This window comes from Meles meles, chromosome 3 (genome assembly GCF_922984935.1).
Source record: "Meles meles chromosome 3, mMelMel3.1 paternal haplotype, whole genome shotgun sequence".
Classification (NCBI taxonomy): domain Eukaryota; kingdom Metazoa; phylum Chordata; class Mammalia; order Carnivora; family Mustelidae; genus Meles; species Meles meles.
Window position 1 is genome coordinate 143890364 of NC_060068.1, and position 72089 is coordinate 143962452.

At 41.8% G+C, this 72089-nt stretch overlaps 1 protein-coding gene across 1 annotated transcript; it reads right to left on the reverse strand.

Annotated features, from left to right (window-relative positions):
• Window positions 1-7742: 7742 nt before the first annotated feature.
• On the reverse strand, window positions 7743-37539 carry SNX18 (sorting nexin 18). Its single transcript, XM_045999966.1, has 2 exons — window positions 35772-37539; window positions 7743-11218 (listed from the first exon to the last, which is right to left on the reverse strand). The coding sequence occupies exons 1-2, from the start codon at window positions 37390-37392 to the stop codon at window positions 10965-10967; spliced, it is 1875 nt and encodes a 624-aa protein (XP_045855922.1). The 5' UTR covers window positions 37393-37539; the 3' UTR covers window positions 7743-10964.
• Window positions 37540-72089: the final 34550 nt, after the last annotated feature.

Sequence of the window (72089 nt, forward strand, 5' to 3'; positions counted from 1 at the left end):
CTTGAGTCCTTGGCCAGAAAAGGAAGACCTGGTTCCTCGGAATCACTGTCCCATGCTCATTCCTCCAGGCCCTGGCTGCTCCCCAAGGGAGCCCCTCTGCCCCAGGCGAGCTGGAACCACTTCCGGTTCTCTCCAACCCTGATGCATTAAAGAATGAAAAATATTTCATGGTATGTTTTAACCATTTATATTTAACAGATCACTGCTCTTAACACATACAAAATACAATGAAACAAAATTGTGCTTTTCCAATGGATTCCAGACTAAAACTGTATTAGTTCATCATTCATTGCAGGCCTTGTGTTCTGGTAAAGGAACAGACATTTGAATTTATATAATGAACGTTTTCTTCTTTCAGTTCCTTCACTGATTGTCTCTGACTCTCCATAAAACCTCACTTACACAAGAAAGAAGCTTTGAGAGAGAACCTTTGAGCGCCTTGGAGAATGAACAGCCTGCCGGTGCTAGGCCCTGTTTATACTGCCTTTAAGAAAGAGAGCAAAGTTGTGCTTCAGAATCATCGGGGAGGGCAGGGGAGGCTTTCAGAATATACTGAAGCCTGTGCCCGGCTCTCTACATTCAGAAATAGCTGGTTTAGAGTGTGTACAGGCATCTTCATAGTTTTGAAAGTTCCTTAGCTGATGCTAATGTAAAGCCAGGGCTGAGAAATACCATACCGGCAAGTAGGAGAAACTGGAATCCTCTAAAATTTTATTAACTCATTTGCAGATATTTGTACAAGACGAACAATGGTGAAGACGAACAATGGTGGTAAAAAAAAAAAAAAAAGGCCAACAAATGGGAGCAAAAGGAAGAGTCAATAAAAAGTCTCACTGGGGACAGACTGCGGAGTACGGGACAGGCACCCTCACCCTGGCCAGCGGGCAGAACACAGGGCACAATGAAGGCCCAACTGCCAACAGCAATAGACTAGAGCGATGTTTGCACATTAAGGGAGGGGGAAGGAATCCAGAAGAATTGTGAATGGTCTGTTAAACTTCGCCCACTCCGTTTGCAAATGTCATGCGGCTGCAGCCTGAGCAGGCAGTTAGGAGGTCCCCTCGGAGGATGGAGAGACACCTGCTGGGCCCTCAACCCCCATGTTGGAGACCCCAGCATTGGTCAGAGGCAGCCACCACGGCAACCAGGCAGACAGAACCGCACTGAGAGAAAGAAAAGATTCTCAGGTCCTAACCAGGATGGCCAATCTCCTGCTGAAATATGGATATGTGTCCCCAGAACCTTGGGAGTCGATTTTGTGTGTCAGACCTCTCTAGTCAGGCTACTCTACCTGAGGGGGCAGTGATGAGGTGGCCCCTAAGAACTTAAAAGTATTCTCTGAGAGCTGAGCTTTGAAATCAATATTTAATAGATCAGAAGAGTCACTTTAAAGAGAACAAATGGCTCTTTAATCAGAGCAAGATAGATCATTTAAATAAAAAGTAAGAAATTATCCATCAAAAGGGCAACCCTCAGCCACAGAGGCATAGAAAACAAAGAAAGACACTGTTCTTGGGCTCACTAAGCTCCACACTGGGGACACGGTGCCCTGGTCAAGGAACTCAACCCGACTATGCTCAGCCTCCACTGCTTCCACCTTAGTGTGGGCCCCCATCATACCTGGATTATCAGAAGGCCTCCTAACTGGGCTCCCTGTTTCTGCCTTTGCTACCCCTATAGATCAGCCAATGTGACCCTATCACAACAGGAGGTAAATCGTGCTTTTTTTTTCTGCCCAAACCCTCCAGGAGTTCCCCCTCCCTTGTTGTGAGGACAACAGCCTATATTTGGCCCTCTGTGACCTGGATCCCCCCCACCTCTGGGAATCATCTCTTCCTGCTCAGCCCTGTACCACCACCACCTCTATCTTCTACTCCCTACACCCTATTCCTACTCCCATCCCATCCCACCTCCCTGATGGTTTTTTAACATACCAGGTAAGCCCTCCTGCCTCAGGGCCTTTGCACTTGCTATTAGTGTTCTAGAAGTTCTTCTCCTGGGTATTCACATGGCTCCACACTTGAGTCTTCAGGTTTTTACTTCAGGTCGGAGGCCTCTCCTGGACACTTTACTTAAAATAACAAATTCTCCCACCCCTCACAACTCATACCCCCCTTCCCCACTTTATTTTTCCCCTTATTATCCCTTATCACCACCTATATATTTCACTAATTTGAATTATTTGAATAATTCATTAATTAATTAATTCATTAATTTGAATTATATCTCCTCCCATTGGAATATAAGTTCATAAGGGCAGGGATATGGGCTGGTTCTGCTCACTGCTGTATTCCTAGTGCCTAGACCAATGTTTGGAAATTAGGAATTCAATGAGTATTTGTTGACAAATGAACAAATTAATCAACCCAAGTGTCTAGGGCGTCTCTGCTGTGCCGGTGGCTTCATCCAGCTTTTGAAGCAAAATGACTCAAATGTGAGTTGATGTGGGATAACTACCATTTCCATAGCAATGTTTCCACGATGACTTGGTCTCCCACGAGGTAAAGCAGGAGAAAATCCGCTGGTTAGAAGACATGTAGCCTGGTCCCACCCAAAGTTTCTGTAATGAGGAGTAACAGAAGCAGCACGGCAATTTATCACTTGTTCATCTCACTTAGGGCTTCAGACGGCAAACAGCTCTGATGGCGGTGAGTTCCTGGTCTTGACTGTGGGAGGCCTGGCCACCTGCTCCGAGGCCCGCCTTCCTCCTGGCTCCCGGAGCTTGGAGCTTAGCCTGGCTTCTCTTTCAAACTCCGTGGGTTGTGTTTAGGGAGCAGTCACCTGGCATAAGGGGATCTGACAGTCCAAGCAGAAGCTGTTCCCCAGTGGCTGGGTAGGGCGTGAGGCACTGTCGCAGGCCGCATCACTGAGGCACAGATTTGAATCTGGCAGGCCCGCAGCCGAACAAAGTGGCACTGTGGCTGGGCCGGGCTGCTGTCTCCTCCCGGGGCCGCTGCCTCCTCCGTCCCCTGCAAGCACAACAGAGGTCCGTCTGTGGAAAACTGCCCACCCCAGCGCCCCGACCACTGGTGCTGACAGCACGGGCATGGAGGGCTAGCCATTGTGGGTTTCTTTCAGAAGATGAAGTTCAGGGTTATTCAAAAACCTGGTGAGTCACAAAGATCTTCTGCTCTCCAAACCACAGTTTTCCTGTCATCACCACCGGTGCCTAGCATCCCCCGAGGAGGAGGAAGTCAGGGACAGGGCTGGTCCTCAAGGAGACTATCACCACCTCCTCATGGACTCCAGCGCTTCGCCCTGCATTCTCAAGTGGGTTGTGGGACAACATGCTGTGGAGTCAGGTGACCTGGGCTCAAATCCCAGCGCTGCCTCTTTCTGGCTCCGGGACCCTTAAAGAATGTTTGTTTGTAAAATGGTTTTGCAGGAGAGTTCTGTAGATCAAACCATGGGGGTGATGACAGGTGTCCGTATCCGATTTAGCGCATGAGGGTCACTCGATGTCTAAGTGGTAGGAGTGAGAAGTAGATGTCAGCCCAGGATCTGTGGGTGTTTGACTGCTAAATGCCATCCCCAAAGTCAGAGGGGTATAGGCAAAGGCTGAGGCACTGGGACCGGAGCACTGGGGAAGGCTTCACAGGACAGGGAAGAGGATGACGGGTTACCACAGAGAACAACAGACTACGGTTCAGTCATCTCTCCCTTCACAGCCCACTTCACACATTCACCTGAATAGCACATGTCCTCATGCAGAGGCGTTTCAGCAAGGAGTAACACAATGAAGACTGACTTGGTCATTCTTCTGAGTCCATGGTCTGTACAAGATCATTCCTTCTACATGTGTCCGGTTTGCTTCCAGGTCTTAGGGGGCCTGGCACAGAGCTGGAGTCCATCTTCCTTCTTACAACCTTTTTTCTTTCCCCGGTACTTCCTCTATCAGTTTTAAAATTTATCTTTAGTTATCTTTACTTTTTATTTTTTAAATGGAAAATACATTCAAGTTCAAAAGATACAAAAGGTATACAATAAAAACCTTCCTCGCATCCCTGTCCCCCAGCCACCCAGTTCCCAGACCCCAAAGCAAACAATGTTACGTTGCAACCAACTACTTCCATCTACTTACAGAAATAACCTGTGAATATATAAGGAAATGTATTTATTTTCTTTTAAAGTATAGCATATAAAATAGTTCTGCCCTTTTCCCCCACCTTGGCAAAATTCCATATTACTACATAAAGAGCCTTCTTTTTTTTTTTTTTAAACGATTGACACCTATAGTTTTGAACCCTTCAGATAACTGCAATTTATCAGAAATCACCTGTCAGCATGAGGACCTAAAAGGCCAGTTTCTTTCCAGGGGTTCCAGAATAGGAGCCATTAAAAAGCAACATTTTTCAAGAAAGCCCTTTTTCTGGGATTGCAGGTCTCACCTCCCCTATCAGTACTTCGGTTCAGATGAAGAACACAGCTCAGGGACTTGATGGTACCCCCCAGCTGCAGCCTCGTACCAGCTCTGTGGCTGGCACCTGCTACTCCAATTGGGTCACACGGCAGTTCACAACTGGGCCAGGTGATAAAAAAGTGATCAAAACTAGATGTGGAATACCAACAGATACACTGAAACACCATCGGTTTAAAGCTGAACCTAATTTGCTAAATCCTTACCTGTTCTCCATCTTTTTTTCAAGATTTTTCTCCTCAAGGGAACCATTTTGAATCAAAACTGAAAACCGCATTTTCTAAAACTGCTAGGTTGAACAAAAGCAGAATCAAGTTGTCTAACCAAATGCCAATATTTGATTTCAGGGCACGGTTACTCTAAAAGCCACTCAGAGGCCTTACGTTTAACTTCCCAGAGTGAATGCGTTGACATGATTTAGATTAGTATCTGCAATTGGTATGAGGACAGGGCTAAGATACTAAATACTGAGCATACTGCCCCTCTTAGACCTAGGCTTCAGGTACCTGTGTTTAAGGTGTGAAAGCAGAGACGTCAATACAATCATCATTAATCTGGTGAACAGAAACAGAATTCTGAGCTGTCTTCTGCAGATATTTCTGGTACAAGCTGCAGGACCACTTTCTAAATACACCGGTAGTTAGGTCTTTAAGACCAAATGGGGAGTCTTATTGGAAAGGGGTTCTCTCTGAAAAGCTGAGCTCCTCCCAAGCCTACCAGGGAATTTGATCAGTCTGGGAAGTGAAGAACAAGGCTTCCAGGGAACTGAGGACACTGTGCAGGGTTCTAGGAACAAGAACCTGGAGAGGGTCTGGACCTGGGGGCCAGGCTGGATTGGGGGAGCACTAGCCACAGTAGGTAGAAGGTGAAAGAGCCATGCCAAAAGAAGGATGTCCTGCCTGACTGGGCCCTAAGTGTGGATTCTTTAATTTTCCACAGCACAGCTGATAAGAAGTTCTTATGGCTTAAATCCTTCAACTTACCACTTGTCACATAATCACAGAGGGTATTTATTGTTCTTGCTCCTGCCATGCTTTGGGCTTAGGGTTTTTGTCATTCAATTCTCATAGGATTTCTGTGAAGGGGGATAACTAGATTCTACTGCAGACAAAAAACTGTCTCAGAGAGATTAAATGACTAGCTCAAGGTCACACGGTGTTTGGGAAAGTGGCTATCATTTATTAAATACCTACTTCTGTTATTTTTTTTATCGCTTCCCATGTTATCTATAAAGGGAGTACTACAAAATGATTGATAATTTTACTTACTGGTTAATCTAACACTCTCAAAAATTCAGTAAAATCTAAGTAGGCCTGTCCTGCCATTGAGGAAATGGAGGCTCAGAGGCGGGTTAGTGAATTGTTCGAGGTCACTCAGGAGAGAAGCCAGGCCGTGACCTCTAGTTCCAGCACACTGCCTTTCTCACTGTAATGCTGGGTCAGCTTCCCCACTGTGCTTGCAGACAAGTCCAACAACTCAGCAGTTATTAAGCCCTGAGAGCCATTTCCTGGAGCGCCTGGAAATTTAAATCACTACCAAAATAAGGTCTCGTGCATCTGGCCCCTTTCAAATTAGAAAGCATTTCCAGATAGGCTGATGGGACTCACAGCAACAGAACACATCGTGTTTCTAAGCCCCTTTGAAGGTAGCTTCAGAGGGACAACTGGCCTTGTCCTAGGCAGACTTCTGGTACAAGTTCACTCAAGGAAGTAAAACTGTTCTTCAAATCAGACAGGCCACTCGAGAGTACTGGAGCTCCATCTCTGCCACAGAAATGATGGGATTGGGACATCCTGGGAACAGGGCCAAGTGGGAGGAACCAATGATCCCTAGAAAGGCTTTAGCCATGACCCAATCCAATTAACTTGGCCCTCGCCCAGAGGCCTTGGGATGAACGCAGATGCTCAGCAGGTTTCTCCAGGTTCCTGCTCCTAGCTGCCTAGCACAGCATCATTCTGTATTCTGCCCCCAAGTCTACTTCACTTCCCAGAGCTTACTACAGGAGGAATTTTGTTGCTTCTACGTGTGACCAAGTGGAACTTTCCATGTCACAGGCTAACCCTGACCACCTGGAATTTAACATTCGACTTGACATTGGTCCCTGTAGTTCTGCCAGGGCCATTCTGACAGCAACTGAAACCTGTGTTTATTTGCATGGAGGTGGGAGTTGGAGAGAAGGGGAAACCACTAGGTTTTGGCTCTTTTCCTCTCTCCCTCGTATCACTATGGAAATGTTACACTTTTCCTGCTTCCCCCATTGAGACAGCAGAGCAGCCCATAAATAGCCGGGCACATGGGGACAGGACAGGAGGTTCTCTCTCACCTTTCCCAATAGAAATGAATGCAGAGAGGGGATTTTCAGAGATTCCTTTGCACCAGCTTCATGGCCAGTGCACAAAGCAGAATGGAATACCTATCGTTCTAGCAGTGGGCACCTGGGAAAAGTGGTGGGGTTTTTGAGAAGCAGGGAAATGACATCCAATATAGTCTGGTTTAAATTAGCACAGATCTGAGCCAAATCCCCATTTGACTCTCAGCTCTATCACTCAGTTTGTATATCTTAGGCAAAAGATACTAGGTATCTCTGATCCTTTTAATTCACCTATAAAAAGGAGATAGATTCTCCAGATTTATTGTGAGGACAAGCACATGAAGTCCATTTTAAGACATTCCAAACATTTTCTTTCCTCCCTCACATACCCTTTAAGAGAACCTCTCCATCTCATGCCTACCCCATCCCCAACCCACAGCTGATCTGTCCAGCTTGGGTCAGATGTCCCCCACTGGCCTAAGGAATCCTGTGAACTAAAAGATGTCTGGGCCATTTTAGACATACTGGAAGGTGCTGAGAAAATCAAGCCACTGGATGTTAAAAAAAAAAAAAAAGGAAAAAAGAATAAAACAGATTCATAAAGAAAAGAAGCTGACCTAGATTAGAAAGCCCCACATAGAAGGCAAGCTTGGTTCCAGATGGGACTTTGGCCTCATGTAGGATTCACCAGGTCCCAGGACCCATCCATGATCCTTTATATCACTAATGAGGATGGTTTGAGATGTCCGATTTTTGGCAACCGACAGCGACAGACCCTAAGAGAGATGGTGTGAAGTACTTTACTCAAGTACCTATTATGTGTCAGGTGCTAGACTCACAGTAGCTATTATTTCAAAACATCCCACTCACAATTTACTGCTATACACCTAATAGTTATGGAAGATACTAACATAAGCAGACACTCAGTGGGACTACCTGAATGCTTAGTCAGACTAGATCGTTTCATGAACGATGTCTATGGCAACTGCAGAAGGAAGCTTAGGACAGTGAACACACTCTTCTATTTTTTTTATATAAGTCTTTCACATTAAATAAATGCCTCCTTGACTACTAGAGAAAAAAAATAATTATCATATTCCACTGAAGCTGAGAAATAAAGCAAACTGTTTATTTTTTTAAAAGATAAACATGACTGATCTGCACTAATTATAACATTTGAATAAAACAATGTTCAACATTCTTAGTCTATAAATAACTACCCTATTTTGCTTATTCTGTTAGCCAAAGATAAGACTGCAAATGAGAAAACTGGATAATGCTTATTGATTTAAAAGTATCAGACATGGCATTTGATTCTGAGGAAATGAAGACATAAACGGGAAAAAAAAAACCCAAAACGCCTATAGCAATGAAATTGGTAAAGAATGACATTTAAAGGTCGGTACATAAATTTTACATGATTGACTTGACAGACTGGAACATTTTTCAAGTCCTTAATTATGAGAACAGCAGCAAAACGTAAGACAATTAAAACCTGGCATTTAAGGATCTGCTGTGTTGTTACGAACACATATATGACAACGATTATCAGTGAAGCCCAGGAAACTACTCTATTTCCCATTACTACTCTAAGCATGCCAACGTGCACGGACTTTGTTGCACTTCCAAATGTGTTCCCTTGTTCTGGGTTTAAACTGTACCTTTAGATACAACAGCCTGAGAATCACAGGGTTGTAATGCATGGCTGCAGACCCAGTCTCACTGCGTGACAATTATAGCACGTCAATAAGCCTGTTTGTAATGAAAATAGCAAAACCAGGCTCAAGTGGGCGCCCTCATGTTTTAAATACATCACATATCAAGATTACAAATTACAGAAATAAAGACAAATCATGGCATGAAGGGCATGATAGTTTATTTTAAAAAACTGTACCACACTGATCATAATGACCAGCATACACATTATGATGGCTTTTCTCTTGGGTATTAACATTGCAGTATTTTTGTATACTGAAATGTTTCAATAGGACCAAGAACGTTAGAGAAATAAAGATTTTAGATGAAATGAACACTAATAATTCTGGTGTCCTACCCCCACAGAATTCATTTAAACCCCTTACGAATCAGTGGCATTATAATGTTATGTAGTTATGAAGAACGAAAGTTCTCTTCTAAGTAGGCAGCATGAACTTATACCTCCTTGTACTTTAGTTTTTATAATTTAAGCATGTCCACCCTGGCTAAAGCACAATCATAAAGACACCTCAGATAATTTCCATGCTACCACTGCACAACTTTAGTGATTTTACTTAAAAAAAAAAAAAAAAAATCAAACCACCATCAAAATAAAGAGGCAAATAAAACTGATTTTCAAATCATTTGAAAAGCATAGTGCTTATCTGTCCAATATAGACTCAAACTTAAATCAAATGCTACAATTATAATCTCCAAACTTCTGCAGTAAAGTTAACATATATATATATATATGGGTTTTGTTTATAGAAGTGTATTTTGCATCAACAAGAGGAAGTTACTTTTGAGAGAACGATATATTTGGTTACAATTCCACGTATCTGGAGTAAAGACGAAGCCACGTGATGTTAAATCTGGCTCTAAATTTTGATCAAAATTATGACACTTTGATCTTAAAAATTCAACCCATATGAGATGATTTTTTTAGAGTAAATATGCTATTGAGTAACTATTTCAATAATCCTTTCTTTTTTGACTGTCTGCAAATTGACCCTCTTTTAATCAATGTGACTCACCAAAATTTCAAACTGACCTCTTTACTTCTGTGTTACCATTTCAATACCCAGGGACTTCTGAGGAAGCATAAGTCTGACTTCATAAAAACAGTAGATACTTTAACCTTTCAGAGACAATTTATAAATCTGTAAACTCAAAAATCACATTATTTATAGCTCAGCAACTATAAAAACATTGAGAGATTTTTGGCATCTGAAGCCAGAATCTCCTTGTGCTTTTTAAATTAAGCTGCTTTTGAATCTTTTTGGTATTTATCAGCCATTCATATTTCCCTTATAATAATAAAATAATATATTTAAAATGATTTTTAAGGTTAAATGTCCTGGGGGCTTATCAATAATTTAAAAAAAAATTATTATTATTTTTTCCTTCAGCATTTGGAATAATAGAAATTATTTCTGGTCCCTCTTTAGATCAACCAACACTACTTTCAATCACGTATAACACTGAATTTTACAGACATCCCTGAAAAGTTTTTGATTAAGTAAACGAGTGAATCACAGTGGAGTCTCAATCAGTTAACAGTGTAGATCCATTAAAAAAAAACAACTGAGTATTAAAATCTTCAAGCTAGAAGGAAAGAAAGATAGAGAGAAGAAAACCCTCCGAAGAATTAAAACCGAGTATGTGTCATCACTGATTCTGTGCTTGTGTCCCCAACTGATTAGACTCCTTCTCCTCTGTATTCTAAGACATGTTCGTGTCATTCTCCACGCCAAGTTTCCAGGACACTTGCGTGAAGAGGCTATGCTACCACAGCATCTAAGGGAACAGGGTGGCACCATTTCTTCCCTAACAGACTTCGTGTCCAAAGATGAGCATCGGGCCTCCCTCCACGGCGCTCACCAGAGTGTACCAGGAGACAAAACTGGCCGTGCAGGCGGAGGACAGCTGATCCGCCCACCCCACCCCCAGCGCCAATATGAGGTTATCAACAGGTCTGTCGTTATGTGCACTGGCCTTTCACTCTTTCGATCAGAAAAGTTGCGGTTACTTTAAAAAAAGGGGGAGGGGGGTAGAGAAATGAAAACCAAGAGTTTAAAGGCACAAAGTCGCATAGCTGCTCTAGTTGGAGTTTGTAAACAGAGAATAGGTTGAATTTAGGTAATCCCAATCTATGAGAGTAAAAAGGCATCCACAGCAGGCTTCCATCCAGCCAGCTGCTTTGAGACCCTTCATGGGTTTTGAGGTCTACAAAGTATGCACTAAAATACCCATACTTGAAAAAGCAATAAGGCAAATAGTATAATCATTATTCCAAAAGTTACAATGGTAGTGTAGGCATACATAGTATAATTTAGTTACAATGTGTGGTACTGTTTCTATTATATAACCATATTAACTGTTTCTTTCCTACATAATTATATATTCAGCCGGGCTTCAGTTGAACACAAAACCATCCTTGTACCACCACTGATAGTTGGCAATAGCTCTTTGATAGCAGTTTTTATTCTGCTGTAGAAATATCCTTGAACTGAAAAAAGTCCACAACCCAATGTCCAGTCATTAAACACTATCATATTTGTGAAGAGCTTCTTCCAACTTCTGTGTCACTTTTTGGAAAAATATTATTTGCTGTTGTAAGAAATGCTGCATCTGTGATTTAAAGTCTCTTACTCGGATTTGATGGAAGTGGTGAATTTCAGCCAAAGTGGCAAAGGAAATAGTATTACAGCGATCTTGAATGCCATCGGCCTTTTGCAGCTCCATCTTCCCTTCTTCCACGTGTCGCCTACTCTCCTTTACTTTGGTAAGAGCTCCTGTAGTTAAAAAAAAATTAATTAAGTATATATACGTCTGTATCCCAATGGCATAGCTACACAGCAAACAGACTCTCAAGCATTATAAATACTTGCCCAAGCTATTTAAGGCCCTCTGGAACTTAAAGGGATGACCGTTATTAAAAAACTAAGGAATCTGATAGGGTTTCTGAAAACCCCTCCACTGCTGTGATTTCACTACTCTAAACCAGAATTTGCCAAGTGACCAAGTATCTACAGTGCATTTCATCTCCTCCGAGTAGAGAGACTACATGGAACAGATCATAAACTGCAGCAAGGAGTTGTCTCTAAACACACAAATCAAGAAACTGGATTTTTTACTTAAGAGAAAGGGTGTGACACCATGACACACACCTGTAACAAGAAAGTTATCTATAAACACATTACCCCAGAGAAGGTAAAAATCTCCTTCCTGAGAAAGTCTCCCGGAAGAATTCTTACAGAAGATTCTAGAATTAGACTCTGATAACATGTTAGTGCCAGCTTTGTGTTTTAGTAATCAGGCCATGTCAGGGAGGGGCCTTAGAAATGATGGCAGTCTACAGTGGGAGGCCACCCTCAGTGGAGTTGGCCAATGAAGGGGCAATTCCATGTTCCACCAGGAAACCCACACCGGAGCACTGAGGCCCTTGTGAAGGAAGAATTTACCACCTTTCCTTGAGGGGCTTAAGGATCAAGGAGCTTTGAGTCTACTTTAGTGATAACCTGTGAATGAAGCCGGCGGGACCGTAGCCTCTTGTCAAGTAATGTCACCAGAGGGTGTGTGCAAGCACGGTCACTCTGGCAGGTGCCACACGAGGGCAGATTGCTCCCAAAAGCATCATTACATGAAGACACGGAGAGCTAAAGATGTTTAGGTGTAGGAAACAAAGGATCTTCACAGGTTCTTGGAAATGAACGATGATGAACCTCAAATCACTTGAACACGGCCAGCTCAAGAATTCCGATCTTCCAACTCCATCCAGCACTTACTCTAATAAAGAAAGGAACCTGTTTAGGAGGAGGTGCGAAAGCAGAGGAATTTGGTTCAGAAATGTTTAGTTTTAGCTAATGGTGAAATACACAAGGGGAAAAACCCTATTCTAAATTTCTTCACATCTCCTAAATAATACAGAGTTAGACCTAGCATTACATAAAACCCTTAGGGAGTAAACAGCGTGCTTGTTTTTGGGAGGGATTTTTGGACATAGCTCAAAAACCTGAGAAATTAAAGGTGTTATACATACATTTACAGATACGTATGTACATTTTCATTTCTTTGTTCTAAATGAGGTCTTTAAGTGAGAAGCAGTAGAGACTTCCACCTCACCCCACAGCAGAGATGCGGGGTCTCCTCTGTAGACAGAAATCATTTGTATTAACATGGCTTCAAGAAGAACCCTGAGCAATCCCGTCAGGACGCCATCCCTCTGGAAGTGGACACTTGACACCCGTCTGCCACTGCCGGCAGGACTAGCAAAGCCACAAAATCTGCCTGCTTGTCATTTATACTAAAGAGAAAGAACTCTCCTCCCCAAAACAGAAAGAAATAAATTTTTATAGCAAATTTATCTTTCTTATACTTGATTAAGTCTCACAGTTTATATACAAAAATTAAAGTCAAAAAGACTAGGAAAGCACATGAGACAGAAATAAAGGAATTTTTTTTCAAAAAGATGACTGAGTATGCAATTATGAAATACATGTTTAAATTGGCAAAAAGACAGAATGGGAGGAAACAGGAAGTTAAGAGACTCAGGTGATTTGACTATTTTATCATTATTTCACTCCCAGGTGCCCGAGCACACTAGGCCAACAGTGAGGACACTTGGCGTCCCACCCTGCATGATGTGTCTCTGTGTCATGCTGCATGGATTATTCGTTCCAGCTTCTACAGCCTGGAGAAGAGAGTCCTGCAGACCGGGCTGCTGAAGCCTGACCAGGAGCTTGGTGAACAGCAACAAAGTTGCTGTTCATCCAACTCTAAATGAGATCACCAAATTCTCAGAAACCACCCGCTAGTATATGGAATTACAGATGTGCTGCTCTAAAAACCAACCTAACAGTGATTAAGTCTCAAGTTCTCCCAATTTATCACACAGGCATACATTTTTAAAACTCTTGGACACAACCGCAAGCATTAAATCTCTCTGAGGCCTAAGGACCTTTGACATTTAACACCTGTTAAGTTTTTTAAGTGCACATCCCAAAGGAGTCAACGGGAATTTAAGACTCATTTTTCCCCCAAGCATGAATTTAGCAAATAACACAAATGTTGCTACCTTCAAAGTCCCCAAAAGGGTCGGCTCTGGGGCAAGGATCTGAATTCGTTCAACAAACATTTATGGAAGACCTATGTGTATAGAACATATTGCTACAAGAAGATTCAAATATTTCAGCATTCAAGACCTCACTCCCCACCCCACCCCCGTCCTTCATAAGGAAGCCACTTGGCAAAGCATACAGAAGACAGGCACAATCAGTACACGAAGTGAAACAGAACCAGAAAGTACATAACTCTGCATGGAAGTTAAATAGATCCTTTTCCAAGATAATAAGTAAAACTGTATCACAAGAGAAAATGCTCAGAGGACCTACTACATGCCAGACACTGGGCTAAGGACAATGTTGGGAGTGGGAAGTGAGCAGGGAACAGGCATATAGAAAAGTAAACAGTAACTTCCAAAAATCGTAATAATATATGCTAGACGCTATGCTAAAATGTGTATGGAACCACAAAAGACCCTGAATAGCCAAAGCAATCTTGAAAAAGAAGAACAAAGCTAGAAGTATCACAATTCCAGATTTCAAGATATACTACTACAAAGCTGTAGTAATCAGAAAAGTATGATACTGGCATAAAAATAGACACATAGGTCAGTGGAACAGAATAGAGTCTAGATATAAACTCAAATTTTTATGGTCAATTATTACAAAGGAGGCAAGAATTTATAATGGGAAGAAAACAACAAACAGTGCTGGGAAAACGGGACAGCTATAGGAAAAACAATGAAACTGGACCATTTTCATATACCATGAACAAAAACCCAAAATGGATTAAAGACCTAAATGTGAGAAGTGAAACCATAAAATTCCTAGAAGAGAACACAGGCAGTAATTTCTTTGACATCAATGGTATACACTAGATATGTCTTCTCTGGCAAGGGAAACAAAAGGAAAATTAAACTATTGGCATTACAACATAATAAGAAGTTTTTGCACAGCAAAGGAAACTATCAACAAAAAGCCCACCTACCAAATCAGATATTTGCAAATGATACTTCTGATAAGGGGTTTTAATATCTAAAATATATAAAGGACTTCTACAACACCAAAAAACCAAAATAATCCAATTAAAAAATGAGCAGAGGACCTGGACATTTTCCCAAAGACAGCATACAGAAGGCCAACAGATACATGAAAAGATGCTCAACATCACACATCATAAAAGGAAATGTAAATTAAAACTGAAATGAAATGAAATATCATTTTATATGTCAGAATGACTAAAATTTAAAAAAAACACAAGAAATATCAAGTATTGGCAAGGATGTGGAGAAAAAGGAATTCTCACACACTGTTTGTTAGGAATGCAAACTGGTGTAGCTACTGTACAAAACAGTATGGAGATTCCTTAAAAAATTAAAAACAGAATTACCACACGATCCAGTAATTCCACTGTTGGGTATTTGCCCAAAGAAAATGAAAACACTAATTTGAAAAGATATATGCACCTTTATATTTATTGCAGCATTACTTACAATGGCCAAGATGTGGAAGCAACCTGAAAGTCCTTGACAGAATGGATTAAAAAGATGTGTGTACACACACACACACTTAGCCATAAAAATTAAATCTTGCCGTTTTCAACAACATGGATGGAGCAAGAAGGTAGAATGGATTAAAAAGATGTGTGTACACACACACACACACACACACACTTAGCCATAAAAATTAAGTCTAGCCGTTTTCAACAACATGGATGGAGCAAGAAGGTATAATGCTAAGTAAAATAAGTGAGCTGGAAAGGCACAAATACCATACGCTCTCACTCATATGTGGAATTTAAGAAACAAAGGGAAAAAAGAAACAAAACAGACTTTTTTTTTTTAAGATTTTATTTATTTATTTGACAGAGAGAGATCACAAGTAGGGAGAGAGGCAGGCAGAGAGAGAGAAGGAAGCATGCTCCCTGCTGAGCAGAGAGCCTGATGCGGGGCTTGATCCCAGGACTCTGGGATCATGACCCGAGCCAAAGGCAGAGGCTTTAACCCACTGAGCCACCCAGGCGCCCCAACAAAACAGACTCTTAAATACAGAGAACAAACTGGTGGTTGCCAGAGGGGAGGTGGATGGGTTATGGGTAACACAGAGCAGTAAATAATGTACAGTATTGTTGAATCATTATACTGTACAGCTGACACTAATGTAACACTGTATGTTAATTATACGCGCGCGTGTGTGTGTGTAGTTAATTATACGCGCGTGTGTGTGTGTGTAGGCACTTTTCATATGCTACCACTGTCACTAACCCTATTGCAATTTTACAACAGACATTATTTTTACAAGAAAACCGGGAAAGCTACTCAACCTCTTTGAGTATCAAATTGGCCAGGTAACCAGATCAGATGTGGAGATTGAATGTGAATGCATTACTGACTTCAAAGCAAACACTATTTGGAAATATTTAGAAAAGAAACTGAAGCCTGAATGGGCAAAAAAGCCAGGCAGGCATAGGTGAGCAGGATGCTGAGGGATAAAAGCTGGGCAGCTGAGAATCAGCTCTGTCTTCCCCATGGGCCTCCCCACATGCCCCATACTTGTGGCTGAGGCTCCGGTAGCAGCCTTCTCACCTTCCTCATCAAGTCCCTGGCTTCTATTTTGATACGCAACTCGGAAGGCCTTGGAGGCATATAAAAGAACTATGTAACTTTTGAAAATTTCCCTCTAGAATCTTATTGATCTCACTGAATTCACTAACTGTGTCTTCTATAAAGCAATTTAATATTTATAAATGTCTGATTTTCTTATCTTTGAAACAACACGTAGGTGCCACAAACCAAAACACTGGAAAAGCAGCATGTACTTCATGATTTTGAAAAATATGAGTCTAAACGTACATGGAAGGGAAGGGGTGTCTTTCTCTGACTTGTCCTCTCTGCTTAGATCCTATTGAAAGATTATATAAGTTAAGAACTACAACCAAAAATAGTAACACACAATCACTTTAGGGATACAGAGGCTGATAAGAGTTGGACATCCCAGCAAAAAAAATTACTTTATTTGCAAACTAGGAAAAACAGAACAAACCATTAAGGAGAGTAAGAACCCAAAGGCCAATTCCACTTGGAATTTTGGTTTAATCCACTTATTGCAATTCAAATCCATTAGCATAATATATCAGGATTACGGCAGCAGAGGAGATGTGATTTTATTTTTAAAAAGACATAGTTCCTGTTTTGGGGGCTCAAATTATTTTTTAGGGTGATTTCCCTGCCAGAAACAATTAAGGACCTATACAAAACAGCACACGAAGGTATTGAACAGCACACCTCAAAGGTACAAACTCTGGTAGAATAATGAGTGCCATGTATAAGGAGTTGTGAGATTATACCATGAATTAAGAGCAAATTTTGAAACAACTTCCTTTTTAACTGAAATGCAGCTGAACTGATTTACTCCAGATCTGCTTTCAGAAGAAAGATGATTAACAACAAACAAGTAAATGGTAAAATACATTTTAAAAAAATCATTAAGAGGGGGCACCTGGGTAACTCAGTGGGTTAAGCCTCTGCCTTCGGCTCAGGTTATGATCCCAGGGTGCTGGGTTAGAGCCCCGCATCGGGCTCTCTGCTTAGCAGGGAGCCTGCTTCCCCCTCTCCCTCTGCCTGCCTCTCTGCCTGCTTGTGATCGCTCTCTGTCAAATAAATAAAATCTTTAAAAAAAAATCACTAAGAGTTGCTGAATATATCCTGAATTGAAGTGACAGTGGCCCGGGTCCCTCTAGGAGTATACAGCTGCTGGTTGTTAAAGTTCAGGATGATAGCAACATCCTAAGCCAATTAAAAAATACATGTTATCTTTTGTAAAATATTTTGCAAAGTTTTTTTTAAAAACTATTATTTCCTTTAAGAAAAAGGCCATTTTGGTCTTAAATATTCATCTCACAACCCTCCAGCTAGTTTTTCCATATACCTTTTTACACCTGGGAAGAGTTTAGTGTGATTTCTTTCTTTTGAGAAAGATAAAGTCCAATTATTCAGTAGGCTACTTATAGAAGGTAACTAACTGGTTTACTGCCTGGGAGGAAACGGAAAAGAAGTGACAGCTATGAAAAGCTAATGCTGTCCATCTGAACAAATCACAAGGGTGCTTCAACTCTTGGGGTGTGACAAACAGAACTACTTTCTGGGGTTCCCCAAAAGCTTCTCTCTACCCTCCCTCCACCCACTGTGCTTCTAAACCCTGCGTCCTGTCAAGATGAGCATGGAAACAGATTACTCCCATAGAAATGGTATTACCAACACTGGTGGGATGTAAATGACATAGTATTATTAGAACTAGAATTTGGGTTTTGTCATAGGCGGCTACGTTCCCACAGTTCATGTGACAACTCTCAAAGTGGGAATTATCTGCGTGTGTTTCTACATGTCACACATTTTCATATTTAAGAAAGGCAGAGATAGACAAATTTTCAATCAGGTTTAGCCTCTAAGGAGTGAGAGGCTGGAGAGAAAAAAATATTGGGACAGAGTTCGATCCGTACATACTTGCTGCTTTTAGGATGGCTTTAAAAATTAACGTGTAGCTGCCTGAGAAACAAGAGCAGAGGTCTGGAACCAGCCGCAGAGCTGGAACTAAGGCATTACGGCATCATCTAAGCATTCTCTCAGCTGCACTGTTTCTTACCAAACCCAAGAGGAGTGTAAATAAAAGTCAAAAACGTTGCCCAGAATCTAAAGAACAAAGGGAACACACATTTTTATCATGGAATAAATACAAAAACAGGCAAAAGTTTTCAAAATCTCTACTTTTTAAGTGGCTGATTTAGGAGGACTCTGCCTCCTGCCGGCCCCCTCCCCTCATAAACACCGTCCAGCCACATGGCCTTCAAAACAGAAAAAGGAAATAAAAGAACACAGCAGAGAAATGACTCCTGAAAGTCGAAGGTCTAAAGTGGTCACTGCTGGATTAAACAAGAGCCCCCGCAATACTCATGGGTAGGACAAGTTTTAAAACAAAAGAAAATTTAAAATAGGTGTGATGAGAGAGAAAAACATTTTAGAATGGGACTATAAGTACACAACTATGAAAGTGTTTCTTGGGCTAATGGGCGGACATTGGGGTAGTGCATCTGGAATAATACATGAGCTAAGATTTTATTATGAAAAGAAAACGTTGGCAAGGATTTAACTCTGAGATTAAATAAGAAGAGGCTGACAACAATGCAGCATGAATACATTCTTCTTCATAAAATAAATAGCCAAGAGAATGGTAACATTTCTGGTTTAGAGGAAGAGAAACCTGTAAGAAGTTAATACATGAAACATTGCAGCCTCCCCAAGTTATGCAATTGAAAATACATTCTTTTATTTGAAGTACAGGAAAAAGCAGGATTGACAGGGAGGCAATATATTTCAACCATTCCCCACGACTGTGCTCCCCAACGGGCAACAGTAGCCCAGCCCAGGAGCCCAGGGCCCCAGGCTGAGTCCAGCACACTTCAGTTGCTTTTCTGCCTCAGGGATCAATAGAAGGAGGCAGAAAGGAACAAAAAGGCTTATGGTTAAGAATGAACTTTCGGTTGGGCACTCAATTTATTAAATAAGCTGGGTGAATTATTAGAGTCACTGCACAAAACAGAAAGTTCACTGAGGAACTAATAACCCTAAGACTTTATTCCAAAAGGAGGAGCAGGAACCCAAGGACTTTCTTCTCCTCGCTCCAGCCCTGACAAGACACCCACTGGAGTAATCAGTGGGGCTGATTCTGAGGTGACAAGGGGAGAGCTGGTTCCCAGAGTTTCCATGTGTGTTGCTATTGTCTTAAGAGTTGAAAGGGCCTTACAAGAGTTTCTCTCCATCTTACAGAGAAGAGGCTAAGTGCCTCGTCCAGAGTACCACAGCTTGTGCAGTGCTGGTGGTACAGTGGTGAGCGTGGCTGCCATTCGAAGTACCACAGCAACTTCGAGACAAAGAGCCCCCCATCCCACCTGCCAGCCAGTCCTGCCACTTTCTATTTAACACTCCCTGAAGGGCCTCTGCTCCACTCTGTTGAAGAGGGTCCCTTCCTTTCCACAGTGGGAGCCAGAGCATGAAAACTAAACCAGTATTTTCACTTTGCTTTAGGACCTGTTATTGACAATCTCCTGGACGTCTCCGGCCTTGTTCAAGTTGACTCTGCACATGCAAAATTCCTTCCTAACAGGTTCATTTTTATACTTAACTGACACTATCCAGGTGCAAAGAAAGGTACTCTGCCCAACTGCCTCATCACTACCCCAAGCTCCACAGAACTCACGTCTTAAATCCACCCCGCCCCCATTTTCTTTGGATCTTTCCAATGGCAGCCATCTCACATTTTTAAAGCAGGGTCAGGGTGCAAAGAGCCAAGCACGAAATAACTACGTACTGGTTCATAATCCACATATGCTCAGTCTAAGGGATTAATTATGCATGCTTCCAAAGAATACAAAGTAATTACAACTAAGGAATTTAATGGTATGACAGGGTTCGTTCCTATTACAACTTTAAAGGACTCAAATTCATTTTATAGAATAATTATGATCCAGGAATTCAGCACCATTTTCAAAAGCATCTTATTTTTTACATAGCATTAAGTTATCTCCATCATTAAAAAGTGTTTCAGAAGCATTTCAGCATCATTTTCGTTTTTGTGAAAGGAGAGGAGCAAAGGTCTGGTATCATGCAGTCAGTTAGCATGTATCAAGAGCCCACCGCCCACTGAACTAGGCGCACCAGCAAATGCAGTCAGTCACACTAAACTGTATCATCTCCTTCTGATTTACAGACAGAATCACTTTCTTGGACACTTCTGACCCAGCAAAATGGGACAGGGTAATAAAACCTCTCAAATGCTGTGCTGCTTCAGGCATTTTAACCAGAGAGAGCCTTCAACTCAGTTGAAGTTGTGTGGCCTCCTTTCAGCTCCTCCTTCCTTCTCCTCTACCCCGTCCTTCCCCCGCCACCGCTCTGCCTCACCCAGGCTGGGGCTCGCGGGCTGCTCCAACTGCTCCCACCTCCAGCCATGGCCAGTGCCAGCACCTGAACTTTGCCTTCCTTCCTTCAACCAAATCTCTTATGCTCAGTAGGTTTTGTCCCTCCTAGACCAGTTATACAAAAGGCCTAGTCACTAAGCAACAGGGATCCAAAGGCTACATTTTCTCCCTTTAAAAAAAAAAAAGAAGGAAAAAAAACCCAGCACTTTATTTAATTTTGAAATCATGAATGTGGCAAAAACATTAACTAGACTTTCTGTCTTCCCAGGGCCTTGTCCTAGAAAACCCGAAGCCATGGTGTAAGGGACAGAACAGGAGGTGGGCTGAAAGGCAACAGAGCTGAGTAGAAGTTGCCCAAGAATGGGCTAGGCCTGTTTTTCTTCATTCCCTCCTACACAGAAAACGTTGAAAGAAAATGCTAATTTGGTCAATGTGACCAATTTGCTCCTATCCCCTCATCACTGGTCCCCACACCCTCTGGCCCTGCTAACTCCCCATTAACCTCTGCCCCTCCCCCTTCCTTCCTCCCATTCGGTCTCCACCCACCCACTGGTTGATTACTCTTTCCCCTCTCTGCTCCAGTATTTACTTTTCTATATTTTTTTAGTAAAACATCTCAAAAAAACAAAGGGCAACATCCATTTCACAGAGACAGGCAGAATGGTTGTCCATCCAGGCAAAACAGTCATACATGAATCACACATACTGTATAAGCCAGTGCTCTGCACTTTACATGTCTCATTTCCTTCTCTTTAACCTCAAAAGGAAAGCAATTACCACTCCTATTTTCAGAGGCAGAAAGTAAAGTTGAGGATGGTAAATCGCTTTACTGAAGACATCCTGTGGCATGGGAACCAGGTCTACCTAGCTTCCGATTCAGGTAGTTGGCTCCCTTGTCCTTGGCCCAACTGAAGTTGCCCCATCCATCACACCCAAGCCCCTCAGAGCAGCCTCAAGGCAACACACCCACGACAGGCTCCTCCGAAGCCTCACTTGGGTATAAGCAACCCAAGATCCACCTCCCTCCAGGCTCTCAAATCTCTGTTCCTGCATCAAGTCATACCCCTGGGGCTCTGGTTTGGACCACATTAACAATAATGTGGCCAAATAATTGGCTCTGGGGTGCCAATAGGAATACTGAACTCAAGTCAGTGAAAACAATTTTTTTGAAGGGACCACAGGTCACTAAAGTCAAGAACTATCAAAATTCAAAGGTAAAATTAATGTAAAATTTACTTTCAATTCATAAATAAACAGGAAAGAGAACTTTTGAGTAATTTTAAAAAGGAGGGAAGAGGGTCAGATACAAGGATAATAAACTGGAAAAAGAAATAAAGATATTGGTTGCTGGATGATGTAAAAGTTAATCATTTAAAGAACTCAGGCCTTGGGGCCCTTGGGTGGCTCAGTGGGTTAAGCCTCTGACTTCAGCTCAGGTCATGATCTCAGGGTCCTAGAATGGAGACCTGCATTGGGCTCTCTGCTCAGTAGGGAGCCTGCCTCCCTTCTCTCTCTCTGCCTGCCTTTCTGCCTACTAGTGATCTCTCTCTCTGTCAAATAAATTTTAAAAATCTTTAAAAAAAAAAAAAAAAAAGAACTCAGGCCTTTAAGCTTGGTTGGGTCCTGAAGACTGGCTAGGTGGTAGTATGCTCCTGGTAAAAGCCTCCTTTTGTTCTGAGGAAGCTGCCCTTTCAGCTCCAGTCAGCAATCACCAGATGTCTAAGGGCAAGAATGACAGTAAAAACAAAAGCCACTCACTTGAGTATATCACATGGTATACCGTTCGATTACTTTTACTCACCATGCCCGTGCATGTCCACACCTCACCTTGTTCCAAAAATGAAAAGGAAACCACATGATTCTATCTCTTGCGGCTTATTTGGTAGAATAGGCTACTCTTTGCAAGGAAATTTTATATAAAGTTTCTTGTGTTTTGGCTTATATTGAATATTAAATATGTATTAAAGTTACTAGGGTGATACAGTCAGGAGGACTCTGTAAACACAGCATGTTTTTACTTCAGAAGAGCCTGGAAACAAAGGTGAAAATGTTTATTTGCCTATGGCCATGCAAATATAAAGACTTTAAAATTTGAGAACAGAAAAAGAAAAGGATGTATCATTTCTTTTCTTAAAGATTTTATATCCATAGAATCCTAATAAAAAGAGGTAGAAAGGATATCCTTGAAAATCATATACAAAAAATACTTTTTAAACTTTTTAAAACAACGGAATTTGTAAATAAAGTCCACATAATGGTTTAGATTCAAAGAACACACTTGATGTGGCTCATGATCCCTCATTTCCTAATTCTTTTAAATTTCTCCATTCTTTTGTTAGCTGACAGATGTGAGTGGATACTGGTCCCAGTCGAGCAGAGCTAGGGATGTTGGCCAGCTGCTGGCATTTTGGGTTCAGACGACCTCTGACATACAACAAAACCTATCTGAACCAAAGAGTGAACTTTGGGAACTGCCTTTAAGTTTCTTTTTTTTCTAGGAAGATAAAGGAAGACCCGTGCTAAAACATCTAACAGAAGCGGCTGAACAGACAGGTCGCTCTACCCGGAGCAGGAGAGGGACATGGCCCCAGCTCCGTTGGGAAAGCAGGGAGTCATCAGCCAACCCCCCGAGGCCAGGGCCTGGATGGTACGAGTGCTTTTGAGGGCGCCACAGTCAACACTGTTCTTAGGAGAGTGTTTTCAAAAACTAGATCTCTTGCTTTCAAGTATTTTTCCCAAACAAGGTCTAGTTTTTAACTTTAGAATTGTAATTGTAAAGCTGGGTATTATAAACTACCACTTCAGCTGTGGGGGGAGCCCCATAGCATTTGTTATCATCATCCTTGTACCACCAGCTGTGGCCACTATGACTATGTGAAAGGTGAAATGAGACAGGGTCACTTCTGTCAAGGGGTTTTAAGCCACGAAGGAGCTGGGCAATCTGTATGTCCTCATGTCCTCACTGCGTGGGGCCAAGAACTTGTGAACTGGGCCAAGAGACCAGTGTCCCAAAGATTCAGCCCAAACACCTGCAGCTTTCCAGTGAGACTTTGCTGGGTGACAGTCTTAGAAACCAATTATAATCAGCCCAGCCTTTAGTTTTCTGCCACCAACACCAATCGAAATTCTTTGTATGCAACATATATAACCATTCCCTTTTGATTTAAAAACCCTTTATTTTGTTCCCTCGGAGGCACTATTTGGGCTTCTGCCCAAATCTGTATTCATGGAACTGTACTCCTGAGACCCCAAATAAATGCTTTTGATTTCAGCTCAGCCTCTTTCTTCGGCTGACAACTAGTACTTCACAGCACTTTACTATCACTAAGCTCTGGGGACAATTCCAAAATCAGCTGCCTCAAATTTAAGAACACCTCTGACCCTGGGGTTTTCCTGCTTCTTCACGCAGGTAGGGACCAGGTTTCCAGGGGTCATGAGTCTTCACTCCAGCTGCATCTGGGCTTCCTTGAACTAGACATAAATAACCATCTAATGACAAAACAAAGCACTCAGAAATATATCATTTTTTAAAAAGACCTCAAACACATGTCATAAAACAAAAAAACTTACAGAGGACCCATGCTAACACCCGTTTTTATTTAAAGTTGTCTCACTGCAGACAATAGGTTGCTTTTGTGATTTTCACAAATGTCAATATAACTAGATACTATAAAGGCCCAGAAAATAGGATTTCTAAGACTCTCTTCAGCCCTGTTCCTTATCTTTCCTTGTAATTCTGTTCCTCTTCTTAACCTGCCTATTTCTCTTCCTGGCATCACTACTTTCTGTCACCAAATTTAATACCTGGAAGGGAACTCTAGACTCCTCAGGAGAGCCACTCCTCACCAAGTCTGGCCCCTCTACTTGGCAGGTATCTTGAGTTTACCTACTTACTTTCCAAAGCAACCCTTCTGCCTGGATGGCCTGGTCTACTCCAGCGGCCCTCTCATCTCTGCACTCAGCCAACAGGAAGAAGCTTCCGGAAGCCCTAGCCCTGGGGCCAGGCTGCACATAGGTGAGGGACACCTCCAAGAGCCCTCAGTTAAGTTTCTGTGGCTCACCTCCCATCTGCAAAATGGGGATAATGAGAATATTTACCTCAAACTCTCCTATGAGGCTTAAATGGATATGATGAATATAAATAGGGAGCATCATGCCTGGCCCATGCTAAGCCCTCAAAATACATTATTTTTATCATGATTCAGATGTCACTCTTCAGTTTCACACCTTTAATGGCTGTTGCTGTCCATAGAATAAAAAATTTTCTAGCAGGCATGCTGATTCTAACATAAACACCAGGTTTAAATCAAAGCAAGAAATGAACTCAGATTCTGGCTCTTATTAGCCTTGCAATCCTGAAATGCACTTAACTTCCAGGAGCCTCAGTTTTCAAAGGTATCACATGGGGAGAATATCCCTTTGGGGAAGTTAATAGTTGTATTGGGCTGAATAGTATCCCTCCCCCCATTCACATCCACCTACAGTCTGTGACTGTGACCTTAACTGGAAATAGTCTTTGCACATATAACTGGTTTAGGTGAAGTCATCCACAGGCCAAGAACAGCAAGGATGGCGGGCAACCCCCAGAGGCTGGAAGTGGAATGGGAGGATCTCCCTAGAAGCTTTATATGGAGTGTGGCTGTGCTAACACCTTCATTTCGAACTTCTGGCTTCCAGAACAATAAGAGAATAAATTTGTTTTTTAAGCCACCCAGCTTGTGGCAATTTGTTATAGCAGCCCCAGGAACCCAATACAATAGCTAATACTTAATGCTTCCAAGTATTCGGCATGCAAAATGATGACTCCATATTATACATGAGGAAACTGGTTACACAGTGAAACCAGTGGGAACTCCATGCCCCTTGGGTGTAGGGAGCACGTCTTCATGCCTGCTCCTAAATGGAATCAGACACAGTGTATATAGCTGCCCGCAACACTGCTACTCACAGTAAGGACTCCAAAGTGGTAGCAGTGGCTACTGCTACTCATACTCTGGCTCCCAAAATTGCCTGACCTCCAAGTTAAGGGTAAACAAACATGTTCCTTAGGGGTAAGATAGTAAATATTTGAAGTTTTGCACGTCAAGGCAAAATTGAGGCTTTTATACCCAGTGAAAATGGAATAATTCAGAAAGGTAAAAGTCAGTCTTAGCTCAAGTGCTGTCAACAGGCCCATGGGTGCATTTCGCCTGCAGACCCCTGCTCTATCTCCCAGTATCTCTGTTGGGAGCTCCAGTCTCTCGTCTGCTGGTCATTTTATTCTTCTCCTGTCCCTTACCTCGCTCCTGTAGGCCAATACCCCTTCCGTCTCCCCTCCCCAACCCCACAGACACGGCCTCAGTTTAGGATTTCATGTCTTGCCTGAATCACTGCAAGAGCCTCCGATCTCACCTCACCCTGAGCCTCCCTTTACACCTGTCACCAGGACCTGTCCGTCTAAAGTGCAGGCCTGAGTATGTCAGTACCCTGTTTGATCTTCCACACTGCTCCCCTCCATCCCCTCCAGCAGCTGCTGCAAACCCAGGGGAGCTCATCCCACGGGAGCTCGTCCAAGATCACCAATGTATAGACTACATGCCCCTAACATTCTGATTAGATAGAGGGTGGGGCCCAATTTACAGCTGTAACTACTTGAGAGCTGAATCTGAGAGGCAGCCAGGATTCATACATGATCCGTTCTGCCTGCTAGGCAAACTTCCAGGCTTTTTTTTCAAAAATGCTCTCAGAGTAAGACTGGGAGAAGCCACCCCTGAACTCTATCCTCTTCCCATAGTTGATGACCCCCACCATGGCACACACCCATGGCTGCATGTGTCACACTGTACGGTGACAGCTACTCACTTGTCAGCCAGGCTCGGTGACCTGAGCACTGTAGGAATGTATCAGCTATTACATGCTCATCCTAAAGCATTTCCAAGATCAAGAACGCACTTTCTATTTTTCCTCTGAGAAGTCAAACTATGACCATCTTTCAAAGGCAAAAAAACAAATGCTACCCACACAAGTCCCTAACATGGTTGACAATGATTCATCCTCTGGATGCCCATGCACTCTTACCGCAGGCACTAAGTTAACTCAACCTCTTATCTCCCAATTCTCTGTACAGCCATCCTACTTCCGTTATAGAACTGACCCTTCCGGGAGGGCAGGCACCCACTGCTCAACACCTAAGCTCAGGGCTTTGTGTATCTAAGTCATTCAAGAAGGTGAAAAATACTCTCTCTACATCTTGTGCTTGGAATTAAGCAAAAGGGACTCCAATAATGAAAGCTTACCAAAGAGGAAAACAGTTTATATATGCAAGTTTAAGCATCAAGAATCAATATAAAGTGAAATCATGAGGTATGTAAAATTAATTTTTCTGGCACATAAAATAAAGCATTTTTAAACTTCCTCCCTTCTCCCCAATAAGTTTTGGAAATTTACTTCAAAGATATGTAAGTTTAAGACTTTTAAATCATTTTCACATTCATTAATGACTTCGCCTATAAAATATATCCAGATCCTATCTTTGTTTCCTATATTCTTTTATAAACTCCAGTATCCATCATCACATGAATAGAAAAACACATTCTCTAATAGAAGACATCTATTTCAAAATCAAGAAGTACTTATCGAGTGGCTGCTTTTCTCATTTAACAAGCATGCCTTAAGCATTTACTACGCACACACAAAATAGTGGAGCTACATACTAGAGGAACATAAAAACATGACCTCACACACTACCCACTAACCGAAAGACGTATACTATTTGGCGCACCAGTGAGCATTCTACCAGCCATGACTACTTGGAAAGGACTGGGCTCCAAGCAGAAAACTCTGAGAAGGAAACCTGATCTAAGGCTTAACTGTCTGTGTATGTTTTGGGCGGGAGGGTGGGAGGCGCTGTCAACAGAAGGTAGGAGCCCATCAATCTAAAAGGATGAAACTCAAGTCCTGATTCCCATCCCTACCTTTCTTCCACTCACAGCCTTCCTCATTCCAGTGGATGGAAACTCCATTCATACTGTTGGTCAAGCCAAAAATTGCAGAGTTTAAAAAAAAAACAAAAAAACTGCTAAGTTCCCCTTGATGACTTGTCTTCCTCTCACATGCCCCATCCGATCCCTTAGGAAAACCTGATGATTCCACCTTTAAAATATATGCAGACTGGGATCCCTCCTCGCCATCTCCATTGTCCCACTCTAGTCTGCACTTCTATTGTCTCTCCACCTGGATTATTAGGATAGTTTCCTACTGGCTCTCTGCTACTACCTTTGACACCCTACCTTCTCTCCATTCTATTGTCAACACAGCAACTGTATTAAGTCTGTTAAAAGGTCCAGGTGGATGTCATTCCTTGGCTCAAAAGCCTATCATGGCTCCCATCTCTCTAGGGCTTTTACTCTTGGTCCTGACAATGACCTACAAACCCCTACTAATCGGACCACCTTCCAAGACCTTATCTCCTACCCAGATCCTCTTAGCTCCAATCACCGGGTGTTCTACTGCCTAGCAGAACACACCCACCTCAATGCCTCTGTTCTAGCTGTATTCTCTGCCTGAAAGACTCTCCTCCCAGACATCTGTTTGGCTAACTCCCTCACCCATTCCACGCTTCCACTTTAATCTCACCTTCCTAATGAGACCTACGTTGATCATCCTTTTTCACACTTCATTCTGCCTCCCCATGCCCTCTTGCCCTGCTCCATATCTACGTTTTCCCCTACCACATACGTGATAATGTACTCACTGTGTTTGTTTTTCCTTGTGTCTCTGCCCTGCTCAAACGTAAGCGCCACAAGGGCGGTGATCTTTGTTTTGTCCAATGATGCAAACTGAGCATCTTTAATAGTGCCAGATTTGAATAAAATCAGATTTATCTCTCAGAGGATCCTCCGAAAAAAATCTAATGATCTTGGTTCTCCTCCCTAACTGCTGTCTCCCTATCTGCCAAATAACACAAAGAATTTCCTCATCAGCAAAGTCCAATTACAATGAGAGATTCTAAAAAATTCTAAGAAAAGGACAAGTGAAGTAACACTCGTTCCTAATAAAGTTTAATCAAGCTACAAATACAATATTAACAATACAAGGCTGTTTCTATTTTTGGAGAGGAGGTAGTATTTAGAATTCCAAGTGAAGTACATCTTGTAGGAGAGAAAGCCCGTCGCAATTTCTCTCTCTGGTGGCGCTACTAATGATAGCCCTCCTTTGGGTCAGAGAGGTATCTCCAGCTGTCTGCCTCACCTCAGCTTCTGAACACCTGGGCTCTGACCAGCAGGAAGGTGGCCAGGTAGTCATCACTTTTACGCTCATAGCTCCTGGTAGGGTAAGCCCTCAATGCATGTTTGTTGATCTGAAACAAAAGTTCATGAATTTTCTTTCACATCAACTTGCCAGTTGCTGATATCAACTGATAAAGGATGTTCATGCTCCCATATTACAAAATCACATAAGCAGATAGAATGCTATGAAACCAGCCTGAAATAACGTCTAAATGTTCATTGTTTACTTTCCTAAGTATTTTATTTCAATGTATGGATGTTGCTACTTTTTTTAAAAAAGTCAATCAACAAATGATACTTAGGAGATCATGAATCTCATATTTACAGACAAGGGAACTGAAGCTCAGAAATGTTGAAGTGATTTGTGCAACGATACAAGTAATTTAGAGGAAGGGAACAGCTAGTGGACAGAAGGCAATTTACATAATCCCTTAACATGGAGAACACACAGTGACTCTAAATAACCCTGGCATTTCTATCTGTTATCATTCTTCCGGTGTGCAGTACATGCCAGCCATGTTAGAATACAATATTTAACCACTATACTAATGACTTATTGGGTTTTGATACTTTTGCCCGCAGTTCTGGTGGTAACAGGCTACCAGGATGGAAGATAAGATTACTGGAATTGTCTTTTTTTTTTTATTCGTTTATTTGTTTATTTACAGCATAACAGTGTTCATTGTTTTGGCATCACACCCAGGGCTCCATGCAGTACTGCCCTCCCTATTACCCACCACCTGGTTCCAGTTCTTCCTATTTTAGAAATATCTTTCTACTTTTCAAAATCAAGCATTTAGTGAGTAACTCCTGAGAACCAGGACATTTAATCCTCAGTGTGACCTTATCAGGAAGCATGCCCACTTTACCAAAAAGAAACCGGAAACTTACCGAGGTTAAAGTAACTTGTCCAAAGCTCCTCTCACAACCATACAGTGGTCCCCAGATTCCACAGCGGCCCACAGGGAGGAGACTCTGAATCTGAGGCTCTTAGTTTAACATAAATCACCTTTGTTTGTGGAGCTAAGCTCCCCTGTCAGAGTCAGGCCAGCACCATCTCTTCTGCGTAGTCTTGGGAGGGCTCTCAGCAGCCTGGCACATGGCTTCTCTGCCACCAAAGACTCAGTGAGGATTACAGTCCTGCCTATCCCCCCTCCACATGTCAATCTAGCCTGTTGTCTGTAAGTAAACGGTGACAGATGGGACAGGTCCTCTGAGTACAGTCTCTCCAAAAAAGATCTAAGCACTACTGTGCCATTTTATTTGAGATAATCATTTAGTTTGTGGTATCACAGTTTCATAAATAGATGGCAAATTAAATCAAACTTCATATTAAACTTTGATTTTAAAATACTCTGAGATAATAAAGCAATAAATTTTTAGTCAGCCTGAAGAAAAAGAATATAATTTAAAGGAATTGTCATGTTTATCCAGGAACTAACATCTTCTCACAGAACTTCTTCATTCTTTGGGTTCTGCCTTTCTGTTTGAAAATCTTAAGATGGGGGCGCCTGGGTGGCTCGGATCAGTGGGTTAAGCCTCTGCTTTCAGCTCAGGTCATGATCCCAGGGTCCTGGGATGGAGCCGAGCATCACTCTCAGCAGACCTGCTTCACCCCCACCCCTATCCACCTGCCTCTCTGCCTACTTGTGATCTCTGTCAAATAAATAAATAAAATCTTTAAAAAAAAGAAAATCTTAAGATGACCAGACAGGAACCTGTGGGATGACATTTCCCAACAAAGGGGAGTTTTAACTGAGCCCAAGAGTTACCTGAAGAACATGAGTGGGAGCACAGGTACCTGCCTCCTTTTGATTCTGCTGTGATCAGCCTAAAAGGCTAAGATTCCTCAGTGTGATTTCAAGAAGGATTTATGGCTCAAAAAAGAATTCTGAGAAACCAATGACGGTGATTATGAGCAGTATCCTCACCTAGCTTCATGACCAAGACTGTCTGTGGCTGGTCACATTGACGTTTTAACCAAAGAACTCAGTCATCTCTTTCAAAAGCCCCAAAGGTAACCTCATTTCCATTAAGAAAATACAGATAGGGACAAAGGTTACAGCTAGAACTGAAGTCTCCTAAAAAAATAGCTGGAGGTTGGGATGCCTGGGTGGCTCAGTCGGTTAAGACGCTGCCTTCGGCTCAGGTCATGATCCCACAGTGTTGGGATCCAGTCCCACATCCGGCTGCTTGCTCGGCAGGGAGTCTGCTTCTCCCTCTGCCCCTCCCCCTACTTGTATTCTCCCTCCTGCGTGTACACATACTCTCTCTGACAAATGGATAAATAAAATCTTTTAAAAAAAGTAACAGATGGAGATAGAAGTACAGGAGAGGAGAAATGGGTTCAATTAAGATGGAGCTAAAACAAAACAAAACAATGAATGACCTCAATTGCTAGCCCAGAAGTTTCAAAATAAGGACGAGTTTGTAAACAGCCCGCTTATTAGACCTTTTCTCTGTATTCCTGGCACCACCCTCTCAGGTCTATTTTTAGTCACAGAAGAATGGGGAGCAGACAGGGAAGGGCTAATTGTGGCCCAGCCTTACCTTGGGTGCCCTGCCAGGACTCTAGCTATCTTTAATTAATGTCTGAGGGACATAAGACGGACCCTACACGTGGAGAAAGAAGCACAATGGTGAAACTCTACCCCAGAGAATTGACAGGCCCACAACTGGTGTACCATGCCTGACGTCCCCAGGCTGTGTTTTGTTGAAAAGAAGGCTCCATCTGGAACATTTAGAGAGGGCAATGTGGAAACCCTGCATATTTAATTTAGGAGTACAGAAAACAGGACTGCCTGTTTGTTTACCTAGTTTTGTCACCCTGCTTCACAGACTCACACTACATTTTATCAACAAATCATTTTCACATGACCTATACATTTTCTCAGGAATAAAGACGTTTCCTTTTAAGGGACTCCCTTCTGCTATCTAGTCCACATTCCTAAATAAAGATAAAACTAACATTTCTCATCACCCCACATTTAAAGTCTTTCCCTTTCACGATATTCCCCAGGAGAAACGCCTAAAGCTTTTAAACCACAACAACTTACTGCCATCCAGATTAAGCTTTATTAAATATTAGAGATTAATCATATCTTTGGAACAGAACTGAATAACCTAAGAAACTGATAGTGAAATCAATTCTATGTACTACCCGGAACTGGCCAACATCAGCATTCTAAAGGCATACTACAGGCAGGGATGATAAACAGGAGATAAAATGCTGCCATTTCAAAAAAAGAAAATCAGACCACAGGGTTACAAAGCTTGGCAGTGACAGACATGTGACTAGTCAGGAATCAATGAACTGTCTGTGAACAAAGAATTTAAGGGACTCCTGTTAAGACAGAGGAAAGTATGAATAAAATTCAAACAGCTTCTGAATTCCCATCTACTATATACTTCAGACTATAGCAAACTGCCTTCTTCCTACACTCAATTCCATTAACCAAAATAGGTCTGTTTATCTAAGACTCCATGAGGTGATGAAAAATGAAAATTCCAGCATTCTCTTTCAGCTAAAGAAACCATATGGCTTTCTTTGCTTCTGCAGAACATACTTACACTAAATCCATTATTAAGTTTAAGCAATGGTTTTAGTACTGAGTGTAGTCAGAAAAAAGCCAGTCGACCACATTTAAGGGTACATGAGTTCTGGAGCTGGTTCCTCACCAGTCTCAGACGACCTTTCTGAAACTAGCTGTATTTTCTGAATAAATGATGAAGGCAGGATGCAAAGCAGATGAACACCCTCACGCCGCAGAAATATTACTCACTGGGTGAGTGCCTGGGACATGCTGTAGAGAGGGGTCTGGCAGGGCCTGCTTCCCCTCCCAGTTTTTATTACTTAAGCCCATGTAGAAAGGAGGCGATGCCATGAGATGACCAAGTGAAAAGAAAACTATCTGGAGAGTATGTGCAAAGATGGTCAACTGTTGGAGAAATCTGACAGGACTGACAGTTGAACTAGAGCAGAACCTTCAGCAGTGATGAAATGGACTCTTCTGCATCTGTTGTCCAACGTGGTAGCCACTGGCTACAAAGCACATGAAATACTGCTAATGTGATTAAGGAACTGAATTACATTATTTTATTTTAATTAACTTACACTCAAGTGGTCAGATGTGGCTCACAGACCCAGCATCGAACAGCACAGGTTTAGAACACTGGAAAAGCTGACCACAGCAATCTCCCAGATAAGAAAAAAGCTCAGGGGAGACTAATGTTCCTATCCTTTCCCCTAGGAATTAAGGGGAAAAAACTTAATTAGCTCCCCTTCTTAACTGTGTTAGTCATTAAAAAGCACTAATCATTTCTGTCTCATCTGAATGTGGACCTAACATATGATTAGAACACATAAAATGCAGAAGTACTGAAACTGCTTTTTCTCTTCCTGTAAACAATGAGAACTTAAGAGTTGAAATAATTATTTTGAAGTTTTACATTTCTCCCTAAATTGAAATGTAAACTTTGAACCAAATACGTACACAAAAGATAGCTTAAGCTGCTTATAGATTTTTTATCATTTTTTTCATTTTGCTTTCCTTTCAAAAGTCATGGTAAAATCTTTCATATGATTACACTTTGAGACCTTAGAGGAAAAAAACAACCTGTCAACAAAATCCCCAAGTGCTCAGACAAAAAAAGATTCATTCCAATAGCAACTGTGTAGTTAAGCCGGGGTGGGAGGGGGAGCTGCTCTTTACAACCACAAGTTCTGAATACTCAGAACATGTTCAAAAAGCTTTAGCTTAACTTATGAGATCTGTTCCAGCTATAGTCCTAAAAATCGCCAACACTAGCATCCTTGATAATAACTGGTTGCAGGCAAATCCTTTCAAACTTATGCATTGCACACTATAGCTTTAAAATGGTAAGTACATTCTAAAGACATGTCATCTAGGGACACACACTCCCTGTACATTATACACTAAGGCTACAGCAGAGAAAACTATACTTAACTAACTGATTTTCTTTTTGAACTTCCTAAAGATTTTGTTTAGTGCCCCTGAATCTGTTTACACAAAATAAAATGATACAGGCTTTATTGAAGTTTTTCAAATCCCAAGAAATAGAAAATAATTTTAGTTCTAGGACTTAAAAAATAATAATAATAAGCAAACTACACAGTTTAATAAACTATAAAATCTACTGCTTTAACTCAAAATCAACCTTAGAACAAACACCATACCTTTTCTAATCAAAAGTTCCAAAAGCAGGACACTTGACAAAGCTGTGTGTGGTTTAAGTGACAGTGAAGTCAGTGAATGAACAGAAGCAGCCCAGGAGCAGCCAGTCACCTGTGTCTGCCTGCAGATGTCCGTACCTCTCTCCACCCTTTCAGCCATTTACCAACTATTTGCTTAAACTCACAAAATATGTAAAAAGGCAGCACGGGCCCAGGTTGATATAACACAATGGTATTTAAATATAAGGTCTTGTATTAAAGGCTCAAAGAGTCAGTCCCACCCACTGGCACCAGCCAAAAAAGCCAAGGAGTCACAGCAATTTACACACAAAAAGGCATGAGGAATGCAGCTGCAGGTTCAGTACCCTTACTCAAACATCGAATTCCATCTCAGACTGCATTTACAAAATGTAAATTGCCAAGAAAGTTACTATTTCTACCAAAATTAGTACCGTAGATGCTTCAGGATGCTGCATTGTAGCAGGGCCAACAACACACTCAAGGCTTTGGAAGGACCCGCCCCCACGCCTTGGTAATACTAGTCGAACACCTGGAAGTGGGAGGAGAACAGGAGAGAGAAAGGAAGGAAGCAAAACTGCTGTCTCCAAAAGTGGAAAGGGCGAATGTGTGGATGAGGAACAGACTTACTTTGTGTGGTTCCAGTGAAGAGAAAGACAAACAAGAGAGGAAAATTTTAGTTCAGTGCAAGGAAGAGTATATCAAAGATCAGGGTAGTTCATAATTGGACTGGCCCACCTAGAAAGGCAATGAGCACCTTCTTACTGAAGGCCAAACTTTGGATCACAAACCTCTTTGTGATCCAAAGAGGTTTCCACCATCACAAGAAGTTAGACTAGGTAACTCCCTCCCTCCTCCCACACCCACACTGAACAGGACATTCAAAGGCAAGACCACCTCCCTAACTCCAACTCCTCCCGGTTCTCTCACTCCAGGCTTTACTGCTCTAATTCATTTTCTGAGAAAAAAAAAATGTCCAAATTTTAGCGCTTTAACAAAATTTACAGACACTAAGAACCACTAATGAAACAAGCTCTGACAGTTGGGCAGCTCACTCACTGGAATAAAGAAGCACCGCCCTCAGACATGATATTCACATTCTGTGCATTCTTTGTAGTTTCCCACATCATTTTCCTAAATAATACTCTTTAAATTTAGTTAACAGACTCCAAACTCAAAATGACTGAACTTAAAGGGATTAATTTTCTTCAAACTTCCTGCAGTGAGAGTGAGCCACTCACCTCATTCTACAAAGGCTGCAAGCAAGAAGCCTACACAGGACATTTTTAAACTGCCCTGGCTAGAACCTCAGAGAAGTGATTCTAATTTCTCCACCAAGCCAGGGACTGAGAGGTGTGGAAGGCAGAAATACGACTTACCTTACCTTTCAGATATCGACCTTTATTTGCAGATATCCACCCTTCCCCATTATTTCCGTGCTTCCTGAAACCCATCACTAAGTCACCCCACAGTGTTCAAATGGATGCCTAACAGGGTTTGGGTCCTCTTCTAATTCTACCCTAGGCACAAGATTACAGATCCCAGAAGCTCATTACCCAACTATTCAAACTCTAAAATGATAGCACCGTCATAAAAAGTACTCTCAGAACTTTCTCTGAAGCGTGCCCACTCCCTGTCTGGAAATACTTTAAGGAGGCAGCTACCTGCACACAATCCATCATACACTCAGAAAAAGAGGCCAGCTGTCCACATCCCCTGTTTGATTCCCAACCTGTAGGACAACAGTCTGAAACAGATTAGGTATCTCTGTCCAAATCATCCCTTTCAGCCTCTACAACATATTCCAGACCATCTGCTCTAACGGCCAGGCTTTACCTTTCTGAACGTGAATGATGTCGGGGAAGTTGGCCAGGTGCCCCTGATACAGCGCTAACAGGTCCATGACTGGGTCCAGGTCTTGCCTGGGCTGCTCGGCAAAGAGCTCGCCGATGGCGTCGTAGGCATCTCCGGTGAAGGCGATAGCCTGGTTCAGGCCAGCGGAGAAGGCCTGCTGGTCCAGCTCGAAGGCCTGGCTAAGGCCGCGGAAGGACTGGCCCACCTTCTGATACTCCTTCTTGAAGCCTGTCACCTGCTTGCGCGCGAACTCGTTGGCCGTGTGGTTGAGCTGCAGCGCGCTGTCGTCCATCTTCTTGGTGAAGCACTTGAAGCCATCAATCTTGCTCTCCACCTCCTGCAGGTCGAGGGCGGCGGCGGGGGGCGTGCTCAGAGTCAGGAAGAAGTTGGCGCCCACCATCTCGTCTTTCTCGGCCTTCCGCTTGCCCTGTTTCCAGGCCTTTTCGTCCGTGCTGCTGGGACAGGTCAGAAAGTGCTGGAAAACGTCGCACTGCGCCAGCACTGGGTGGCTGGCCATGTGGTTCATCCACCAGATCAGGCCCTTCCTGCGCTTGGAGATGAAGTCCTCCTCGAAGCGGCCAGTGGCCTGCTTTTCGGGCAGGTGCGGCACCGAGATGACGGGGAACTTCTCGGCCAGGCGCGCGTACAGCCAGTCGAAGTGCTTGTAGCGCCGGTGTACCGGCACCTGCGTGTGCGTGGGGACGAGTTTGTAGGAAATGTAGCTCTTCATGCCCTTGAACTTGGTCTGTTTGGTGGGATCGTCGATGGTGCACTGGAAGGGGTAAGGGTTCTCCTGCCATTCGGGACCGTAGGGCCCCAGCACCACGCACAGCTTGTCCCCATCCTTCACGAAGCCAGACGCTTCGCCCAGCACAAAGGCCTCGCCACCTGACTTGACAAAGGTGGAGAAGCGGTTGAGGTTGCGGCTTACAGTGGCCGAGCTCTTGGCCCCCGACGGATGGTGCTGCGGGGGCGCAGAGCCGCCACGGGAGCCCAGGGACAGGTCGGAGCGCGTGGACAGACGGTAGCGGCTGGCCCCGCCGCCCGCGGACGATGAGCCGTCGAGGTCCGGATACGCGCCGCTGCCCAGCGCGCCCGGCTCGTCGGCCACCGTGGAACTGTCGTCCCACTCGTCGTCCCAGTCATCGTCGCTGCCCTGGCTGGCTTGGTAGCCGCCGCCGTAGAGCTGCTGAGGCGAAGGCTGCGGGGCGCCCCCGCCGTACGGGAAGCCCGCGGCCGGCGGCTGGAAGGTGCTCGGCGGCGGCGCCTGCTGCGGTTGCAGCAGCGGCTGGAAGGCGTCGGGCGGCGGCTTGAAGGAGGCGGGCGGCGCGGCTGGCAGGGGCTCGAAGCCGCCAGGAGGGACGTTGGCGTAGCGAGCCGGGGCTCCCGGGCCGCCGTCGCCCGCCGGGCCGGGCTCCGGGGCGCGGATCACCTGCACGTACGAGGCCGGGAAGAGGCCACGATCGCCGCGGCTGTTGACCCCCTCGAGCCAGCCCTCGATGTCCTGTTCGCTGCACAGGCTCAGCACCTCGTGCTCCCGCAGCGAGATCTCACCCGGGTTCTCCGACCTAAAGTCGTACAGCGCCCGGGCGCGCAGCGCCATGGTCCCGGAGTCCCGGGGCCCCGGGGCCCCGGCGGGCGGCCCCCGACTCCCTACGCCGCGAGCCCGGGGCCCGCCCGAGGGGTCCGCGGTGTCGCCCGCGCCCCGGCGCGCGGAACGGAGCCCAAAGGACAGCGCGCAGCCCCGCGCCCCGGCCCGCCGGTCGCGCCCTCCGCGCCTCTCAGCTCGCAGCGCCGACTGCCTAGCTGGGCCGCCGCCGCCGGCTGGGGGCGGGGCCCGCGGCCTCCCACGTACCCAGCTGCACTAATCCACGGCCGAGAGCCGCGCGCCAGGCGAGAGCAAGCGATGGCCGAGCCGCCGCACTCGCCGGCAGGGCACACTCCGCGGCCGCCACTGCCCCCTCCAGGCCGGCGCCGCGCGTCAGGCGCCCTGTGAAGGTTTCCCCTCAGAAACCTTGTGTGGGAATTGTTCGGGCTTCTAGATTAAAAAAACGTATCCTAGAAAGTAAATTAATAGTCGCATTCCTAACAAACGTTCCTACTCTGAGCGCTCAGTGAGTGCTTCTAGAAAAATTTAGCCACACATCTAATGAAGGATTTTCAGAGAATATTAGTGACAGCACCAAGAAGAAAAACAAGATGCCTGTGCCCGGCGCTGTCCGCTCCTTTTCATCTTCCACCCGCTGGAACCTTCTGGTAAGAAGGGGAGGAGGATGACTCGAGCAAAGTAAGGAAGGTGTTGTGCTTGACAAATTAAGAGGCCAAGGGTGATAGAGAGGGTGGGAGGAGGTGTCGGTGTAGGAGAGTTTACAGTAATATAAGTGGGCATGGGGAGCTGGCATTTTGAGGGTGTCCCTTCTCCCCGAGACACAGGTAGCGCAGGGGACGAGAGAGAGCTTTCAGTTCGGAGTCAGGCTGCCAGGTTCGAGTCTGCCTTCTGACACCACCTCGGTTATGACCTTGAGCAAGTCACTTGTACCTCCGTCCTGGGGTGGTTGTGGGATTCGATAAATGCCGCTCTTGCTAATGTTACTGTTATTTGGGAAAGCAAAAACCCTGTCCTCCTTCGTAAACAGAAGAGGGATCCTAAAATCACAGTCCCAGAGCATATGCACCCGAAGGGAACCCCGTGTTCACACCTGACTCCTAATCTGAGATCAGTGACCATCTCTCTCCATTCATCTTTGTCTCACTCAATTTATATTATCTTTAAGATAAGTAGATTTTAAAAGATCACTTCTTGAATTATTAATCAACTCCAATCTCCAAAGTCTCTTTGTTTCACATCTTCTTTTCTTTCTCTGTGTAATTTGCCCCAAGCTTTTTCTTCTCATAATTATTAAGTCTAGCCTAATTATTCCTTTGAAGACACCTCTAATTGGGATTCACAATTCATATGCCATTAATTTCAGCCTGTCCTCTGACCCTTTTCAAGCAAATCTGGGAAACAGGCCAGAAGAGTTTACAATTATTCTAAGGAAGGGCTGTGGTATTCTAAACAACTTGCACAAAACCACCAACCTCGTATATCAGAATTACTCCCACAGTGTTTATCCCTAATACAAAAACCTTAATTCAATTCTGTAAGCAAATTCTGAATTACAGCATTTTTAGCTGAAAATTCTGGGTTACGATCCTTCTTAACAGTAAGCAACAGAGATCACTGAATTTCAATGTCAACAACTTATGTGGTCGGAAACATGAAGTCAACATTTATGAAACACCTAGAATATAATTGATTTTACTTATTAATTATGAGAAGCTAATCTAGAATATTTAGGATAAATACGTTGAATTTCACCCTTACTATTCATCTGGTAGTTACTTTTTTAGATTAAAGAGTTAATTTACATGAAACTTGCAATGTTTCGGGTTTTGAAACAGAGAGACTGAAAATCTATTTCAGGTATGAAAATTCTAGGAATTTGAGGTGATGTCTTTTACAGACAGGTTGGGCTGCTCCTTAGAAACAATGGTTGAGGAGCTACTGGATGTCAGAGGTTGTTTGCAGTATTAATGCCCATGCAAGTGTTCAGTTTGTAGGAGTCTGATGGGAGGCCAGGCATCAGGTTTGGTGAAGGACAGGGACAAGCTGTCTATGGTGCCTGACTGTGTGGTACCTGAGTGGCTGGAAATGGCCCTTAGTGTCTTGGATATTTTTTAAAGTGTGCTCAAGTATTAGAAATTTGTAACTGTTCACTCAGGGACCTAGAGTAACACGTTTTTAAAAGATTTCTCTAGTGGGGCGCCTGGGTGGCTCAGTCGTAAAGCAGCTGCTTTCAACTCCGGTCATGATACCAGAGTCAGGGGATGGAGGCCCGCATCCAGCTCCCTGCTCAGCAGGAAGCCTGCTTCTCCCTCTCCCTACCCCACTCCCCCTACTTGTGTTCCCTCTCTGTGTCTCTTTCTGTCAAATAAATAAAATCTAAAAAAAAAAAAAAAAGATTTCTCTAGAAAATGGAACATATTATTCATAAGTTACATAATTGTTATAACCATCAACTATTTCTATTTCATTACATCTTCATAAAAACACGTCATTAGGGGACACTAAATGGCTCTCCACACCCATATTTTCACACTTCTTCCTTTGGCCTGAGCGGCCTTATGTGGCCTGGCCCCTGCCTCTCTTTCCATTCCTTTCTTCCACTAGAATGAAACCACAGTGGTTTCTTTGCTATTTCTGGAACAAGCCAAGCACATTTGTGCCTCGGATTTTTTTAATAGACTTTATTTTTTTAGAGAAGTTTTAGGTTCATGGCAAAATTGAGCAGAAGGTACAAGAGATTTTCCATATACCCATTTCATCCATGTGCATAGTCTCCTCCCCACTATCAACATTTCCAGTCAGAGTGATGCATTGGTTACTGTTGATTAAACCTGCACTGGCACATAGTTACTGCTCAAAGTCTGTAACTGACATGAGGATTCTTAGTGTTGTACCTTCTATAGATTTGGACAAATGAATAATGACATGTATCTGCATCTATCATTGTAATGTCATACAGATTAGTTTCACTACCCTAAAAATCATCTGTGCTCTGCCTATTCATCTCTTCTTCCCTCCTAACCCCTGGCAAACACTGATCTTTTCTACTGTCTCCATAGTTTTGCCTCTTCCAGAGTGTCATACAGTTGGAATCATACCGTATGTAGACTTTAAGCTTCCTCCATGTCTCTTCATAGCTTGATAGCTCATTTCTTCTTAGCCATAATAATATTCCATTGTCTGTATGGGTCACAATTTATTTATTACTTACCTAACTGAACGATACCTCAGTTGCTTCTAGATTTTGGCAACTATGAATAAAGCTGCTATAAACATCCCTCTGCAGGTTTTTGTCTGGATATAAGTTTGAAACTCCTTTGTGTAAATGCCAAGGAGTAGGATTACTGGATTGTATGGTGAGGGTATATTTAGTTTTGTAAGAAACTGCCAACTTCCAGAACAACTCTACCACTTTACATTACCACCAGCATGAATGAGAATTCCTGTTACTCCACATCCTTGTTAGCATTTGGTATTGTCAGTGTTCTGGGTTTTGGCCGTTCTGGTAAGTGTGTAGTGGTATCTTATTGTTTTAATCTGCATTTCCCTGATGACATATGATGTAGAGCATTTTTTCATGTGCTTATTTGCTATCCATATATCTTCTGCAGTGAGGTAGTCTGTTAAGATCTTTGGCCCATTTTTAAATTGGGTTGTTACCTTATTGTTGAGTGTTTAAGAATTTTTCTGTATATTGGAAATAAATCTTTTATCACATGTATCTTTTGCAAATATTGCTCTCAGTCTGTGACTTGTCTTCTCATACTCTTGACATTGTCTTTCACGAAGCAGAAGTTTTTAATTTTAATGAAGTCCAGCTTATCAATTATTTCTTTCATGTATCCTACCTTTGGAGTTATGTCTAAAAAGTCATTGCCATGCCCAAGGTCATCTAGATTTTCTCCTTTGTTATCTTCTTTGAGTTTTATAATTTGCATTCCATATGGAGGTCTCTGATCCATTTTGAATTTATTTTTGTGGGAGGTGTAAGGTCTGTGTCTAGGTTTATTTCTTTTTCCATGCAGATGTCCAGCTGCTCTGGCACCAGTTGTCAAAAAGACTATCTGTGCCTCTTTGTGTTGTCTTTGATCCTTTGCCAAGGATCAGTTGACTATACTTATATAAAACTGTTTCTGGGGGCGCCTGGGTGGCTCAGTGGGTTAAAGCCTCTGCTTTCGGCTCAGGTCATGATCCCAGGGTTCTGGGATCGAGCCCCGCATCGGGCTCTCTGCTCTGCGGAGAGCCTGCTTCCTCCTCTCTCTCTGACTGTCTCCCTGCCTACTTGTGATTTCTGTCTGTCAAATAAATAAATAAAATCTTTAAAAAATAAAAAAATAAAATAAAATAAAACTGTTTCTGAGCTCTCTATTCTGTCCCATTGATCTGTCTGTCTGTTCTTTCACCAATACCACACTGTCTGCTTACTGCAGCCCGAGAGGAAGACTTAAAGTAGTGTCAGTCCTCTTTGTTCTTCTACTTCAGGATTGTCTTGGCTATTCAGGGTCTTCTGCCTCTCCATGTAAACTTTATAAAGAGTGTTGATCTAGAAGATAAAGCTGGGATTTTTAAAGGTTTTTAAAAATATTTTATTTATTTGTCAGAGAGAGAGAGAGAGAAAACACAAACAGTGAGATTGGCAGGCAGAAGGAGAAGCAGGTTCCCTGCTGAGCAAGGAGCCCATTGCAGGACTCAATCCCAGGACCCTGGGGTCACGACCTGAGCCAAAGGCAAACGCTTAACCAACTGAGCCACCCATACATCTCAATGCTGAGATTTTGATTAGGATTACATGGAATCTACAGATCAAGTTGGAAAGAGCTGACATCTTGAGTATTCCTATCCAATAACATGGAATATCCTCCTTTTACTTAGTTACTTAATTTCTTTCAACAGAGTTTTATTTCTCATAGAGATCTTGTACATATGTTGTCAGATTTATACCTAAGTATTTCATTTCCAGAGGGTACTAAGGTACATGGAATTATGTTTTCAATTTCAATTCCACTTATTCATTGTTAGTATGTATAGGAAAACAATTGGTTTTTGCATATTAACTGTGCATCCTGCAATCTTGCTATAATCACTTTTGAGCTCTAGGGGTGGGGAGAAGGGTTTAATTGATTCTCTTGGGTTTTCTACATAGACAATCATGTCATCTGAAGACAAAGACGGTTTTATTTCTTCCTAATCTGTATACCTTTTATTTTGTGGTCTTCTTCATCGCATTAGCTAGGACTTCCATTATGATGTTGAAAAACATCAGTGAGGGAGACTTCTTTACCTTGTTCCTGATCTTAGTGAGAATGCTTCAGGCTTTTTACCATTAAGTGCAATGTTAGGCATTAGGTCTTTTTGTAGATATTCTTTATCAAGTTAAGAAAGTTCCCGTCTATTCTTAGTTTACTGAAATTTTTATCATGAATGGGTCTTGGGTTTTATCAAATGATTTTTCTGCTTCTATTGAAATGATCTTATGATTTTTCTTCTTTGACTTATTGATATGATAAGTTATATTAATTGATTTTCAAATGTTGACCCAGCCTGGTATACCTACACGATCCCACTCGGTCACAGTATATAATTTGTTTCATGTGCTGTTGGATTTGATTTGATAATATTTTGTTGTATTTACGCTCATGAGAGATATTGATCTGTAGTTTTCTTGTGACATCTGTTTGGTTGGGGTATTAGAGCAATGCTGGCCTCATAGAATGAGTTAGGAAGTATTTTCTCTGCATCTATCTTCTGAAAGAGATTGTAGGGAATTTGTATAATTTCTTCCTTAAATGTTTGGTGGAATTCACCAGTGAACCCACCTGGGCCCAGTATTGTTTGTTTTGGGAGGTTTTTCATTATATTGGGCCTATGCAGTTGTCTATTTCTTCTTATGCGAATTTTGGCATATTGTGTCTTTTAAAGAATTCATCCATTGGGAGTAGGTTATCACATTTGTAGACACAGAGTTGTTCGTAGTATTCATTACTCATTTAATGTCCATGAGATCTGTAGTTATATTTCCTCTTTAGTTTCTGATAGTAGTAATTTGCATTGTTTCTTAGCCTGACTAGAGGCTTATTGATCTTTTCAAAGAAACAGCTCTCGATTTCATTGGTTCTGTTGATTTTCTGTTTTCAATTTCATTGATTTGTGCTCTATTTTTTTTATTATTTCTTTTCTTCTGTTTACTTTTCATTTAACTTACTCTTCTGTTTTAGTTTCTGAAGGTGATAATTGAGTTTAGATTTTTCTGCTTTTCTAATATATGCACTCACAGCTATACATTTCCTTTTGACCGTTCTCACTGCATCCTACCTCTCACATTTTGTTACATTGTCTTTCCATTTTCATGTAGTCAAAAATATTTAATTTCTCTTGAGATTTCTTCTTTGATCCATGTGTTATTTAGAAGTATGTTGTTTAATCTCCATGTATTTGGGTATTTTCTAGCTACTTTTGTGTTACTGATTTTTAGTTTAGTTCCATTGTAGTTTGAGAGTTTGAGTTTGACATTATATGATATCTATGCTTTTAAATTTGTTAAGTGGTGTCTTATGACCCAGAGCATGGTCAATTTTGGTGAATGTTCTATAAGAGTTTGAGAAAAATCTTTATTCTGCGGTTGTTGGATGAAGTAGTCTATACCTTTCCATTATATAAAGCTAATTGAGGGTGTTGTTGAGTTCAGCTCTGTTCTTACTGATTTTCTGCTTGCTGGATCTGTCCATTTCTTTTCTTTCTTTTTATTTTTCTTTCTTTCTTTCTTTTTTTGAGATTTTGTTTATTTGAGAGAGAGAGAGAGTGAGTGAGCACAAGCAGGGGGTGGGGCAGAGGGAGAAGCCAACTCCTCACTGAGCAGGGAGCCCCATGCGAGGCTCAATCATGGGACTCCAAGATCATGACATAAACAGAAGGCAGGCGTTCAACCAACTGAGCCACCCAGGTGCCCCTGGATTGTCCATTTCTTATAGAGAGGTACTGAAATTTCCAACTATAATAGTAGATTCATCTATTTCTCTTTGAAATCTTGTCAGTTTTTGCCTCATGTATTTTGCCACAGTGTTGTTTGTGCATACATGTTACAAATTATGTCTTCTTGGGGAACTGACCTCTTTATCATTGTGTAATGTACTTCTCTATCCCTGATAACTTTCCTTATTTTGAAATCTGCTCTGTCCAAAATTATTATAGCTACTCCTGCTTTCTTCTGATTAGTGTTAACGTGGTATATCTTTCTTCATCCATTTACTTTTAATCTATATGTCTTTATATTTCAAGTGGATTTTTTTTATAGACAACATATAATTGGGTCTTGATTTTCAATCCATTCCGACAATCTTTGTCTTAAAACTGGTACATTTAGACCAATTGACATTCAAAGTGATTATTGATTGAATTGGGTTAATATCTACCATATTTGTTACTGCTTTCAATTTGTTGCCCTAGTTCTTTGTTTCCATTTTTGTTTTCTACTCTTTTTCTGCCATTTGGGGTGTTGTTGTTGTTGTTGTTTTTTTTAATTTTATTTATTTATTTGACAGAGATCACAGGTAGGCAGAGAAGTAGGCAGAGAGAGAGGAGGAAGCAGGCTCCCTGCTGAGCAGAGAGCCCGATGCGGGGCTCGATCCCAGGACCCCGAGATCATGACCCGAGCCGAAGGCAGAGGCATTAACCCACTGAGCCACCCAGGCGCCCCTGCCATTTGTGGTTTTAAGTGAACATTTAATGATTCCATTTTTTTCTCTTTCCTTACATATCAATTATACTTCTTTTTTAATAGCTCCCCTAGAGTTTGCAGTATGCATTTACAACTAATCCAAACCTGCTTTCAATAACACTATACTATTTCATGGGTAGTGTGAATAGCAGTATAACAACAAAATAATACTAATTCCCTCCTGTTCCTTGTTTCACTGATATCATCCATTTCACATATCTATAAGCACACATAAATGTGTGTGTAGTCAAATAAAGCATTACTATTATTTTTTAACAGTTATCTATTAGATCAATTAAGAAAATAAGAGATTTTATTCTACCTTTCCTTTTGCCTTCTCTAATATTCTTTCTTTCTTTATGTAGATTGGAGTTTCTAATCTATACCATATTCCTTCTCCCTGAAGAACTTCTAACATTTCTTGCAAAGCAGGTCTACTGCCAATAAATTCTTCCCATTTTTGTTTGTCTGAGAAGTCTTAATTTCTCAGGCTTTGGAATTCCAACATCCCTGACATATATGAACCTGGTTGTGATACTTGCTCTCTCTCTCTCTATTCCAACTGTGGGGTTTTTTGTTTTGTTTTGTTTTGTGTTTTGTTTTGTTTTGGGGTTTTTTGTTTGTTTGTTTTGCCTTTTCGTATGCCTTGTAATATTTTCTTCACAGCCAGGCATGTTGTGCTAGGTAAAAGGAACTTTTGTAAATAGGCCTTTTGTTGTGTGTGGTATGGTACAGTGGAGAAGAGAAGTATTTTATGATGATGATTAGGCTGCAGTCTTTTAGTGAGCCTCTGCCTCAGGACTGTGAACTTCACATGTGCTTCTCAGTTTTTTTCCCTTTCCGTAAGTAGTACAGAATGGCTACAGTGAGCTAGAATTGGGTATTCCCTTTCCTCTGTGTAAGTTGGGCCCCAATAAAACTCCAGCATGCTAGGCTTGGGTTAAATAGTTTCTCCTGAGGTCAGACATTATTAAAAGAACAGAATGTTCTAGCATATTTAAAAATGGTTTCTTTCCCCCTTCCCCTGCCAGAAGCACTAGAAGATTTTTCTCCAGTATTCACTGTGAAGACCTGGTAGAGATCCAGGGGTGAAACTCACAAAAGTGTAGGGATGCTCTAATTACTGGGTTTCCCGAGAGTTTTTAACTCTGAGTTGTCCACACTGATCCTCCAGCAACTCACCAATTGCAGTTCAGGTTTTCCTACCATGGCACTATTTCCTACAGAGATTTGTGCTCTGGTAAATTGTGATTCTCTGTATTTGTCTGTCATTCTCTCCACTATGGATATAGTGGTTTGCCCTGTGACCTCACATCTCTTATGGATCTAAGAAGATTTTATTTTTTCAGTTTATTTTGCTTTTTACTTCTCCTTAGAATGGAGTAGCAACTTATAAGCTCCTTACATGTCAGACCAGAAACCACAACTTGCCTCAGGTTTTGTCTTTGCTGGTTTTTTGCTTGTTTGTTTTGTTTTGTTTTGTTTTGTTTTTGTCTGGAATCCTCTTCCCCCTGAGATCCACCATGCTGCATCTCCACTTCATTCACAATCACCGTGGCTCCTTTATCCCTCTTTTCTTCTTCTGCCTTAGAGAACCCCGAAGTAAGATGGAGAGGGCCTGGGTCCTGTAGTCACCGCCCTTATCAGACTTTATGAAAAGAGAAACCTTTGTTGGTTAAGCCACTGAGATTGCATGATTTGTTTATTGATGCAGCTGGCTTTAATTATCTTAAGTAATACTCTCTCTGTCCTTCGCACCACCCCTCACCATCATCCAGTGCTTCTTTTTGTAGCACTGATTACCTACCATAAACACATGTATATTTTAATTGTCTTCTTTGTATATATTAATTTGTCTCCTTTTCAGAGCAAGAAAAGGAGACAAATAGCCAATAATAATAATAATAATTAGGTAACAATAATAATTACCTACCATACATAAACACATGTATATATTAATTGTCTCCTTTGTATATATTAATTTGTCTCCCTTCCAGAGTAGGATGTTTGTCCCGGGCACTGAGGATACAGCAATGAACAAAACAGATGTGGTAGGCAACTAACAAATATTTGTTCAATGAATTTCCTCCCTGGAGTCAGCTCTTCTCAGCAGCTCTTCATGTGTCTGGGTCTTTTTGTCTCTGCCCCTCTGTTTCCAGCTATAACTAAATGCTCCTAAGGGCAATTAAATGACACTTCTCTTCAAATCAGCAACCTTAAAGCTAACTCAACAACCCAGAACAGTACTCCAGATTTCCTGAGATTGCTGGAAATTCACCATTGGTTGATTTATATTTGTATTTGGCTGTTTGTATAGTATTATAAATTACACTATATTTATATTTACTTGAAAGCTCTTTGTAAAATATACCAAACATTACACAAATATATACATAGGATTTCATAAGAACTTTGACTTCTTAAAATCTTCTTTCCTGCTGCGCTTTCACCACAGCTCTTCCATGGCCAGAGCAGATATTATGTCAACTGTCACAGAGCAGGAACCCAACTGCAGAGGGGTCTCTCATGAGGTCACATGGCTCAGGAGTAGGCCAGGGGCTACTCAGCTGTCCTGAGAACTTTCATTTTCTGAATCATAGATCTGCCCCATCCTGGCTCCACAAAACTGCTGTTATTGAAGAGTAATGACCACTTGCTGGAACATTTGTACCTTAGAATTAATAGAAGGCCTGGATTCAAAGAAAGCGCTAGGTCTGGAAGGAAAGCTACTTACTGTACCTCTGTGTCTACTTGGTTTCACCAGGAGTATAAGCTACATGAGGACAGGGATTTTATCTGCTTTGTTCACTGCTGTATGGCCTGCATATTAGGTCAAATGAATATTTTTCAAATGAATGAACAAACGAATGAACAAATGAAGCTTTTTGAACCTGTTTCTCAGTCTGAAAAATGGAAATAAAAAACTCACTTCATGGGGTCATAACAGGACTTAATGACACAATAAGTTCATATAGCGTTCATAAGTTCACACAACACTCAGAATGTAAAATTAATTTTAGTGTAATGTAAAATATAGTTGAATTGTTAATTAAAATTAATTTCTCAAACTGTATAATTTTTCATGAGATGAGTAGAGAGCTCATTGACTTGGATGTATTTTCATATTTGGATTTTATGATGTGCATTTCTGCAGTGTTATGTATAGCTGAGAATGTACCACAAGTCTTTAAAAAATTATCCACTGCTGTTAAAGAAATCCCTCATTTTTCAAAACTGGACTCTTTCACACATAGCTCATTCCTACTCCAAAATCAAACCAAGGACCTGATCCAATATTCATTGTCTGATAGCCCCTTTTATAAATGTTTCTCTTTCCTCAAATATATGTTTCCTTAATTAACTCAGCTAGTAGCTGATGAGTGTATTCTTATACTTTTCTGTCCTCCTTTTGAACAGTGACCTGTTTTTCTTCCCATCATCAATATATACACAATGTCATAGTTTATAAATCAGCTTTCCTTAATGTTTTATACCAGAAGTCACAAATTGCCAAGCCATAGCCTGAATCTGGCTGAGTTGTTTAGTTTGACTAGCATTTAAAATTAGGAGACTTCTCATTCATTAAAAAATAGTGACTTTTTACTTCTTTTGGAAAAAAAAATCAGAAGATCTGGCTACACTGGGACAGCACCTCTGCATAGCAATTATTAGCTTGTCCCCTTTACAGAGGGCTGTTATTGCTAATTTATCACAGTCCCCACTACTCTTTGGTGTCTTATAACCAAGACTACCTTCCATCTCAGGCCCTGTAGACCTAGAGAGTTTGTCCCTCGAAACAGCTTTCAGGAAGAGAACAATCACCCCATCACCCTATAGCATCAGCACGGATAATTCAAATCTCCCCCTGCCACAGCTCTCTTCTGAGTTTCACACTCATTTCCATATATATTCTGGACATTCTCCAAAGAATATCTGTCAGTCTGTCCTTCCCTCTTTGCTTGCCTACTTCCGTCAGGAAAATAGGCACCAGAATGTAAAGAAGATGCCTGCTTTATCCCTTATGGAGCTGGTGGATGTAACTGGCATGCATGGAAACCATTGCCACTGACTCCTACTGCTGCTCCTTCATTTCCTGCCTGTACCCTGAGTGGTAAGCCCTCTTACCCAGTCCACTACCCTACACATTTAAGCTGTATTTCTTACTGTAATGGATTGTTGCAAATACCTTCTGAAATTCTGGTATTACTTACTTCTCTCTTCAGCCATACTAGTTTTTGCTCCATTTCCTCAGCAGGCTATATGGGTGTTGAGATTTGGACTTTCACATAGGCTCTTTCTTCTACTTGCAATACCCACCTTTCTTCACATACTTGGCAAAACCATTAGTCATCCTTCAAAATCCTGTTCCTCTTTCCCAAGAAGCTTTTGGTAGAATAACTGATTCCTTCCCTTAAGTTCTCAAAGTGTTCTGTTCATACCTGTTTCGTGGAGTCTATACCAGTATTTTATAGACACTTTGCCAACCAGCCCATTCTGCCCCCTTTACATGGATTTCGGATGAACACTCCAAGAGTTTGAGTTGATGGTTTTCACACACGGCCGTTATCCTGGGTTTATACCTCTATTCTCTGTGGCTGTCCTAATGGCAGGAATGAATACAGGAGATAGTCAACTATTTCACATTGAAAGTAATCAGATGTGTAGTAGCTATAGGAAATGTAAACGTATTATAAATGTGGACATTGACCAACTTTGGGAGGAGAATTGAAGGAGATGTTGTGGGATAAACACGGTGGGTGTTAGTTCCTAGATGCATAAGTAGAAAGAATCTTCTGTTTTCATCCTTTAGCTCAAAAAAGAAAACTGTCATTTTTAAAGTTAAAGTGTAAGAGATTGGGGGTGGAGGAGCATCCAATTACTCCAAGAAAAAAACCTAGTATTCTCAGAGATCCCTTACTTCCCTTATTTCTGATAATATTGGCCTTCTCTCAAGCAGCTGTGTCTATAATTCTCTGATTAATTCTAATGGAATCATTATCTCATTACCATATCAGGAGTCCATTCATTCATCTTGCCTGGAGGTCAGAAATTACAGGAGAATCTAAAATTCAAAGAAGTAAATCAACAAGCAAACTTATAGTATAAACAATCAAACAAAACCTTAGTGAAATTTTAAAGATTGATTTTCACAATATATTGAGAACTCCTCTAAGACATTGATCAAAACATACTAATGTCTAAGACAAGGAAATGATTGGAAGAGAAATAATATGTATATAATAGAACATTTGTCACACTAAGAACTTAACATAGCTTTGTAGAAGAGTATTGCTATCTACAAATTAGAGTTTGTAAGGGTAACACTATGAGCTAATCTAGGAATCTAACCTACATGGGCTAGGTACAGAGCAGAACTATTATTTAAACATGAGGGGTGGATGCTTCAATATGAGATATAAATATCATTTTAAGTAAGAAGTCATCAATTCAAACGCCTGCATGGTACAGGCAAGTCACATGAACAGCCCTGGTGGAGGGGTCCAGACAGTTGGGGAGTTGGGGGCTTGCAGTAAACTGAGGAGAGAGTATCTCATCTAAAGAGAACAGAGATTCATTCCCTGCCCCTTGGTGACAGGCCAGATATGGACTCTACATTGCCATATGACTTGATTTTGCTAAGAAGCCAGTAGTCTTCATGTGTGTATCAAAATGTCCTGATTTTTAAGACATTATGTGAGTCAAATGACATGTCTCTGAAGGCAACATCTGCTCTATTGGCTTCCAGTTTGCAACACTCATTTTGAAAGTCCAGGTTACTTCTTACCTACCTTAATCCTTGCTGGAGAAAACATCTGAGCCCTATGAGGTGATGCTGCATAGCATAAACTGTATTTCTCCTGGAAATGCTTTAAGAGCTTCAAGGAGCTCAGGCCACAAGCAAAACAGTCATCTGGAGGAGAATTGCCCATTTCCAATCAGGGTAGTAGAACTGATTTTCTCCAGAGCAGCTGTGAACCAGCTCCTCCTTTAGAGAAAATCTCTGCTCCCTTTAAGATGACAAATGTCATTCAAATGTCTCTTGTTACAACAGGAAAAGGCAGGCTGCTTGGGATTAATCATTTTCCCTGTCCCATCTATGCATGTTGGCCCAACTGATAGAACTTGTTTATAAAAATCAGAGGAGGAGTGAGGAGTAGTGGAATGGATCAGATGACTTTTCAATGGCAGAGACGACACTGGCATCAACAAATTTGCTTCAAGATCTACAAAGTCACTAAATGCCATCATCACAGTTTTCTTTTTTTTTTTAATATTTTATTTATTTATTTATTTGATGAGGGGAAAGAGAGAGAGAGCACAAGTAGCAGAGCAGCAGGCAGAGAGAGAGGTAGAATCAGACTCCCCACTGAGCAGGCAGCCCAATGTGGAGCTCCATCCCAGGACGCTGGGATCATGACCCGAGCCGAAGGTAGATGTTTAACTGACTGAGCAACCCTCACAGCCTGTCTAGGTATATTTCTGAGTCAGTTTAGAAAACTGTGATGAGGGACGCTTGGGTGGCTCCGTTGGTTATGCGTCTGCCTTTGGCTCAAGTCCTGTTCCCGGGGTCCTGGGATTGAGCCCCGATTGGGCTCCCTGCTCAGTGGGAAGCCTGCTTCTCCCTCTCCCTGCTTGTGTACACTCTCTCTCTCACTCACTATCTCTCTCTGCGTCAAATAAATAAATAAATCTTTAAAAGAAAAACGGAAATATACCTAGAAAAAGTATATATTGGATTCATTTAATCTAGGATGTTACACACATACATATGCATATATCAGAGACACTGCTTTTGTATTGGATAAATTTTTTAAAATTAAGGTTCAGGTAAATAAAACATGTTAAGTGAATATGGACAATTTTCTTTTTAGCACATCTTATGAATGAATTCCTTAGGAAAGAATCCTTTTAACATGTGAAACAGACATGTAGAGGTTCCTTATAAATTTACATTCCTATATAAATTCATACAAGTTCTATAAATTTATGTTTCTATATTAAATATCTGGAGATGAGTCTGATGGCTGAATCAGGCATGTAGAAAAATTATAAACCTGACATATTTTTTTGAACAGCATTGTTTTCCTGGGAAGTACATAAGAGGCTTAAGCTTTATGCCTTGATGCAAAGAGGCAGGGTGGGTTGGGAGCTGGCAGAAGACCTCACACTGTGTCATTTCTGTGTCTATAAGAGAAGAGTGTTTGCACCACCGGGTGGACTCCCAAAGCTGAGCTCTCAGGAGGAAGAGATTTTGCCCCAGTGAGATAATCGGGCTCTTCTCGACCCCAGCAGACTCCCAGGGGACCCAGCTTCCACGGTAAGTCAAACTACTACTAAAGGAAATGGAATGCATGTTCATATCTAACTAAAGTGGGATTTTTTTCCTTCCAGAGGAATCCAAAGAAAGCTGTTAGCATTGCCCATTTGTGCTGCTGATTGGAATCAGGGCTTCCATAAATTTTAAGCCAACTTGATCAGCATATTGAAGCGTAGTCTGGATCTGCAGTTTTATAAGTGCAAGTACTTGTAGGAACTGCTTGCGGGGGAGAGCCATGAGAAGGGTCATGTGGGGACAGCATTTGTACTCCATTCAACCTTCAATTGTATCTAATGAGAACCTACAATAAGAAAGGAAAAGGATCTCCAACTTTGGCTCCGATTGCTCCATAAGTACTTTCCTGGTCTTCATAGAGGGGCAAGGAAAGGGAGAGAAGGAACTTGCAATAATACCCACCTTACGAGTTAGATGACTTGACTGAAATTTTTCAGGATATTTCTGCTGGTTTTTTTCCCTCTGTTCAGAGAGTCATAAGAACTGGCCATGCTTAGTTCATCAACAATTTAACAAATATCCCTTGAGCACCTAAATGTGCCAGTACTGGAGATAAAAATATTAATAAATCATAGAAGTCTGTGGGGATGGGAACAGGAAGTTAAGGCAAAGAGAAATAGACACAAATGAATCACTTGATCTTTTCAATACAGTGTGTTAACAAAATATGTTATATAGACAAATACATATGTATGAGTAACAGGTGAGTATATATGTATATATGTGTGTATATGCATATAGATATATATCTCATATGTATGTGTAAAATACCAGGTACTAATTATATGTAAATTTCTGTGTTAATTATATTACAAACATTATCACACTTAATATTCACTCAAAAGGGTTGTTTTGAGGATTGTCATTCCCAGATTATAAAGGAGGAGAATGGAGACTCAGAATATAAAACTTTCCTAAGGTCAAAAAGCTGGTAAGTGCAGTTATGGGATTAAATCCAGGCAGGCCTGGTGCCAAACCTCTGTTCTCAGGCACCTCACTGGACTCCCCTCTCATGGGAAAGACACATAGAAAAATAGAGGTAATGCCTGAGGTCTTGCGTTTTATTTTGTTTTAGGTATCTGTCTTTTGTGCAAATATTAAATTCACTTGACTAAAAACTCAACAACACTAAAGCATGCAGTGGGAGGTTTGGCTGCCACACTGACCACTCTCTACTTCCAATCTTCGCCATCCTTGTCCAAAAGCAAAAACTTCTGTGGTTCCTTGTTGTTACTCAAGAGTTCCCTTACACAAACATGTGTCCTCCACTACACAGAGAGGTACACAATACACACTGTTCTGCAACTTGCTTTTTAAATTTAATGGTGTATCTTAGAAATACTTCCATGTCAGAATATAGTATCCTCTTTCTTTCTTACAGGAACACAATATTGTATTATATGGATGTAAGATAATTTATTTAAATGTTCCATTTCCCATTTGATGGACATTTCTGGGTACTATCTTGACCATGCTACCTTATAGAATTCTCTTACTGCTGGTAGTAGTTTTTCTACTGTTTTTGGGGGGGGGGGGGTTCCTGGATCACAATATCTTTTCCAAATATTATACTTCTATTTTCCTTTTCTTGTATCATGTCATTATGTCATGGCTATTATAAGACCTGAGTTTTTAAAGAGAAAGGTCTTAGTCAAAAAGAAGACTGGTATTTGAGGCAGGGAAAAACATCAAAAACACAAAGATGTGAAACACCACGGCGTTTACTGAGAAATACAGAAAATCAGGAATATTAAGATGTAAAATAATACAAGGTGAGGTGTAAAGGGAGAGAAGGGGAACGTATGCTGTAAGGAAATGGGGCTGTATGAGGGTGAGAGGCATTTGCAGTGAGTGACATGACAGGATCAAGCAATACTAAGACAGATCCATTGAAGGTGGCAAGCCTTAGGAACACTTGAATGATTTCAGGTGAAACATGTTCAAGGTAAACAATGTCGGCAGGGAAAGAAAAGGATAATAACAACACTCAGCAGGTTAAACTGGGGAACCTTCATGCACAGGCATGAAGACGAGACTCTGGAAGGACAGATGATGTCAGTAAGCAAGATAAAGTGTGCAGGTGGAGGAATAAGTTTTAGAAGGAAGAGGAGAAATTTGACTTCCAAAATTATAATCTTAAGATACACTTCACTAAACAAAATGTCCTGTGGTACCCCAGCTTTACTACCTGACTGGCCAGATGGGTGTGTTGATCTCTTATTTGACAAGATATAGAACTTTTGTGTAAATTCAGCTTTCTTAATGCCAAAATCAGCAAGCATTCCACTGTGCATGCTGATTTAGAAATAAGTAGAGGATGTGAAAACATATTTGAAAGCAAGCACAGATTATTAAAATGAGAAGAAAAACTTCAAGAGAAAAGAGTAGATATAGTGTGCTACGTAGATGGACTAGGACCACACAGCAGACTGGGATCCCAACAGCTGGGGCTTTGACCCAGTCTAAGTGACCCAAATTTAGAGACTACAACAGCAAATAATAGTTTTTTTTAGATTATGCATATTGTAAGTAATCCCCCTACATCGTCTCTGTTGGGAAGGTCATCTACCATGAGTTCTGAACATCCCTACACACGCTTGCTTGGTCTAGCAAGAAACCAAGGCCCTGGCCACACTTTACCTAGTCTCAGAGTGTGTTTGCAAAAATCAACCTTGAGGAATGAGATAATGTCTCCCTCTGGGACAAAGCAAAGTCTGTTCACTGCATGCTATACAACAGTGTGTTCCCCAAACTCAGAGTCCTCTGCTATAGTGCAACTCACTGCATGTATAGGTGGCCATCTGGGCCCCTCTGGGTTGTTCTTGTGAGACTCAGGAGGGGTAGGGGCAAGAGGAACCAAGCAAACGTTCTGGTGGTGATGCTGCTTGCTGTGCTATGCGTATTAAGGTCCTTTCTCTCTCAAGTATGAGTAGATAGCTTCTGCCAGCATTTACGAAACAATAATGGGCTAATGTATTAGCTTAGAAATAAGAAAAAGTCATATCCTAGATCCTGACCATCCCTGCCCCTGACAGTTTTGAGTCATGGTACTCAGTTTGCCCTTATCAGCTCTTGGGAGCCCCCTTAACCACCAAGAGGTAGATATGTAAGAAAAAACAAGGTGAGGGCACCCACTTGACCCAGGCCCCTTTGTGCTTGAGCAGGCCCCCCGTTAAATCTCCTCCCTTCATCCTCATTGTTTCTGCATGATATGAGAGGATGTCATAGCTTATGGCACTGTCATTATGAATTTTGTTTCTTATAAACAGAGTGAGTGCGGCAGAATTGTTCAGGGTCTTTCTAAAAGCTCAGCACTGGAAATCCACTCAATCACTTCTATACTTCTGTTTCCAGTTTACTTATTGTGCTCCCCACCCTGACCTTTTGCTGTGCCACCAGCATCAATCAATATGCCAGAATCACCATTGCTGATAGGAGCAGAGAGAGAAGAGATCTGAGAGAGGAAATGCAGAACCAACTTAGGAATGTAAAGTAGTCCATTAATTGCTTTCTCATTATTTATATGACACTTCCCCATGGTAAATAATCCTTTGCTTGGGCCTGAGACCCAAAAGACCTCCCACAGCCACAGGACAAAGGGTAAATCAGAAATAAACCAGCTCATGCAAGGCTTGGCTTATCATCATCTCGTGATTCACAAAACCTTAAAGCTTGAACTTGAGTTAAGCTGATCCCAGATTGCCAGCAACCCCTCAGAAGCGAACATTTTTGAGGATGATTTCAGAACTCTCTGCTTCAAAATACTTCTATAAACTATGTTCAAGTACAACACCAATGTTCAATGATAGCCAGAACTACGAGGAGACAAGACCATGAATAAGATCCAACAGAAAGGATAAACAACAAATCTACAAGGAATCTAGGTATGGGAACCATTAGACACAGACTGTACAACCTTGGTTTCCATTTCCTCACAGACCTTTCCATGCGTGGCTGATATAATCTTGAATGGCGCATACACTCTCACCTAATTAGTCGCTTGTCCTCTTCTCTGGTCATTCCCATCTTCTCCTAAAATTCCCCTCTTTCACTGTACTCTTTCAGAACCTTCTCAGTCTCTTTTCCCTCAGACATCTTCTCTTCTGTTTTCCAAGGTGCTCAGATTTCTCTGATAGTTAAATATGCTGGCTCTACAGACACCCTGCCTGAATTCAAATCCTTTCTCTACAGTTTCCCCAGGGCAAGTTGCTTAATCTCTAAGCCTCCATTTCCACATCTGTCATATGTACCTACCTTAGAGGGTTGTTATTAGGGTGAAATTAATTAATATAGGTAAAGTGTTTATAATGGGGCATGGCATTAGACAGTGCTCAGTAACTACTAGCTATGAAACCCCCAAACCACTAAGCTTTAGTGCGCTAGGGTTATAGTCAGGGCACATAGCCAGCTGCTTCCCTCTGCCTGGAGCTTCTGATCTGAGTTTCACTTTTTTCTTGGGCCACTGTCATGACTATCTCCCTGCCGACACTGGCCCCAGGGACCTACTACCACTCCAGAGCTATGGCACAAGCTTGGACAAAAATCCACCACCCGACCGACCCCATTCATCACTCACCTCCTTAACACCAGTGCCACACGTAGGGGCTCCGAATGCCTTTTTTAATTTACCAAAATACTGAAAGAGAACAAAAGAGGAAGTATCTGAAACATAAACCCTTTAGCTTATATGGTACAGATCTCTGTTCCTACCACAACTCATAAGCCTCCAGCACCCAGCCTGGGTGCCATTCTGCCACCTGTCTCAGGACAGAGCAGCTCCCTCCCAGCTTCTAAAGGCAGGGGATGGGGGGTTCTCAAGAGTTTTTGTCCCTCACCCTTCACTCAGCTCCAGGAGCCTCTCAGCATGCAGGAGAAACTGCGTGATCTACCGTGAGAGCCCCCATTGGACACCTTGATTCTTCTGTAACTGAGGCTGAAGAATGAGTCTAATTGGATTCTGGTAGGAGAAGGCTGGTGACAGGACTGTGGAGACTGTCCAGATGAACAGTGAATTTACCTAGGGGGGCCTTAGCTCCTCCAGACAAGGAGAAGACCATCCCCACATCAGACCAAATGTTACAAGAGCACCGTGCACGTCTGGGACGCGTTTGTCCTCAGGTGACCTCTTGCCAGTTTGCCTGCTTTGCTCTGTATCCTGGGCCTGACCTCTGCTGGCTTTATTTCCCTGGCTCATCTGTCAACTAATATACAGCTGGGCTTAGTCACTGAAGGGCCTGGAGGAAGACTGGTGAGTGGGAAGAAGAGAAAAACCAGAGTGTCCCCCATTCCTACTCAGCTGCTGCCCTTCACCTTGCAGCTTTCCCCCAACAGGCCCACCATTACCAATTTCTACAGGTAAAATCAGCCTCTGACTTCCAGCAACACTGCCTCTTCCTTTTGACTTTTAGACTTGGAGTAGAAATGGCTTCCTAACCTCTGGGTTGCCCCACTGTCCCCTGTTTATCCTTCTCTTTTCCATTACCTGCATTACAAATCCGCTATCTCAAGGAATCATCATGTTTTTGCTTTCCTGGGGCAGGGGAGACTGGCCTGATACAAATATCTGCTCAATAACCTAACTATGCCCTTTGCACAGGAAAGAGCATACACATATGATAGCGTGGGCTGACATTAACCAGACATTCCTCTCTTTACCTGATATGACAGTGCTGTAATGGAAAAGGCCAACTTTCATTTCTTTGTTTCCAAGCTCATTGTTAAATTTCCTGGCTTTGTACCAATTCTCATCTTCAACAATCTCTTTGAACTAGCTGACGAGAAACTCTTCAGTCATGCAGAGGATCAGTTACCATCCACAGCTCAGGGTTGCCCATATTCCTTCTTCCATCGATATGTCTCTTCTATCTCCTTTGGTATCTTTTTGTGGGGTAGCTTCACTTCTCTTTTATACATACCTCCAGCCATGCTTGTCCTCTAGGCAGGGCCTTTGGAAAGGATGAGAACATGTGTCACCTTGCCCTGCACATCTGTGGCCCTCCCAAGGCATAGAGGATCAAGCTCTCTTTTTGTTCTCCCATCTCCTCATGTTTACATGGTGTCCATTCCCCCAAATTGAAACCCTTGAAATCTTTGGACTTCATACCTTGAGCAATACAAAACGGTCCTTGAGCAGGAGCTTGATAGCATTAATCTTGCATTTTATTTTTTATTTCTACCTCCAAACTCCTGTGCTTGGCTTTCCAGCCCTCCCTCCACCTCCTCCTCCCTCCCCACCCCAGCCCCGCCCCATTAAACCCGGCCCACTTACCTTTCAACTCAAGTTACAGCCTCCATAGTCCAAACCCTCACTGTAGTCAGGCTAGTCTCCTCACTGAGCTCCTTCACAAGGAAGGACCACTGCAACCCCCTCTCTTAGACTCAGAAATCACAAAGCAGAGTGATTTGAGAGAATAAAGTCCAGGGTTCAAACCCCAGTTCTATCTCTTACAGACCTTGGAAAGATTGCCCCTGTCTATGCTTTGGTATCCCCAGCTGGGGGAAATAGTGACATCTCTATCATAGGGTTGTTTTAAGGAGTAAGTGTCTTAATACGTATAAAGTAGTTGAAACATTCCTGGCAGTTAGGTCACATGTGATTGGAAAACCAGGCAGCGAGGAACTGTGTCACTATTTGTTAACCATAGCTTGGCTGTGTCACCATGTAGTCATCAAACAGAGATACGACTTTCTAATTTTAACCAGTATTTTATGTTTTATGCCAATTGCACAGAAGTACAAACTGCTATAAGTCTTAGAAAAAAATTTCTCTGCTAAGGATTGCTTTTCCTCCTTCCCCCTCATCCAAATTCAATCCCTTTCTTTAAGAGCCAGCCGAAGTCCCACTTCTGTGACACTTTCCTATCGCTTCAGCCTACTCCAAACTTTCATTTCTGGAAATATTTGTATGGTAAGTTCACACCATACAAATAAGCATTGAATTGTTTCTGTGAGTCTGTACGTTCCGTTGGTGTCTCCAGGGGGTCCCATCTGTCGATGAAGAGCTCTCCACTCTCAAACTGGGTTCTTAAGAAATGAAGAACTACACACAGAATGGTTGGCAGGTAGAGCCCAAATTATCCCCTCTACTGAATTGAGGGGATACAATTGAGCTGAATTGTAGGATATACTACTAAGCAAGAGTCAAATGAGCTTCTAACTGCGTGGGAAAATGTGTCTCTTCCTCATGTGGTTGCCCCCAAGTCACTCCATTCCAGGCAAATCATTCCACTTCTCCCAGGGAGACAAAAATGTGAGTGCCAGGGCTATGTTTAAGGAAAAGTCCTCCTCCTACAAACCAAGAAGTGGGATGAAACACCCCCTACCACTTATTCCACAAGATCTTCTCATGCAAACTATAAACTCTTTGAGGGCAAGACCTGTATCTTAAGACCTTCATGCATTCTCTATGAAACTGAAAAGGATGGCACATAAAAGTTATTCACTAAGAGTAAATCCAGGCTGTGTTCTAATCACCTTCCATGTATGAGCTTAACCAATCTTTACAACAGCCTTATGAAGCAGCTGGTATTAACATTGATGTTTCATAGATGAGCAAACTGAGGCATAGAGTCTGCATGATCAATAAATGGTAAAGCTGGATTTAGTCAACTGGGCTTCAGAATTCATGCTTTTATTTGTTTTTTTAAAGACTTAATTTATTTATTTAAGAGAGAGAGGGAGAAATCAAGAGATAGAACCCCAGCAGAGGGGGAAAGTCAGAGGGAGAGGGAGAAACTGACTCCCCACTAAGCAGGGAGCCCAAAGTGGAACTTGATCTCAGGACCCTGGGATCACGACCTGACCCCAAGGCAGATGCTTAACTGACTGAGCCCCAGAATTCGTGCTTTTAGTCACTATCTGATACTGCCCTGATTGAATTTCAAGAGCAACAGTGTTGGTAGAAATGGAGATTGTGAGAGACCAGAGCTGGGTGGGAACAGGGCTGATCATGTCAAGTTAAGAGAAGTTCATTGACTAACATCTAATACTTAGAATCACTGGAAAAGCCTCTATAGCTCATTCACTTTTTTCTAAATTATCAGAAATCCTGTGAAATAATCAAATTATGTACTACTATATGAATTTGGAAAGAACTCTGTTAATACATCCCACTGAACTACTGGAATAATTTCTTTGTGTAATATCTAATCATGAGCACAAAAATGAATCAAAAGTTCTCACACTCAGGGCACCTGGGTGGCTCAGTGGGTTAAAGCCTCTGCCTTCGGCTCAGGTCATGGTCCCACGGTCCTGGGATCAAGCCCTGCATCGGGCTCTCTGCTCAGCAGGGAGCCTGCTTCCCTTCCTCTCTCTCTGGCTGCCTCTCTGCCTACCTGTGATCTCTGTCTGTCAAATAAATAAATAAAATCTTTAAAAAAAAAAGTTCTTACACTCGATTGAAAAAGATAATGGTTTCTGGCTCAATAATTTGTTGCTCAAATAATTAGAATACAATTCGTATTATAATAGACAAAGAAGTTTTTCTTTATTGTTGTACAGAAAGATGTGAAAGTTAAGGCCCTGTCCAACTATTAATTATATTTCATCTTACAGCTTTACATTTTATTTCTGTGATCGATTTCAGTCTGAATCCTAAAAAGTCCAAAATAAATAAATGGCCTTCCTGTGTTTTGCCTGTCTACCACTAGAGGACACTATCTAGTCTTGTATGCCTTAGAGTTCTGGTTTGTTTCCCATGTTTATCAGGGAGAGAGGAGGCATGAAAGGAATAGAATGAACAACCTGTTGCAGGTTTGTTATCCTGAAGTCATGGAAAGTAGAAATGAATTTCAAAGCAAACCTGCTGAAACACTTCATCTGATCGTGACCAGTGTTGATTCAGTGCCGACTACTGGCCACAGCATTACGTTCATTTCACAGGTGAGGAAATTGAAGCTCAAGAAAGTCATATACTACCCCCGCCCACCGCAGTCACACAAATGTACAACAGGACTTAATTCAAGCTGGGAATCCACACCGGGATTGAATAAAAAAAGAAAATTTCCATAATGCCACTCACTGATTTCCTGACCCGAGAAGAGGCCCAGGGGAGTTTATTCTTCCTAATAGAGCATCTGGCAGTTGAGTTTGATGATGGGAGGTTACAAGGAATGTAAGATAAATACCAGCAACAACTCCAGATGTCATTTATAGCTAAGTAGAGTCCAACAAAGCAGCCAGCTAGATAGCTTTGCTTTAAATTCCACTTAATCTAATTTGTCCCCACCCTGTTGGCTTAAATGTAGTGTGATAATTTAAGGGGCCAGGTATGACAAGACAGTTTGTTTCATAAAGGAACTGGGTTTCTGCCTTGGTCTGTGGGTGACTGTCAGCAACTACTCTTTTTTGGGGGATCCTGATATAAGTGTATATGCCTGGGAAAGGGGCCATTTTTACATGGAACATTGATGGACCTTGATAGTGTTATTTCTGGCATGAAATTGTGCTGTAATTCATTTTTCCACATACGTAACTGTATTTGGCAGTGATGTGCATTAAATTTATCCCATATACTAAATAATGACTGTTGAAATTGATTGGGCATGCACTTTATGCCATCAGGTTTAGTAAATATCAGTCCCGGTACTGGCCTGAATCTAAACATGTTCACTAAAATCATAATGAGCTTAGGATTATTCATTATAATGCCCATACATTTCCTGGTCTCGGTGCTGTTTAGTAAGCTGTTTATATTATTTTCATATGAGGAAGTGGAAAATGAAATTTCGGTCCCAATTTTACCAATTATGTATATAAAAAGGGCATCTAGATTCATCTGTATGAAACACATCCCCAAGATTAAACCATTTAAATCTTTGTCTCCAAGGATAGGAATAAAGAGCACATAATATCCAACAGTGAGATTCAGGACCAAGACATCTGTTTATTCTATAACCTTAGCCTACCAAGCCATTTCTATATTCAGTCTGTGAAATGTAAAGTCATAGAGCTAAAAAAAAGAAAAAGAAAAAAAATCTGGAAAAAAATAATACAGGGAAACTTGGAAACTTTATATATTTCACACATATTCCAAACACTCATTTCTAACTCATGAGTTAGACATCAGGGAACTTTCAACCTAGAAATGTCTTAGACCCGTATCAGATTTTTAATTTCCCTTCTCCTCTGGTATCTTGGAGCAGCTGTCTTCCCCAAATGAGCCTACTAATATAGATTTATTTTTTGTTTTTGTGGGTTTTTTTTTTTTTACATTTATTTATTTATTTATTTGAGAGAGAGAGCCAGTACAAGCAAGAGGGGCAGAGGGTGAGACTCTCCAGCAGACTCCTCGTTCAGTGTTGGAGCCATATGTGGGGCTTGATCTCAAAACCCTGAGATCAGGGGTGCCTATGTGGCTCGGTGTGTTAGGCCTCTGTCTTCGGCTTTGGTCATGATGTCAGGGTCTTGGACTGGGCCCCACATCAGGCTCTCTGCTCAGCAGGGAGCCTGCTTCCCCCTCTCTCTCTGCCTGCCTCTCTGCCTACTTGTGATCTCTGTCTGTCAAATAAATACATAAAATCTTTAAAAACAAACAAACAAACAAACAAACCCTGAGATCATGACCTGGGCAGAAATCAAGAGTGGACACTTAACCAACTGAGCCACCCAAGCGCCCCGTAGGTTTGTTTTTTAAATTATTCCTTATTCCAATGATAAATAAGCTAGTTAATTCCATTAACTGAAAGCTTCTGAAAGACAGCAACAGCATCTGAGGATATTTACATGTCTCTAGGAGCACAGCCGGTGTGTAGAGCAGATCTATCACAGTATGGGTGGAGGAAGTCGACCCAGGCATGTGCAGGAGACAGACCCAAATACAGTCTATTTTGTTTCCTGGCTTTCCAAGGTCTCAGGCCTTTCTCTGGGGCCTATAATGTATTCTTCCTTATTCAAAGCAACAGCAGTTGTGCTTGACAGAAGCGAGATCCAAGTCATAGCAGATCAGGTGACTCAAAGCGTCAGGATTTCCCATGATGTTGCAGGCAAGCTGTCTGCTGAAGCCATGGTCATCTGAGGCCCTGGAGGATCTACTTTATTGTTGGCAGAAGGCTTCAGTGTCTCACTACCGGGCTGCTCCATAAAGTTACTCATGACATGGCAATAAGTTCTGTGTCAAAATACCCTTTTCCGGGGCACCTGGGTGGTTCAGTGGGTTAAGCCTCTGCCTTTGGTTCAGGTCATGATCTCAGGGTCCTGGGATCGAGCCCCGCATCAGGCTCTCTGCTCGGCGGGAGCCTGCTTCCCCCTCTCTCTCTGCCTGGCTCTCTGCCTACTTGTGATCTCTCTCTCTATCAAATAAATAAATAAAATCTTAAAGAAGAATACCCTTTTGGGGCGCCTGGGTGGCTCAGTAGGTTAAGCCTCTGCCTTCGGCTCAGGTCATGGTCTCAGGGTCCTGGGATCGAGCCCTGCATAGGGCTTTCTGCTCAGCAGGGAGCCTGCTTCCCCCTCTCTCCAGCCTGCCTCTCTGCCTACTTGTGATCTCTGTCAAATAAATAAATAAAATCTTTAAAAAAAAAAAAAAGAATACCCTTTTTCCGTAGAAAGCAGACTCCCTTAATGTTTTAGCCCAGTGTTATAACATTTCAGTCACAGTTATTAGAATAGTTATTGACAGTCACTAAAACAGGACTTCCTATCATTAAGATTCAATGATTCTGTTTCAAACCTCCTTTTTTATATCCAGTTAATGGCTCTCTTCTCTCCCACCTACCGTCCCAACCCCTGCAACAGTATGGGGATGTGTGGGTGTGGCCTGGTTCACCCACACCTATCAGTGTCTTTCCATCACATACGTTGCTGGTGATGGCTGGGGAGGAGGGATAAAGAAGGGAGAACTACCCTAGTGGGACCCAGTGCATTGTCCTTGTGCTTGGTGTGGACAAATGGAGACCTACAATGTCATCTGACAAGTGATTTGTTCCCAAGCAGCAGTTGAAGGTGCTAGGGGGCCCTTATGAGACAGCTTCATTCTCAATTTCAGGCCCAGTTCCTGCACTGCCAGCCTGGTGTCCTATTCCTCTGATATGTACCCCCTCTTCACCCAGTGCTGTGCTTTCCCAGATAAAACCAAAGTTCTAAATGTGATCCACTCACCACAGCCAACTCTTAGGTCTTCAGTTTTATGTAGGCTCCACCTTCTAAATTTCTCAGACTTGGAGTAGGCATAGTCTTGCCCTTGCTGCACCTGGTAGTCTCCCTCTATGCCATCTCTTCCAACGTACTTTTCCTCTACCCTGGCACAGAGGCTGGACAGCGAGCTTAGCAGCTCATAACTGTTCCAATAGGGACTAGCAGGCCCACAAATCTGCAGGTACCCACAAACCTGTGGGCAGTTCTCTTGATAGCTCCCTACGTTGACACTGAGGAGGAGAGGCAACCGAGCCCCACCCCTACCCTTCTTGAGGGGATAAATAGTTCTACATCAGTAATGTACTTCTACAAAAGGCAACAGCCTTCTCCCTCTCAACCTCATCTTCTGTTAGTGAAGTGATGGTGCTGGTTCTGCTTCCTGGTTTCTCTTTGCAGGTCCCGTTGCGGGATGGAGGCCCCAACAGCCACGATCCTAGGAATTAGGAATGTGGGGTTTTTAGCCCCTATGATCTCCAGTTCTGAGCTTTAGGTCAGTCTTAGTCACCAATACTTAGCAGCTGTCACCCATGTTTAACATTAACCATCTTGGATGGTGATGCCTCTCTGGAGTGTGATAAACTTTCCTGGGATGAGGGACCCGATTCAGTATAAAACTATGATACTCCTTGGCAAAACAGAAAGTTTGGTCACCCTACCTCCAAATTTCCATGATTCCAAGCTGAACCTGTAAGTAATTCCTTCCCTATCTTCATTTCTTCTGCTCTGTTCACTAATTATGTTTGCTAATTACATCTAACAGCCCTTGAATCTGTGCCCCCTTTTCTCATTTGGCAACTATCTAAACTTCTGCTAGTCATTCTGAACCTTGGTTTCTCATTGGAAGCACCAAGACAATTTAGAAACTCTGATACCTAGATTCCATCTCCAGAGATGATTTAAACGGTCTGAGTTTGGCTGTGGAAAATTACAAGGTGATTATCCTGTGCATTATCCCACCTGAACTGCTACTACGGACCTTAGTGATCTTCTCAGCTCCACAGTTGTCCTCCTCTCATCCACCCTTGACACTGCAGCCAGAGTTATCTTGCTAAAACACAAAGCAGATCATGTCATGGCCCTGGTTAAAATTCCCCTGTGAGTATTGGGTCTGCCCTGCCTTCTGGTAAAGCTCAAACTCCTTAGTTTCATCCACCATGATCTATGGCAACACCACCCATTGCTCATTTAAAAACTGCTTACTGAGCACCGACTTTAAAATATTTGAGAACCACCACAGAGAGAACAGAGATGGAAATAGGACAAGCATGGTGTATGCCACGCTGATGAGCAGTGAGAAAGGAATGAAGAATACAACTTATTAAAAACTTATCTTTCGGGCACCTGGGTGGCTCAGTGGGTTAAGCCGCTGCCTTGGGCTCAGGTCATGATCTTGGGGTCCTGGGATCGAGTCCCGCATCGGGCTCTCTGCTCAGCAGCGAGCCTGCTTCCCTCTCTCTCTCTCTGCCTGCCTCTCTGTCTACTTGTGATCTCTCTCTGTCAAATAAATAAATAAAATCTTAAAAAAAAAAAAAACTTATCTTTCTATACATAGTTATTTCTTTTCTTTCAGAATGTCTGTCCTGGAAGAGCAATGTACCTCTTTCCCTGGTGTTATATTTAAAACATAACACTGGAATAACGTTTGAAGAAAATAATAGCAGGAATAGAGCAGTTAAAAATAATTATTTGCATGAAAGTAGTTCTCTCTTGTCCCTCAAAGAGGGTGTTATCATCTGCTGGAAAATTACCAGGTCAGCCTATATTTAGTCTAGCTCCTTGGGATATCTATAATTTTGTTAAGTTAACAAACATTAATGAAGTGTCTAAATGATACAGTTCCATTTAAAATTCTACACAGTGCTGTCCTGTTTTCAGTGTCTTATTTTCGTGTGCTGTTTTGGCTCAAGCACTGTGGAGTGGTCAGCATCCTTGGTTCCAGAGTACTAAAGGCTGAGAGGCACCAAGCATAGGTTGAGAACCATTTCCAAATTTGCCCCATCATAAACATTTCAGGGGACAGCAACAATTACAGGTTCAAGTTTTCCCCAACCTCCACCTGATTCAGAATCTGTATCAGAGGAACGTGGAAATCTAAATATTTAAATAAAAGTCCAATGTGATTCTTAAAAACAGACAAATTTAGAAAAAAATAACTAGGCTCTGGATCCCTTTTCCTTCATTGTCGATGTGACCCCAATTGCTTTTAGTCAACCAGAATTTGGGTACAGTCTGAGGTCACTGAGGAGCCCCGACCTGGGCCTCTGCAATGCCAGTGAATAAGGACAAAAGAAATTTATGTCAATAAATGGGATTGACAAGTAAGAGAGAGAAAGAAATATGCACAGTCTACCATCTTACAAGAAATGTTCCAAATGGGAATATTGTCTCCAAAACTTGTGTGCCTTAAATGACTTTTTATTCATTGTACTAAAAAGATTATTCTACAGTTCCTTTCTTATCATAACAAAGCTTTTGATCTTGCTATAGGTGCCCCTTTAGCACCTATGTTTAGCCAACATAGGCTCTTGCATACTAATTCACAGAGCAATGTGAAGTTTTCTAAGACTTGGCTTCAGTGAGAAAAAATATATATACTTGTAGAATTTTAGAAATAACCAAGTAGACCTTAGAGTTGGAGAGTGATATTGATTCACTGATGAAGCTTTTTATTTTTTTAATTGTACGTTTTTGTTTCTTTATAAAAAGTAATGTCAGGATGTATCTAATTAATGTATGTAGAAAACGTGTCCGTGGGACACTTGTAATACATAAAATAATGGCTCTTATTTACTGATACAAGGCATTGTGTAAGTACCTGACATTTTATAGGGTGACCAACCATCCCAGTCTGCTCAGTATGTCCCAATCTTAGCATTCAAAGTTCTATATCTGAAGGACTCCCCTGGCCTGGGCAAAACAGGTGTTGGTCACCTACATTTTCATCTCACTTGCTCTTCAAAACAACCCTATGTGATAGAGACTATAATTATCCCCATTTTACAAATGGGGAAACTGAGGTATAAGGGTGTTATGCAAACTGACCCAAATCACCAGACTCGAAAGTTGCAGAGTTGGAACTCAAACCCCTGTTTTACTACATTTGTAGCAAAGTCTCTCCAAGTCTACTTTGCTAATTACTCTGTTTTTTGCCAGGAAACTACAGCCCTTAGAGGTTCAGTTATTTCTTCCTTGTCCCTGGGATAAAGTTTATTTATGGACTTAGCACCAAAGTAACCTATTTAGAATTTCCTGGCAAATTAAAAATCAGTTTCACAAGAAATTAATTGTATCCCATTCAACAGCGTCAGAGAATTAAAGCCACATCGAGTTCTCTAAGACTTTGAATGTTGCTTGGAAAACTGGGTTTGGAGAGACAAAACAAGAGCACGGGGAAATTCCACCCTCTGGAAGGGCAGTGTTTCAGGAGAATGGCATGTGCCTGACAGCTGCTTTGAGGAGCACAGCAACCCCAGGGTAGCATTTCACAGAGAAAAGTGATGGTGGCTGTGTCATCTAGTCAAGTCCACAGGGGAGGGGAAGAAAGGTGATATGCTTTCAGGCTTGCCATTCAGCCAAGACGGCTCATTTGGTTTTCCTCACTAATGAACTCTCTGAGCTTAAGTGATGTTCTGGGCTGCAGCTACAGTTCAAATTGAAAAATAATTTGCAGTGCACTGAAATTTAGATTTTTGGAAAGTCATTTGTGCTTATTGCATTGTACAGAACCATAACGTCTTGAGATTGTTGGTCCTGAAGTTTCTGATTTCTTTGGGATAACTAGAGATGGGATATGTTCATCAAATGAGTAAAACACTTGGTTTCTGCCAGTATTATAAGATCCTATGTAGGTGCAGCTAGGAGTTTATTTCCAGACACTATGGTGATCGTTTACTAAATGTTACATTTATAGACTTTTTATTCTATTTCTTTTCTAATTATGAAATAATTTGTCCTCTGTATTTCTACAGTGAAATATAAAGACTCTAAAATCCCAATTATATAGTCACTTCTGATATTTTAGATTACCCTTTCATTCTTCTTTCTCTGTGTGTAATAATTATGGCATATCCATATTATGGAGTGCAACACTGCCATTAAAATCATGTCCTAAACAAAACATGTTTACACAGAAATATGCCCACTGAAATTAAAAGTGGGAAATCTGTACAACTTTAGTAACTTGCCTTCCCTCCTTAATTTTACTAAGCATTTTTCCACTCCATTTAATATTTTTCTAGAAGATGGTATTTACTGGTAGTATAGGATTTTATAATATGGATAGACTTTAGTTTGGTTAACAAATGTCTTATATTTTCAATACTGCAGATTAAAGAATGCCTCACAAATTTGGGGGCAAAGTTTTTATTGTCTCATTAGAGTAGATTCTTTAATTCTTGCTCTTCCACTTCAAAAATTACATCAAGAGGCTTAAAACTACCAACAGAAAGATTGTGCTAAATTTATGCTACAGACCAGCACCTATTAATTTAGCTTAGTTTTGTTTTGTTTTTACCATACTCAACGACACAGAAAATCATGTTTTTTGGTCTCAAACACAAACTAGACAAAATCCAAAAAATTGCAAATTTTTTTTAATTCATGAAGGTTTCCTTTTGTTTTCCTGGGGTTTTTTGTTGTTGTTGTTGTTGTCTTCTTCTTTGTTTGTTTAAAAGGGGTCTTTCTCATGCCAAAAGAAGAATACATTTGTGGATACATCATTCAGAGTTCCAGAGGGAAACAAAAGGCATGCTTAGCTTGGATTTTTTAAAGATTTTAAAAAATGTATAATAAAGTATAAATAAAATAAAATGATTTACAGAGAGATGTGGGCAGAGCTGAGGAAACAATAAAGGTGCTGAGGCATTATGGTATTAGGATTATTATGATTTCTGATAAGAAATATATATTTGATCTTCATCCCAGTTTCTGGCGCAGAGCTCCAAAGACCCTTGGAGTTTTCAAAATGTCCACTGCTTCAGAGGTGTCTTTTGTTATGTTAATGTGACTTTTGGAAAGCCCCTAAGTAACCTAAGGATGGGGGCTTGTTGCCAGGAGAGCCAACCGTCTGATTAGAGGGTTGGAACTTTCAGTCCCACCCAGGAACGTCTAAAGAAGGAAGAGTGGCTGAGATTGAGTTCAGTCCCCCATGCCCAGTGATTTAATGAAGCATGCCTATGTAATGAAGCCTCGTAAAAACCGAAAAGGATGTGGTTCAGAGAGTGTCTGGGTTGGTGAACACCTGGAGTCTTGGGGAGAGTGGTGCACCTGGAGAGGTCATGGAAACCCCACACCCTTTCCCCATATCTTGCCCTATGCATCTCTTCCATCTGGCTCTTCTGAATTATAAGCTTTCATAATAAACTGCTCATCAACTAAATAGAATATTTCTCCAAGTTCTATGAGCCCCTCTAGCCAAGGAACTGAACCCACAGAGGGGATCTTTGGAACCTCCAATCTGTAGCCCATCAGTCAGAAGTACAGGTGACAACTTGGTTTTTTGACTCGTGTCTGAAGTGGAAGGAGGAGCGCAGTCTTATAGGACTGAACCCTTGACCTTTGGGATCTGATGTTCTCTCTGGGTAGAGGGTGTTAGAATTGAGTTGAATTGTAAGACACTCAGTTGGTGTCAGAGTTGCTTGGTGGTACTGGAAAAAAAAAACCCTACACATTAAAACTGATGCACAATTGTAGGCACCCAGAGACCAGGAACAGTGGGAAGCCATTACCTTGGTGAGCCTGAAGGAATAAGGGAAGGGAAAATAGAACTACTTTCCCAGTGCGGGAGAGCCAGGGGGAGGGTATGCCTCGCCACCGCTGTATGTCAGAGCAGCCCCTGCCAGCACCTGGAGCTAAAGCAGCACGAGTCAGAGAAAACTACCCCAATATCTTTTTCATTCTATAAGCTGCTCTCTTGCCAGTGCCTACCATTGGATGAATCCAACCAGAAACCAGAGAGCGGTCCTCTGGGGCACAGAACAGGGCTGAAGTGAAATAATCATTCATCCACAATTTTATACCCTCCTAAATATTATCCAAGAATGAAGCAGTGTAAAGACTGAGAATTTTCCACTTACAGACCTTACAGGTGCCTTAGGAAGAGACAGAAACCCAGAAGGAAAACTGTGGAAAATAAGAAACAAAGAGGAGCATATAAATGCCTAAAAAAAATTTTAGTTGTGAGATTTTAGCATCAATAGTTAAATGTAAAACTAAAATTAACAATGGCAGCAAGATGGGGAGGAGGATTCAATGGGTAATAATGACACAAACGTTCTCCAAATGCTCAGGAGAATAGAAATGTTAAAGAATTTTAAGTGTCCACATTTTTATTCTTTTATTAGTTTCCTTCAAACATGTATATTAAACTATACATTTTCTAACAATGTTTAAACTTTAACACATTAAGGATCAAGAGAAAAAAACAAGGAGGTGTAAGCTTAGAAAACTTGATAGTCCAAAGACAGAAAAGGGAAAAAAGCAAAGAGAAATCATGATAAATAAAGACACACAGTAAGAAACACATCCAGGTATTTCATGCAATAAGTAATGGAGTTAAATCTATTTATTAAAAGTCAGATTATCAGACTGTATTTTTTAAATTAAGCTACATGCAACTGCTTCTAAGAAACAAACTTAAGACAAAGCTACATTGAATATATAAGAAAAAAATGTGTCAAAGCATAAAACAAAAAAACGATATTATGGGACAAAAATAACAATCCAAGAAGCATTACATGGAGATAGAGTGGGCCTACATAATAATATAATATAAGACATAATTCATCTGAAATAAATTATAAATGTATAATCACATAACAACATAACCTGGAAATCTAAAAGAAAAAATATGGAAGAGAATTATTTTTTTAATTTTCAATTGTCCTTTCATACTGAAAGTTGGGTTTTTTTTTAAGATTTTATTTATTTATTTGACAGAGAGATCACAAGTAGGCAGAGAGGCAGGCAGAGAGAGAGGGAGGAAGCAAGCTCCCTGCAGAGCAGAAAGCCCGATGCAGGGCTTAATCCCAGGACCCTGGGATCATGACCTGAGCCTAAGACAGAGACTTTAACCCACTGAGCCACCCAGGCACCCCAATACTGAAAGATTTTTAAATGCCAATTTGAATGTTTCTAGTTTCCATAAACAAAAAAAGGAAGAATATTTGAACCAACAAAGTAGCAAAATTAATTATATATATGCATATATATATACATATACTGCAAATAGAAAGTGTACATGTAAATTATTTTCACATATACATGGTATATTTTTTAAAAATAACTATATACCAGGTCATGAAGAAAATCTCAACAAATTACAAAGAATGGGATCATGTAGCCCATTTTATTATACTACAATAGATTTTCATTTTATTTGTCCTTGAAGTTAGAAGACATTAAGAAACAGGATTTTATATTACATATATACATGCATGCTCTTGTGTGTTAAATAATGCTGAGGAAATGTAGAAGAAAACATTTACTTAGAATCATTTATTTTTCAGATTAAAA

Coding starts and splice junctions, on each gene's coding strand:
- SNX18 (XM_045999966.1), bottom strand. CDS start 37,392: ATGGCGCTGCGCGCCCGGGCGCTGTACGACTTTAGGTCGGAGAACCCG. Junction 11,219..35,771: donor CATCATTCACGTTCAGAAAG/GTAAAGCCTGGC, acceptor TTTTAACTACAG/GAGCTCTTACCAAAGTAAAG.